The sequence below is a fragment of the Melospiza melodia genome, chromosome W, assembly GCF_035770615.1.
Source record: "Melospiza melodia melodia isolate bMelMel2 chromosome W, bMelMel2.pri, whole genome shotgun sequence".
Lineage (NCBI taxonomy): Eukaryota > Metazoa > Chordata > Aves > Passeriformes > Passerellidae > Melospiza > Melospiza melodia.
The window spans coordinates 46,479,703-46,551,791 of record NC_086225.1 but is presented as its reverse complement, the minus strand read 5'-3'; the positions used below and the strand labels follow the sequence as shown (position 1 = coordinate 46,551,791).

Genomic DNA, 72,089 nt, shown 5'->3' with positions numbered 1-72,089 from the left:
GCGTTGTTCTGTTAATGTAAAAATATGTGACTCTTGTAAGGGGGATGGAACAAAGTGTGTAAAAGATGGAAATGAAAAAGTGACTGTACTTCCTAAAATTGTTTGTGCAGGGACACTGAAACCTGAATTGGATTCTGTTGGGCCTGGGGTGGAGGCTGAGGTGGCTGCTTCCACTCGGGAAATTGTGGTTCCGGGGAACTCGTTTTCACTTAAGCAAAAACATGGTTGTTCTGGTGTTTGTCAATCTATAGATACAGAGAAAGAAAAATTGGCTTTAAGGGTGGAGTCCTTTGAAAGGAAGAGATGGAAGAAACTCGCGACTGTGTTGTTGCTGAAATTCAAAAAGCTGGACTTGAAATCTCTGCAACGAAAATTCAACAAGTTTCACCTTAGAAGTACCTGGGATGGAAGATGATGGAAGACGATGGAAGACGACAAGAAGACCACAGAAAATTCAGATCCGAACCAGTCAACAACCTACAAGAGTTACAACAACTTCTAGGAGAAATCAACTGGGTCAGACCGATGCTGGGAATCACCAATGATGAACTGAGTCCGCTCTTCCATTTGCTGAGAGGAAGTTGCGACATCACTTCGCCAAGAACTTTAACCCCTGAAGCTCGTGCTGCTCTCGACAAAGTCACAGAAGCTCTTCAAAAAAGACAAGCTCATCGCTGCGTTCCTGAAAATCCTTTCTTTCTTGCAATCTTAGGAGAGAAGATGCAGCTTTGTGGTCTCATTTTCCAGTGGGATGCCACAGAACAAGATCCTTTGTTAATAATGGAATGGGTTTTTCCTCCCTACAGGTTTTCAAAGACCATTTGCTCAGTTTTAGAAATGATTGCATACATTATAATTAAGGCTAGAACCAGATTGTTAACTATGGCAGGTCAAGAATGTTCAGTTATCTATTTGCCATTGAAAAATGATTATTTCAATTGGGCAATGCAAAATTCCGATGATTTACAATATGCATTCTTAGGTTTTCCAGGTGTTTGTTCCATACACTATCCAGCTCACAAACTACTGCAAGCAAAATTGAGTTTCAGAGAAAAACCTAAATTAAGTGAAGAACCTTTACATGCTGTGACTCTCTTCACTGATGGCTCTGGTAAAAGCCACAAGTCCGTTGTGACTTGGTTTAATCAAAAGACTGATGTTTGGGAATCTGATATTCAAACAGTAGAGGGATCCCCTCAAATTGTTGAGCTTGCTGCAGTAGTTTGAGCTTTTCAGCTGTTTCCTCAGCCTTTTAATTTGGTCACAGATTCTGCTTATGTTGCTAATGTAGTCAGGAGAATAGAAGGTTCCATTTTAAAGGATGTTAGTAATGAAACTGTACATCGTTGGCTTTCATGTCTTTTTATAACTTTGCAATATAGAACTAATCCATATTTTGTTTCTCACATTAGGGCGCATTCTTCACTTCCTGGATTTTTAGTGGAAGGAAATGCAAGAGCGGACAAGCTGACAATGGTCATTTCTAACACATTGCCAAATATTTTTGAACAAGCAAAATTGAGTCATGCCTTTTTCCACCAAAATGCACAAGCACTCATGCGAATGTTCCAAATCACTAAAAGTCAAGCTAAAGCTATCATTCATACTTGCCCTGACTGTCAATTGGTACAACCTCCTGTTTCTACAGGAGCAATCAACCCCCGAGGCTTACAAAGCCTACAGTTGTGGCAAACAGGTGTTACTAAATAGCCTTCTTTTGGTAAATTTAAAAATATTCATGTCTCCATAGACACGTTCTCTGGTGCAGTTTTTGCTTCCCTTCACACAGGTGAAACTGGCAGCCATGCCTGTCATCATTTCCTGCAAGCTTTTGCTTCATTGGGTATACCCCAAGAAGTAAAAACTGACAATGGTCCCGCATACATATCTCAAAAATTGGCCACATTTTTAAATGAATGGGGTGTTCGACACATTTTTGGTATTCCCCACTCTCCCACAAGCCAAGCAATCATTGAAAGAACACATCAAACCTTAAAACGCATATTAGATCAACAGAGAGGGGGAACGGAAATCACCCCACAGATGAGACTGAGTAAGGCTTTGTATGGTTTTAATTTTCTAAATAGTTCAAGTACAGAACCAGATCCACCAATCTTTAGACACTTTTCAAATAGCACACAGGCAAAACTGAAAGAACATCCTCCTCTTCTAATTAGAAACCCTGACTCTGGACAGATGGAAGGCCCGTTTCAATTAATAACGTGGGGCAAAGGGTATGCTTCTATTTCCACAGGTGCTGGAAGAATTAAGTGGGTTCCTGCCAAAAACGTCAAACCGTATCGCACTTCAGAACCTGTTGTCGAGCCTAGAACTGAGGAAGCGAGTACGCAGACGTGGACCGAATGGAAGGATCCCGGGTCTCGCCTGACGCCTCTTGTGCCTGACGTTCTTTGTGCATCGGTGGAACCCATGAACTCTGATTTTGTGCCAATGTTATTTATGAGTATACGAATTGAATGCTGAATGTTTGTTTTACAAAGCTAGTTTTTGGCTGAAAATTTAGGTTATTGTTTTTGTTTAGAAAGAATTCTGCCAAAACTTAGTTCTTGAAAGAGATGGGGCAGAATCAAATGGTATACTTGTTTTGCTTGATGTTAATTGTTTTTTGTCGTGCAGATTTGCCTGTGGATCAACCGAAAACGAATGTTTGGGTGACCTTAGCCAAGGCTGCCGGATCGGATACTATATGCCTGTCTAATTCGGAACCAGAAAAGCCTTTCTCAACCTGTTTGGTTGGTGTGCCAGTGAAAGAGTTTCCTTTGGTCAGAAAAGAATCCAATGGTAAACCAGGTGGAATTGACAATGGAAACAGTCCTTCCTTCAATTGGAACATTTGTTTGAAAAAACTTCTCAGGGCAGCAAATGTTTCAAACAGTTGGGATGTGTTTCTGGAGACGGACCAATATCCATGGCAATTGCCAAAAGGGTATTGGATCATTTGCGGAGACAGAGGTTGGCAAGGCATTCCAGCCCACCTTGAAGGTGGCCCTTGTAGCATTGGTATGCTTACCATAATTGCCCCCACTGCCAAAGCAGTGATGAAAAAGAAACAAAGGAAAACAAGAGCTGTTCCTCATTATGATGAGAACTGTCAGAGTGATTTTATGCCTTGGAATGCCGCCAGAAGGCTTTCAGCAGGTATATTTCTACCCCAATTGGCTTCAGCTGTGGCATTGAGACAATTAGATCAAGTTGGATGTTGGCTGAGCAAACAAGCTAATGCCACATCCTCCGCAATCAGTGATATGTTGACCGATGTTGATAGTATTAGACATGCTACTCTTCAAAACAGAGCAGCCATTGATTTTCTTTTACTGGCACAAGGACATGGTTGTGAGGAATTGGAAGGATTGTGTTGTATGAATTTGTCTGATCGTTCTGAATCCATTCACAAAAGCATTCAAAAATTAAAGGATCTGACAGCCCAAATTAAAGAAGATGGAGGTTCCTGGTTGGATGATTTGTTTCAAAATTGGAGTTTTGCACCTTGGCTAAGGCAACTTTGCAAGATAGGTCTTTACATATTAGGTGTTCTAATGCTGATATTGATAGTGGCACCTTGTATACTCTGTTGTGTTCGGCGAATGATGAACAAAACAGTCCGAGAAGTTTTTGTCATTCAAGCAGGAGAATTAGGAAGTAGAAGCACAGAGAGTGTACGAAATCTCACGAAAGCAGTAGATGAGGGTATTGACATGAACGAAGGTTTTGAATTAAGGCCTTGGAATCGACCAGAGTTTTTTGAACGATGCCTTGTGACTGTTGCCAAACGTGATTCATATCTCTCTTTCAGGGATTGGGTCTTCACAGCATTAAGTTGCTGTGCCGTAATATAGCAATGCTTCAGTTTAGTGAAAATAGGTCTTCAGCAGATAATAAGCAGAAATTTTGCAATAGAGCTATGAAACGCAAATAGCAAGCGACAAGAAAATGAAAGCTTCTGGGTCAAACAGAGAGGGGGAAATGTTGGAATCCATAAGGTTAGAGGATTTTTAAGAAATGGTTACAAAGAAGTATGTAGGCCTTAGACTGGAGTTTTGCTAGCATTGCAGAAAAGTTTCCCATGCAAGCAGAAAAAGTTTTCCATGCAAGCAGAAAAGTTTCCCAAGCAGTAGACGTGACAAATAACAATAGGCTTCTGTAGAATTGGCTTTAGGATGGCAACAAGGTTATTTAATGTATATCTTTAGAAGGTTAGCATGAATAGAACTCTGTTCTTTGTCTCTTATCAACTAGTCTTTGTTTTAGCTACGATTACCTATGTTTTATAAGATTGGATAGAATGCTTGTCAAGATGTGTTTTCTGTGTCTGATTGGCTGAATTCTAGTCTGAGATGATTTTATGTATTGCTGTATGAGCCCTGTTGAAGGAGACATTTTTTGGTGTGGATCAGTGAGCTGTCATGTCTCCATTTTGTATTTTGAGACTGATGTGCTGGAAATAAAAGCAAAAATCTCTTCACTGGTCTGGTTACCATGTTATCCATATTTGGATATTTTGCCGCGACCTAGTGGGTTCCTTTTTTAAGGCGTGGGCTCCTGACACCATTGGACTTATACCTGTCCCGTCCCCCGCATATTGGTGCCTCGTGTGAGGACGTAGAATAGATGAAAAACAAAGAAAAATCGTGGAAGTACCAGCTGCGGAGACCCAAGTGTTAACAAGGAGCACACTGTATCATCTCTCCCGCCGAAGCCAAGAAAATTGTAAGTAACTTATCTCGGGAGAGCGCTTGGGTGACGTTGGGAGGCAAAATAGCGAAAAAGAAAATTATTAAAAGAACACAAAAATGGGAACTTAATGCTGTGAAGACCCAATCCCTGAAAGAGAGATATGAATCACGTTTGGCAACAGTCACAAGGCATCGTTCAAAAAACTCTGGTCGATTCCAAGGCCTTAATTCAAAACCTTCGTTCATGTCAATACCCTCATCTACTGCTTTCGTGAGATTTCATACACTCTCTGTGCTTCTACTTCCTAATTCTCCTGCTTGAATGACAAAAACTTCTCGGACTGTTTTGTTCATCATTCGCCGAAGACAACAGAGTATACAAGGTGCCACTATCAATATCAGTATTAGAACACCTAATATGTAAAGACCTATCTTGCAAAGTTGCCTTAGCCAAGGTGCAAAACTCCAATTTTGAAACAAATCATCCAACCAGGAACCTGCATCTTCTTTAATTTGGGCTGTCAGATCCTTTAATTTTTGAATGCTTTTGTGAATGGATTCGGAATGATCAGACAAATTCATACAACACAATCCTTCAAATTCCTCACAACCATGTCCTTGTGCCAGTAAGAGAAAATCAATGGCTGCTCTGTTTTGAAGAGTAGCATGTCTAATACTATCAACATCGGTCAACATATCACTGATTGCGGAGGATGTGGCATTAGCTTGTTTGCTCAGCCAACATCCAACTCGATCTAATTGTCTCAATGCCACAGCTGAAGCCAATTGGGGTAGAAATATACCTGCTGAAAGCCTTCTGGCGGCATTCCAAGGCATAAAATCACTCTGACAGTTCTCATCATAATGAGGAACAGCTCTTGTTTTCCTTTGTTTCTTTTTCATCACTGCTTTGGCAGTGGGGGCAATTATGGTAAGCATACCAATGCTACAAGGGCCACCTTCAAGGTGGGCTGGAATGCCTTGCCAACCTCTGTCTCCGCAAATGATCCAATACCCTTTTGGCAATTGCCGTGGATATTGGTCCGTCTCCAGAAACACATCCCAACTGTTTGAAACATTTGCTGCCCTGAGAAGTTTTTTCGAACAAATGTTCCAATTGAAGGAAGGACTGTTTCCATTGTCAATTCCACCTGGTTTACCATTGGATTCTTTTCTGACCAAAGGAAACTCTTTCACTGGCACACCAACCAAACAGGTTGAGAAAGGCTTTTCTGGTTCCGAATTCGACAGGCATATAGTATCCGATCCGGCAGCCTTGGCTAAGGTCACCCAAACATTCGTTTTCGGTCGATCCACAGGCAAATCTGCACGACAAAAAACAATTAACATCAAGCAAAACAAGTATACCATTTGATTCTGCCCCATCTCTTTCAAGAACTAAGTTTTGGCAGAATTCTTTCTAAACAAAAACAATAACCTAAATTTTCAGCCAAAAATTAGCTTCGTTAAACAAACATTCAGCATTCAATTCGTATACTCATAAATAACATTGGCACAAAATCAGAGTTCATGGGTTCCACCGATGCACAAAGAACGTCAGGCACAAGAGGCGTCAGGCGAGACTCGGGATCCTTCGATTCGGTCCACGTCTGCGTACTCGCTTCCTCAGTTCTAGGCTCGACAACAGGTTCTGAAGTGCGATACGGTTTGACGTTTTTGGCAGGAACCCACTTAATTCTTCCAGCACCTGTGGAAATAGAAGCATACCCTTTGCCCCACGTTATTAATTGAAACGGGCCTTCCATCTGTCCAGAGTCAGGGTTTCTAATTAGAAGAGGAGGATGTTCTTTCAGTTTTGCCTGTGTGCTATTTGAAAAGTGTCTAAAGATTGGTGGATCTGGTTCTGTACTTGAACTATTTAGAAAATTAAAACCATACAAAGCCTTACTCAGTCTCATCTGTGGGGTGATTTCCGTTCCCCCTCTCTGTTGATCTAATATGCGTTTTAAGGTTTGATGTGTTCTTTCAATGATTGCTTGGCTTGTGGGAGAGTGGGGAATACCAAAAATGTGTCGAACACCCCATTCATTTAAAAATGTGGCCAATTTTTGAGATATGTATGCGGGACCATTGTCAGTTTTTACTTCTTGGGGTCTACCCAATGAAGCAAAAGCTTGCAGGAAATGATGACAGGCATGGCTGCCAGTTTCACCTGTGTGAAGGGAAGCAAAAACTGCACCAGAGAACGTGTCTATGGAAACATGAATATTTTTAAATTTACCAAAAGAAGGCTATTTAGTAACACCTGTTTGCCACAACTGTAGGCTTTGTAAGCCTCGGGGGTTGATTGCTCCTGTAGAAACAGGAGGTTGTACCAATTGACAGTCAGGGCAAGTATGAATGATAGCTTTAGCTTGACTTTTAGTGATTTGGAACATTCGCATGAGTGCTTGTGCATTTTGGTGGAAAAAGGCATGACTCAATTTTGCTTGTTCAAAAATATTTGGCAATGTGTTAGAAATGACCATTGTCAGCTTGTCCGCTCTTGCATTTCCTTCCACTAAAAATCCAGGAAGTGAAGAATGCGCCCTAATGTGAGAAACAAAATATGAATTAGTTCTATATTGCAAAGTTATAAAAAGACATGAAAGCCAACGATGTAAAGTTTCATTACTAACATCCTTTAAAATGGAACCTTCTATTCTCCTGACTACATTAGCAACATAAGCAGAATCTGTGACCAAATTAAAAGGCTGAGGAAACAGCTGAAAAGCTCAAACTACTGCAGCAAGCTCAACAATTTGAGGGGATCCCTCTACTGTTTGAATATCAGATTCCCAAACATCAGTCTTTTGATTAAACCAAGTCACAACGGACTTGTGGCTTTTACCAGAGCCATCAGTGAAGAGAGTCACAGCATGTAAAGGTTCTTCACTTAATTTAGGTTTTTCTCTGAAACTCAATTTTGCTTGCAGTAGTTTGTGAGCTGGATAGTGTATGGAACAAACACCTGGAAAACCTAAGAATGCATATTGTAAATCATCAGAATTTTGCATTGCCCAATTGAAATAATCATTTTTCAATGGCAAATAGATAACTGAACATTCTTGACCTGCCAAAGTTAACAATCTGGTTCTAGCCTTAATTATAATGTATGCAATCATTTCTAAAACTGAGCAAATGGTCTTTGAAAACCTGTAGGGAGGAAAAACCCATTCCATTATTAACAAAGGATCTTGTTCTGTGGCATCCCACTGGAAAATGAGACCACAAAGCTGCATCTTCTCTCCTAAGATTGCAAGAAAGAAAGGATTTTCAGGAACGCAGCGATGAGCTTGTCTTTTTTGAAGAGCTTCTGTGACTTTGTCGAGAGCAGCACGAGCTTCAGGGGTTAAAGTTCTTGGCGAAGTGATGTCGCAACTTCCTCTCAGCAAATGGAAGAGCGGACTCAGTTCATCATTGGTGATTCCCACCATCGGTCTGACCCAGTTGATTTCTCCTAGAAGTTGTTGTAACTCTTGTAGGTTGTTGACTCTGGTTCGGATCTGAATTTTCTGTGGTATTATTGTCGTCTTCCATCGTCTTCCATCATCTTCCATCCCAGGTACTTCTAAGGTGAAACTTGTTGAATTTTCGTTGCAGAGATTTCAAGTCCAGCTTTTTGAATTTCAGCAACAACACAGTCGCGAGTTTCTTCCATCTCTTCCTTTCAAAGGACTCCACCCTTAAAGCCAATTTTTCTTTCTCTGTATCTATAGATTGACAAACACCAGAACAACCCTGTTTTTGCTTAACTGAAAAAGAGTTCCCCAGAACACAATTTCCCGAGTGGAAGCAGCCACCTCAGCCTCCACCCCAGGCCCAACAGAATCCAATTCAGGTTTCAGTGTCCCTGCACAAACAATTTTAGGAAGTACAGTCACTTTTTCATTTCCATCTTTTACACACTTTGTTCCATCCCCCTTACAAGAGTCACATATTTTTACATTAACAGAACAACGCAAAGAAAAGTCCAAAAGAGTCTCATTTTTTCCCAGAGAGAGAGAAGAAAGATTTTGTTCAACAGAGTTCAAAGCAATACTTTCAGCATTTGCAACAACACTTGTAACATTCTCCGATACTCACACAGTCTCCGGTTTACTGGAATTTAATGAGACAGAACAAGAAGCTTTGTTTTCTGAGTCCAAGTTGATCTTATTATTATCAGTTTGTTTAAAACAGTGCTCCAACAGCGCTCTACAAACCGGCATAAGTTCTCTTAAGCTTTCATCTTTTTTGAGAGAGACTAGATTATAGATTCTCCAGTTTATCTGATCCCAAAAATGAAAAGTAAATGCAGACTGCAGATTTAAATCTTGCGTATTCGCTTTAACCCAGATAAGTAAGTTTTTAAGCTCAGTTTTTGAAATTTCAGAGTGACCTTTTTCTTGTAACATTGTCTCTAATTGATGAAAAACATCCCATTCAACTTTTGATAAATTCGTTCCCATTTTTGTGTTCTTTTAATAATTTTCTTTTTCGCTATTTTGCCTCCCAACGTCACCCAAGCGCTCTCCCGAGATAAGTTACTTACAATTTTCTTGGCTTCGGCGGGAGAGATGATACAGTGTGCTCCTTGTTAACACTTGGGTCTCCGCAGCTGGTACTTCCACGATTTTTCTTTGTTTTTCTTCTATTCTACGTCCTCACACAAGGCACCAATATGCGGGGGACGGGACAGGTATAAGTCCAATAGTGTCAGGAACCCACGCCTTAAAAAAGGAACCCACTAGGCCGTGGCAAAATATCCAAATATGGATAACATGGTAACCAGACCAGTGAAGAGATTTTTGCTTTTATTTCCAGCACATCAGTCTCAAAATACAAAATGGAGACATGACAGCTCACTGATCCACACCAAAAAATGTCTCCTTCAACAGGGCTCATACAGCAATACATAAAATCATCTCAGACTAGAATTCAGCCAATCAGACACAGAAAACACATCTTGACAAGCATTCTATCCAATCTTATAAAACATAGGTAATCGTAGCTAAAACAAAGACTAGTTGATAAGAGACAAAGAACAGAGTTCTATTCATGCTAACCTTCTAAAGATATACATTAAATAACCTTGTTGCCATCCTAAAGCCTATTCTACAGAAGCCTATTGTTATTTGTCACGTCTACTGCTTGGGAAACTTTTCTGCTTGCATGGAAAACTTTTTCTGCTTGCATGGGAAACTTTTCTGCAATGCTAACAAAACTCCAGTCTAAGGCCTACATACTTCTTTGTAACCATTTCTTAAAAATCCTCTAACCTTATGGATTCCAACATTTCCCCCTCTCTGTTTGACCCAGAAGCTTTCATTTTCTTGTCGCTTGCTATTTGCGTTTCATAGCTCTATTGCAAAATTTCTGCTTATTATCTGCTGAAGACCTATTTTCACTAAACTGAAGCATTGCTATATTACAGCACAGCAACTTAATGCTGTGAAGACCCAATCCCTGAAAGAGAGATATGAATCACGTTTGGCAACAGTCACAAGGCATCGTTCAAAAAACTCTGGTCGATTCCAAGGCCTTAATTCAAAACCTTCGTTCATGTCAATACCCTCATCTACTGCTTTCGTGAGATTTCGTACACTCTCTGTGCTTCTACTTCCTAGTTCTCCTGCTTGAATGACAAAAACTTCTCGGACTGTTTTGTTCATCATTCGCCGAAGACAACAGAGTATACAAGGTGCCACTATCAATATCAGTATTAGAACACCTAATATGTAAAGACCTATCTTGCAAAGTTGCCTTAGCCAAGGTGCAAAACTCCAATTTTGAAACAAATCATCCAACCAGGAACCTCCATCTTCTTTAATTTGGGCTGTCAGATCCTTTAATTTTTGAATGCTTTTGTGAATGGATTCAGAACGATCAGACAAATTCATACAACACAATCCTTCCAATTCCTCACAACCATGTCCTTGTGCCAGTAAAAGAAAATCAATGGCTGCTCTGTTTTGAAGAGTAGCATGTCTAATACTATCAACATCGGTCAACATATCACTGATTGCGGAGGATGTGGCATTAGCTTGTTTGCTCAGCCAACATCCAACTTGATCTAATTGTCTCAATGCCACAGCTGAAGCCAATTGGGGTAGAAATATACCTGCTGAAAGCCTTCTGGCGGCATTCCAAGGCATAAAATCACTCTGACAGTTCTCATCATAATGAGGAACAGCTCTTGTTTTCCTTTGTTTCTTTTTCATCACTGCTTTGGCAGTGGGGGCAATTATGGTAAGCATACCAATGCTACAAGGGCCACCTTCAAGGTGGGCTGGAATGCCTTGCCAACCTCTGTCTCCGCAAATGATCCAATACCCTTCTGGCAATTGCCGTGGATATTGGTCCGTCTCCAGAAACACATCCCAACTGTTTGAAACATTTGCTGCCCTGAGAAGTTTTTTCAAACAAATGTTCCAATTGAAGGAAGGACTGTTTCCATTGTCAATTCCACCTGGTTTACCATTGGATTCTTTTCTGACCAAAGGAAACTCTTTCACTGGCACACCAACCAAACAGGTTGAGAAAGGCTTTTCTGGTTCCGAATTCGACAGGCATATAGTATCCGATCCGGCAGCCTTGGCTAAGGTCACCCAAACATTCGTTTTCGGTCGATCCACAGGCAAATCTGCACGACAAAAAACAATTAAAATCAAGCAAAACAAGTATACCATTTGATTCTGCCCCATCTCTTTCAAGAACTAAGTTTTGGCAGAATTCTTTCTAAACAAAAACAATAACCTAAATTTTCAGCCAAAAACTAGCTTTGTTAAACAAACATTCAGCATTCAATTCGTATACTCATAAATAACATTGGCACAAAATCAGAGTTCATGGGTTCCACCGATGCACAAAGAACGTCAGGCACAAGAGGCGTCAGGCGAGACCCGGGATCCTTCCATTCGGTCCACGTCTGCGTACTCGCTTCCTCAGTTCTAGGCTCGACAACAGGTTCTGAAGTGCGATACGGTTTGACGTTTTTGGCAGGAACCCACTTAATTCTTCCAGCACCTGTGGAAATAGAAGCATACCCTTTGCCCCACGTTATTAATTGAAACGGGCCTTCCATCTGTCCAGAGTCAGGGTTTCTAATTAGAAGAGGAGGATGTTCTTTCAGTTTTGCCTGTGTGCTATTTGAAAAGTGTCTAAAGATTGGTGGATCTGGTTCTGTACTTGAACTATTTAGAAAATTAAAACCATACAAAGCCTTACTCAGTCTCATCTGTGGGGTGATTTCCGTTCCCCCTCTCTGTTGATCTAATATGCGTTTTAAGGTTTGATGTGTTCTTTCAATGATTGCTTGGCTTGTGGGAGAGTGGGGAATACCAAAAAATGTGTCGAACACCCCATTCATTTAAAAATGTGGCCAATTTTTGAGATATGTATGCGGGACCATTGTCAGTTTTTACTTCTTGGGGTATACCCAATGAAGCAAAAGCTTGCAGGAAATGATGACAGGCATGGCTGCCAGTTTCACCTGTGTGAAGGGAAGCAAAAACTGCACCAGAGAACGTGTCTATGGAAACATGAATATTTTTAAATTTACCAAAAGAAGGCTATTTAGTAACACCTGTTTGCCACAACTGTAGGCTTTGTAAGCCTCGGGGGTTGATTGCTCCTGTAGAAACAGGAGGTTGTACCAATTGACAGTCAGGGCAAGTATGAATGATAGCTTTAGCTTGACTTTTAGTGATTTGGAACATTCGCATGAGTGCTTGTGCATTTTGGTGGAAAAAGGCATGACTCAATTTTGCTTGTTCAAAAATATTTGGCAATGTGTTAGAAATGACCATTGTCAGCTTGTCCGCTCTTGCATTTCCTTCCACTAAAAATCCAGGAAGTGAAGAATGCGCCCTAATGTGAGAAACAAAATATGGATTAGTTCTATATTGCAAAGTTATAAAAAGACATGAAAGCCAACGATGTAAGTTTCATTACTAACATCCTTTAAAATGGAACCTTCTATTCTCCTGACTACATTAGCAACATAAGCAGAATCTGTGACCAAATTAAAAGGCTGAGGAAACAGCTGAAAAGCTCAAACTACTGCAGCAAGCTCAACAATTTGAGGGGATCCCTCTACTGTTTGAATATCAGATTCCCAAACATCAGTCTTTTGATTAAACCAAGTCACAACGGACTTGTGGCTTTTACCAGAGCCATCAGTGAAGAGAGTCACAGCATGTAAAGGTTCTTCACTTAATTTAGGTTTTTCTCTGAAACTCAATTTTGCTTGCAGTAGTTTGTGAGCTGGATAGTGTATGGAACAAACACCTGGAAAACCTAAGAATGCATATTGTAAATCATCAGAATTTTGCATTGCCCAATTGAAATAATCATTTTTCAATGGCAAATAGATAACTGAACATTCTTGACCTGCCAAAGTTAACAATCTGGTTCTAGCCTTAATTATAATGTATGCAATCATTTCTAAAACTGAGCAAATGGTCTTTGAAAACCTGTAGGGAGGAAAAACCCATTCCATTATTAACAAAGGATCTTGTTCTGTGGCATCCCACTGGAAAATGAGACCACAAAGCTGCATCTTCTCTCCTAAGATTGCAAGAAAGAAAGGATTTTCAGGAACGCAGCGATGAGCTTGTCTTTTTTGAAGAGCTTCTGTGACTTTGTCGAGAGCAGCACGAGCTTCAGGGGTTAAAGTTCTTGGCGAAGTGATGTCGCAACTTCCTCTCAGCAAATGGAAGAGCGGACTCAGTTCATCATTGGTGATTCCCAGCATCGGTCTGACCCAGTTGATTTCTCCTAGAAGTTGTTGTAACTCTTGTAGGTTGTTGACTCTGGTTCGGATCTGAATTTTCTGTGGTATTATTGTCGTCTTCCATCGTCTTCCATCATCTTCCATCCCAGGTACTTCTAAGGTGAAACTTGTTGAATTTTCGTTGCAGAGATTTCAAGTCCAGCTTTTTGAATTTCAGCAACAACACAGTCGCGAGTTTCTTCCATCTCTTCCTTTCAAAGGACTCCACCCTTAAAGCCAATTTTTCTTTCTCTGTATCTATAGATTGACAAACACCAGAACAACCCTGTTTTTGCTTAACTGAAAAAGAGTTCCCCGGAACACAATTTCCCGAGTGGAAGCAGCCACCTCAGCCTCCACCCCAGGCCCAACAGAATCCAATTCAGGTTTCAGTGTCCCTGCACAAACAATTTTAGGAAGTACAGTCACTTTTTCATTTCCATCTTTTACACACTTTGTTCCATCCCCCTTACAAGAGTCACATATTTTTACATTAACAGAACAACGCAAAGAAAAGTCCAAAAGAGTCTCATTTTTTCCCAGAGAGAGAGAAGAAAGATTTTGTTCAACAGAGTTCAAAGCAATACTTTCAGCATTTGCAACAACGCTTGTAACATTCTCCGATACTCACACAGTCTCCGGTTTACTGGAATTTAATGAGACAGAACCAGAAGCTTTGTTTTCTGAGTCCAAGTTGATCTTATTATTATCAGTTTGTTTAAAACAGCGCTCCAACAGCGCTCTACAAACCGGCATAAGTTCTCTTAAGCTTTCATCTTTTTTGAGAGAGACTAGTTTATAGATTCTCCAGTTTATCTGATCCCAAAAATGAAAAGTAAAAGCAGACTGCAGATTTAAATCTTGCGTATTCGCTTTAACCCAGATAAGTAAGTTTTTAAGCTCAGTTTTTGAAATTTCAGAGTGACCTTTTTCTTGTAACATTGTCTCTAATTGATGAAAAACATCCCATTCAACTTTTGATAAATTCGTTCCCATTTTTGTGTTCTTTTAATAATTTTCTTTTTCGCTATTTTGCCTCCCAACGTCACCCAAGCGCTCTCCCGAGATAAGTTACTTACAATTTTCTTGGCTTCGGCGGGAGAGATGATACAGTGTGCTCCTTGTTAACACTTGGGTCTCCGCAGCTGGTACTTCCACGATTTTTCTTTGTTTTTCTTCTATTCTACGTCCTCACACGAGGCACCAATATGCGGGGGACGGGACAGGTATAAGTCCAATGGTGTCAGGAGCCCACGCCTTAAAAAAGGAACCCACTAGGTCGCGGCAAAATATCCAAATATGGATAACATGGTAACCAGACCAGTGAAGAGATTTTTGCTTTTATTTCCAGCACATCAGTCTCAAAATACAAAATGGAGACATGACAGCTCACTGATCCACACCAAAAAATGTCTCCTTCAACAGGGCTCATACAGCAATACATAAAATCATCTCAGACTAGAATTCAGCCAATCAGACACAGAAAACACATCTTGACAAGCATTCTATCCAATCTTATAAAACATAGGTAATCGTAGCTAAAACAAAGACTAGTTGATAAGAGACAAAGAACAGAGTTCTATTCATGCTAACCTTCTAAAGATATACATTAAATAACCTTGTTGCCATCCTAAAGCCTATTCTACAGAAGCCTATTGTTATTTGTCACGTCTACTGCTTGGGAAACTTTTCTGCTTGCATGGAAAACTTTTTCTGCTTGCATGGGAAACTTTTCTGCAATGCTAACAAAACTCCAGTCTAAGGCCTACATACTTCTTTGTAACCATTTCTTAAAAATCCTCTAACCTTATGGATTCCAACATTTCCCCCTCTCTGTTTGACCCAGAAGCTTTCATTTTCTTGTCGCTTGCTATTTGCGTTTCATAGCTCTATTGCAAAATTTCTGCTTATTATCTGCTGAAGACCTATTTTCACTAAACTGAAGCATTGCTATATTACAGCACAGCAACTTAATGCTGTGAAGACCCAATCCCTGAAAGAGAGATATGAATCACGTTTGGCAACAGTCACAAGGCATCGTTCAAAAAACTCTGGTCGATTCCAAGGCCTTAATTCAAAACCTTCGTTCATGTCAATACCCTCATCTACTGCTTTCGTGAGATTTCGTACACTCTCTGTGCTTCTACTTCCTAGTTCTCCTGCTTGAATGACAAAAACTTCTCGGACTGTTTTGTTCATCATTCGCCGAAGACAACAGAGTATACAAGGTGCCACTATCAATATCAGTATTAGAACACCTAATATGTAAAGACCTATCTTGCAAAGTTGCCTTAGCCAAGGTGCAAAACTCCAATTTTGAAACAAATCATCCAACCAGGAACCTGCATCTTCTTTAATTTGGGCTGTCAGATCCTTTAATTTTTGAATGCTTTTGTGAATGGATTCAGAACGATCAGACAAATTCATACAACACAATCCTTCCAATTCCTCACAACCATGTCCTTGTGCCAGTAAAAGAAAATCAATGGCTGCTCTGTTTTGAAGAGTAGCATGTCTAATACTATCAACATCGGTCAACATATCACTGATTGCGGAGGATGTGGCATTAGCTTGTTTGCTCAGCCAACATCCAACTTGATCTAATTGTCTCAATGCCACAGCTGAAGCCAATTGGGGTAGAAATATACCTGCTGAAAGCCTTCTGGCGGCATTCCAAGGCATAAAATCACTCTGACAGTTCTCATCATAATGAGGAACAGCTCTTGTTTTCCTTTGTTTCTTTTTCATCACTGCTTTGGCAGTGGGGGCAATTATGGTAAGCATACCAATGCTACAAGGGCCACCTTCAAGGTGGGCTGGAATGCCTTGCCAACCTCTGTCTCCGCAAATGATCCAATACCCTTTTGGCAATTGCCGTGGATATTGATCCGTCTCCAGAAACACATCCCAACTGTTTGAAACATTTGCTGCCCTGAGAAGTTTTTTCGAACAAATGTTCCAATTGAAGGAAGGACTGTTTCCATTGTCAATTCCACCTGGTTTACCATTGGATTCTTTTCTGACCAAAGGAAACTCTTTCACTGGCACACCAACCAAACAGGTTGAGAAAGGCTTTTCTGGTTCCGAATTCGACAGGCATATAGTATCCGATCCGGCAGCCTTGGCTAAGGTCACCCAAACATTCGTTTTCGGTCGATCCACAGGCAAATCTGCACGACAAAAAACAATTAACATCAAGCAAAACAAGTATACCATTTGATTCTGCCCCATCTCTTTCAAGAACTAAGTTTTGGCAGAATTCTTTCTAAACAAAAACAATAACCTAAATTTTCAGCCAAAAACTAGCTTTGTTAAACAAACATTCAGCATTCAATTCGTATACTCATAAATAACATTGGCACAAAATCAGAGTTCATGGGTTCCACCGATGCACAAAGAACGTCAGGCACAAGAGGCGTCAGGCGAGACCCGGGATCCTTCGATTCGGTCCACGTCTGCGTACTCGCTTCCTCAGTTCTAGGCTCGACAACAGGTTCTGAAGTGCGATACGGTTTGACGTTTTTGGCAGGAACCCACTTAATTCTTCCAGCACCTGTGGAAATAGAAGCATACCCTTTGCCCCACGTTATTAATTGAAACGGGCCTTCCATCTGTCCAGAGTCAGGGTTTCTAATTAGAAGAGGAGGATGTTCTTTCAGTTTTGCCTGTGTGCTATTTGAAAAGTGTCTAAAGATTGGTGGATCTGGTTCTGTACTTGAACTATTTAGAAAATTAAAACCATACAAAGCCTTACTCAGTCTCATCTGTGGGGTGATTTCCGTTCCCCCTCTCTGTTGATCTAATATGCGTTTTAAGGTTTGATGTGTTCTTTCAATGATTGCTTGGCTTGTGGGAGAGTGGGGAATACCAAAAATGTGTCGAACACCCCATTCATTTAAAAATGTGGCCAATTTTTGAGATATGTATGCGGGACCATTGTCAGTTTTTACTTCTTGGGGTCTACCCAATGAAGCAAAAGCTTGCAGGAAATGATGACAGGCATGGCTGCCAGTTTCACCTGTGTGAAGGGAAGCAAAAACTGCACCAGAGAACGTGTCTATGGAAACATGAATATTTTTAAATTTACCAAAAGAAGGCTATTTAGTAACACCTGTTTGCCACAACTGTAGGCTTTGTAAGCCTCGGGGGTTGATTGCTCCTGTAGAAACAGGAGGTTGTACCAATTGACAGTCAGGGCAAGTATGAATGATAGCTTTAGCTTGACTTTTAGTGATTTGGAACATTCGCATGAGTGCTTGTGCATTTTGGTGGAAAAAGGCATGACTCAATTTTGCTTGTTCAAAAATATTTGGCAATGTGTTAGAAATGACCATTGTCAGCTTGTCCGCTCTTGCATTTCCTTCCACTAAAAATCCAGGAAGTGAAGAATGCGCCCTAATGTGAGAAACAAAATATGGATTAGTTCTATATTGCAAAGTTATAAAAAGACATGAAAGCCAACGATGTAAAGTTTCATTACTAACATCCTTTAAAATGGAACCTTCTATTCTCCTGACTACATTAGCAACATAAGCAGAATCTGTGACCAAATTAAAAGGCTGAGGAAACAGCTGAAAAGCTCAAACTACTGCAGCAAGCTCAACAATTTGAGGGGATCCCTCTACTGTTTGAATATCAGATTCCCAAACATCAGTCTTTTGATTAAACCAAGTCACAACGGACTTGTGGCTTTTACCAGAGCCATCAGTGAAGAGAGTCACAGCATGTAAAGGTTCTTCACTTAATTTAGGTTTTTCTCTGAAACTCAATTTTGCTTGCAGTAGTTTGTGAGCTGGATAGTGTATGGAACAAACACCTGGAAAACCTAAGAATGCATATTGTAAATCATCAGAATTTTGCATTGCCCAATTGAAATAATCATTTTTCAATGGCAAATAGATAACTGAACATTCTTGACCTGCCAAAGTTAACAATCTGGTTCTAGCCTTAATTATAATGTATGCAATCATTTCTAAAACTGAGCAAATGGTCTTTGAAAACCTGTAGGGAGGAAAAACCCATTCCATTATTAACAAAGGATCTTGTTCTGTGGCATCCCACTGGAAAATGAGACCACAAAGCTGCATCTTCTCTCCTAAGATTGCAAGAAAGAAAGGATTTTCAGGAACGCAGCGATGAGCTTGTCTTTTTTGAAGAGCTTCTGTGACTTTGTCGAGAGCAGCACGAGCTTCAGGGGTTAAAGTTCTTGGCGAAGTGATGTCGCAACTTCCTCTCAGCAAATGGAAGAGCGGACTCAGTTCATCATTGGTGATTCCCAGCATCGGTCTGACCCAGTTGATTTCTCCTAGAAGTTGTTGTAACTCTTGTAGGTTGTTGACTCTGGTTCGGATCTGAATTTTCTGTGGTATTATTGTCGTCTTCCATCGTCTTCCATCATCTTCCATCCCAGGTACTTCTAAGGTGAAACTTGTTGAATTTTCGTTGCAGAGATTTCAAGTCCAGCTTTTTGAATTTCAGCAACAACACAGTCGCGAGTTTCTTCCATCTCTTCCTTTCAAAGGACTCCACCCTTAAAGCCAATTTTTCTTTCTCTGTATCTATAGATTGACAAACACCAGAACAACCCTGTTTTTGCTTAACTGAAAAAGAGTTCCCCGGAACACAATTTCCCGAGTGGAAGCAGCCACCTCAGCCTCCACCCCAGGCCCAACAGAATCCAATTCAGATTTCAGTGTCCCTGCACAAACAATTTTAGGAAGTACAGTCACTTTTTCATTTCCATCTTTTACACACTTTGTTCCATCCCCCTTACAAGAGTCACATATTTTTACATTAACAGAACAACGCGAAGAAAAGTCCAAAAGAGTCTCATTTTTTCCCAGAGAGAGAGAAGAAAGATTTTGTTCAACAGAGTTCAAAGCAATACTTTCAGCATTTGCAACAACACTTGTAACATTCTCCGATACTCACACAGTCTCTGGTTTACTGGAATTTAATGAGACAGAACAAGAAGCTTTGTTTTCTGAGTCCAAGTTGATCTTATTATTATCAGTTTGTTTAAAACAGTGCTCCAACAGCGCTCTACAAACCGGCATAAGTTCTCTTAAGCTTTCATCTTTTTTGAGAGAGACTAGATTATAGATTCTCCAGTTTATCTGATCCCAAAAATGAAAAGTAAATGCAGACTGCAGATTTAAATCTTGCGTATTCGCTTTAACCCAGATAAGTAAGGTTTTAAGCTCAGTTTTTGAAATTTCAGAGTGACCTTTTTCTTGTAACATTGTCTCTAATTGATGAAAAACATCCCATTCAACTTTTGATAAATTCGTTCCCATTTTTGTGTTCTTTTAATAATTTTCTTTTTCGCTATTTTGCCTCCCAACGTCACCCAAGCGCTCTCCCGAGATAAGTTACTTACAATTTTCTTGGCTTCGGCGGGAGAGATGATACAGTGTGCTCCTTGTTAACACTTGGGTCTCCGCAGCTGGTACTTCCACGATTTTTCTTTCTTTTTCTTCTATTCTACGTCCTCACACGAGGCACCAATATGCGGGGGACGGGACAGGTATAAGTCCAATGGTGTCAGGAGCCCACGCCTTAAAAAAGGAACCCACTAGGTCGCGGCAAAATATCCAAATATGGATAACATGGTAACCAGACCAGTGAAGAGATTTTTGCTTTTATTTCCAGCACATCAGTCTCAAAATACAAAATGGAGACATGACAGCTCACTGATCCACACCAAAAAATGTCTCCTTCAACAGGGCTCATACAGCAATACATAAAATCATCTCAGACTAGAATTCAGCCAATCAGACACAGAAAACACATCTTGACAAGCATTCTATCCAATCTTATAAAACATAGGTAATCGTAGCTAAAACAAAGACTAGTTGATAAGAGACAAAGAACAGAGTTCTATTCATGCTAACCTTCTAAAGATATACATTAAATAACCTTGTTGCCATCCTAAAGCCTATTCTACAGAAGCCTATTGTTATTTGTCACGTCTACTGCTTGGGAAACTTTTCTGCTTGCATGGAAAACTTTTTCTGCTTGCATGGGAAACTTTTCTGCAATGCTAACAAAACTCCAGTCTAAGGCCTACATACTTCTTTGTAACCATTTCTTAAAAATCCTCTAACCTTATGGATTCCAACATTTCCCCCTCTCTGTTTGACCCAGAAGCTTTCATTTTCTTGTCGCTTGCTATTTGCGTTTCATAGCTCTATTGCAAAATTTCTGCTTATTATCTGCTGAAGACCTATTTTCACTAAACTGAAGCATTGCTATATTACAGCACAGCAACTTAATGCTGTGAAGACCCAATCCCTGAAAGAGAGATATGAATCACGTTTGGCAACAGTCACAAGGCATCGTTCAAAAAACTCTGGTCGATTCCAAGGCCTTAATTCAAAACCTTCGTTCATGTCAATACCCTCATCTACTGCTTTCGTGAGATTTCGTACACTCTCTGTGCTTCTACTTCCTAGTTCTCCTGCTTGAATGACAAAAACTTCTCGGACTGTTTTGTTCATCATTCGCCGAAGACAACAGAGTATACAAGGTGCCACTATCAATATCAGTATTAGAACACCTAATATGTAAAGACCTATCTTGCAAAGTTGCCTTAGCCAAGGTGCAAAACTCCAATTTTGAAACAAATCATCCAACCAGGAACCTCCATCTTCTTTAATTTGGGCTGTCAGATCCTTTAATTTTTGAATGCTTTTGTGAATGGATTCAGAACGATCAGACAAATTCATACAACACAATCCTTCAAATTCCTCACAACCATGTCCTTGTGCCAGTAAAAGAAAATCAATGGCTGCTCTGTTTTGAAGAGTAGCATGTCTAATACTATCAACATCGGTCAACATATCACTGATTGCGGAGGATGTGGCATTAGCTTGTTTGCTCAGCCAACATCCAACTCGATCTAATTGTCTCAATGCCACAGCTGAAGCCAATTGGGGTAGAAATATACCTGCTGAAAGCCTTCTGGCGGCATTCCAAGGCATAAAATCACTCTGACAGTTCTCATCATAATGAGGAACAGCTCTTGTTTTCCTTTGTTTCTTTTTCATCACTGCTTTGGCAGTGGGGGCAATTATGGTAAGCATACCAATGCTACAAGGGCCACCTTCAAGGTGGGCTGGAATGCCTTGCCAACCTCTGTCTCCGCAAATGATCCAATACCCTTTTGGCAATTGCCGTGGATATTGGTCCGTCTCCAGAAACACATCCCAACTGTTTGAAACATTTGCTGCCCTGAGAAGTTTGTTGGACCAAATGTTCCAATTGAAGGAAGGACTGTTTCCATTGTCAATTCCACCTGGTTTACCATTGGATTCTTTTCTGACCAAAGGAAACTCTTTCACTGGCACACCAACCAAACAGGTTGAGAAAGGCTTTTCTGGTTCCGAATTCGACAGGCATATAGTATCCGATCCAGCAGCCTTGGCTAAGGTCACCCAAACATTCGTTTTCGGTTGATCCACAGGCAAATCTGCACAACAAAAAACAATTAAAATCAAGCAAAACAAGTATACCATTTGATTCTGCCCCATCTCTTTCAAGAACTAAGTTTTGGCAGAATTCTTTCTAAACAAAAACAATAACCTAAATTTTCAGCCAAAAATTAGCTTCGTTAGACAAACATTCAGCATTCAATTCGTATACTCATAAATAACATTGGCACAAAATCAGAGTTCATGGGTTCCACCGATGCACAAAGAACGTCAGGCACAAGAGGCGTCAGGCGAGACCCGGGATCCTTCCATTCGGTCCACGTCTGCGTACTCGCTTCCTCAGTTCTAGGCTCGACAACAGGTTCTGAAGTGCGATACGGTTTGACGTTTTTGGCAGGAACCCACTTAATTCTTCCAGCACCTGTGGAAATAGAAGCATACCCTTTGCCCCACGTTATTAATTGAAACGGGCCTTCCATCTGTCCAGAGTCAGGGTTTCTAATTAGAAGAGGAGGATGTTCTTTCAGTTTTGCCTGTGTGCTATTTGAAAAGTGTCTAAAGATTGGTGGATCTGGTTCTGTACTTGAACTATTTAGAAAATTAAAACCATACAAAGCCTTACTCAGTCTCATCTGTGGGGTGATTTCCGTTCCCCCTCTCTGTTGATCTAATATGCGTTTTAAGGTTTGATGTGTTCTTTCAATGATTGCTTGGCTTGTGGGAGAGTGGGGAATACCAAAAATGTGTCGAACACCCCATTCATTTAAAAATGTGGCCAATTTTTGAGATATGTATGCGGGACCATTGTCAGTTTTTACTTCTTGGGGTATACCCAATGAAGCAAAAGCTTGCAGGAAATGATGACAGGCATGGCTGCCAGTTTCACCTGTGTGAAGGGAAGCAAAAACTGCACCAGAGAACGTGTCTATGGAAACATGAATATTTTTAAATTTACCAAAAGAAGGCTATTTAGTAACACCTGTTTGCCACAACTGTAGGCTTTGTAAGCCTCGGGGGTTGATTGCTCCTGTAGAAACAGGAGGTTGTACCAATTGACAGTCAGGGCAAGTATGAATGATAGCTTTAGCTTGACTTTTAGTGATTTGGAACATTCGCATGAGTGCTTGTGCATTTTGGTGGAAAAAGGCATGACTCAATTTTGCTTGTTCAAAAATATTTGGCAATGTGTTAGAAATGACCATTGTCAGCTTGTCCGCTCTTGCATTTCCTTCCACTAAAAATCCAGGAAGTGAAGAATGCGCCCTAATGTGAGAAACAAAATATGGATTAGTTCTATATTGCAAAGTTATAAAAAGACATGAAAGCCAACGATGTAAAGTTTCATTACTAACATCCTTTAAAATGGAACCTTCTATTCTCCTGACTACATTAGCAACATAAGCAGAATCTGTGACCAAATTAAAAGGCTGAGGAAACAGCTGAAAAGCTCAAACTACTGCAGCAAGCTCAACAATTTGAGGGGATCCCTCTACTGTTTGAATATCAGATTCCCAAACATCAGTCTTTTGATTAAACCAAGTCACAACGGACTTGTGGCTTTTACCAGAGCCATCAGTGAAGAGAGTCACAGCATGTAAAGGTTCTTCACTTAATTTAGGTTTTTCTCTGAAACTCAGTTTTGCTTGCAGTAGTTTGTGAGCTGGATAGTGTATGGAACAAACACCTGGAAAACCTAAGAATGTATATTGTAAATCATCAGAATTTTGCATTGCCCAATTGAAATAATCATTTTTCAATGGCAAATAGATAACTGAACATTCTTGACCTGCCAAAGTTAACAATCTGGTTCTAGCCTTAATTATAATGTATGCAATCATTTCTAAAACTGAGCAAATGGTCTTTGAAAACCTGTAGGGAGGAAAAACCCATTCCATTATTAACAAAGGATCTTGTTCTGTGGCATCCCACTGGAAAATGAGACCACAAAGCTGCATCTTCTCTCCTAAGATTGCAAGAAAGAAAGGATTTTCAGGAACGCAGCGATGAGCTTGTCTTTTTTGAAGAGCTTCTGTGACTTTGTCGAGAGCAGCACGAGCTTCAGGGATGAAAGTTCTTGGCCAAGTGATGTCGCAACTTCCTCTCAGCAAATGGAAGAGCGGACTCAGTTCATCATTGGTGATTCCCAGCATCGGTCTGACCCAGTTGATTTCTCCTAGAAGTTGTTGTAACTCTTGTAGGTTGTTGACTCTGGTTCGGATCTGAATTTTCTGTGGTATTATTGTCATCTTCCATCGTCTTCCATCATCTTCCATCCCAGGTACTTCTAAGGTGAAACTTGTTGAATTTTCGTTGCAGAGATTTCAAGTCCAGCTTTTTGAATTTCAGCAACAACACAGTCGCGAGTTTCTTCCATCTCTTCCTTTCAAAGGACTCCACCCTTAAAGCCAATTTTTCTTTCTCTGTATCTATAGATTGACAAACACCAGAACAACCCTGTTTTTGCTTAACTGAAAAAGAGTTCCCCGGAACACAATTTCCCGAGTGGAAGCAGCCACCTCAGCCTCCACCCCAGGCCCAACAGAATCCAATTCAGGTTTCAGTGTCCCTGCACAAACAATTTTAGGAAGTACAGTCACTTTTTCATTTCCATCTTTTACACACTTTGTTCCATCCCCCTTACAAGAGTCACATATTTTTACATTAACAGAACAACGCAAAGAAAAGTCCAAAAGAGTCTCATTTTTTCCCAGAGAGAGAGAAGAAAGATTTTGTTCAACAGAGTTCAAAGCAATACTTTCAGCATTTGCAACAACACTTGTAACATTCTCCGATACTCACACAGTCTCCGGTTTACTGGAATTTAATGAGACAGAACCAGAAGCTTTGTTTTCTGAGTCCAAGTTGATCTTATTATTATCCGTTTGTTTAAAACAGTGCTCCAACAGCGCTCTACAAACCGGCATAAGTTCTCTTAAGCTTTCATCTTTTTTGAGAGAGACTAGATTATAGATTCTCCAGTTTATCTGATCCCAAAAATGAAAAGTAAAAGCAGACTGCAGATTTAAATCTTGCGTATTCGCTTTAACCCAGATAAGTAAGTTTTTAAGCTCAGTTTTTGAAATTTCAGAGTGACCTTTTTCTTGTAACATTGTCTCTAATTGATGAAAAACATCCCATTCAACTTTTGATAAATTCGTTCCCATTTTTGTGTTCTTTTAATAATTTTCTTTTTCGCTATTTTGCCTCCCAACGTCACCCAAGCGCTCTCCTGAGATAAGTAACTTACAATTTTCTTGGCTTCGGCGGGAGAGATGATACAGTGTGCTCCTTGTTAACACTTGGGTCTCCGCAGCTGGTACTTCCACGATTTTTCTTTGTTTTTCTTCTATTCTACGTCCTCACACGAGGCACCAATATGCGGGGGACGGGACAGGTATAAGTCCAATAGTGTCAGGAGCCCACGCCTTAAAAAAGGAACCCACTAGGCCGCGGCAAAATATCCAAATATGGATAACATGGTAACCAGACCAGTGAAGAGATTTTTGCTTTTATTTCCAGCACATCAGTCTCAAAATACAAAATGGAGACATGACAGCTCACTGATCCACACCAAAAAATGTCTCCTTCAACAGGGCTCATACAGCAATACATAAAATCCTCTCAGACTAGAATTCAGCCAATCAGACACAGAAAACACATCTTGACAAGCATTCTATCCAATCTTATAAAACATAGGTAATCGTAGCTAAAACAAAGACTAGTTGATAAGAGACAAAGAACAGAGTTCTATTCATGCTAACCTTCTAAAGATATACATTAAATAACCTTGTTGCCATCCTAAAGCCAATTCTACAGAAGCCTATTGTTATTTGTCACGTCTACTGCTTGGGAAACTTTTCTGCTTGCATGGAAAACTTTTTCTGCTTGCATGGGAAACTTTTCTGCAATGCTAACAAAACTCCAGTCTAAGGCCTACATACTTCTTTGTAACCATTTCTTAAAAATCCTCTAACCTTATGGATTCCAACATTTCCCCCTCTCTATTTGACCCAGAAGCTTTCATTTTCTTGTCGCTTGCTATTTGCGTTTCATAGCTCTATTGCAAAATTTCTGCTTATTATCTGCTGAAGACCTATTTTCACTAAACTGAAGCATTGCTATATTACGGCACAGCAACTTAATGCTGTGAAGACCCAATCCCTGAAAGAGAGATATGAATCACGTTTGGCAACAGTCACAAGGCATCGTTCAAAAAACTCTGGTCGATTCCAAGGCCTTAATTCAAAACCTTCGTTCATGTCAATACCCTCATCTACTGCTTTCGTGAGATTTCATACACTCTCTGTGCTTCTACTTCCTAGTTCTCCTGTTTGAATGACAAAATCTTCTCGGACTGTTTTGTTCATCATTCGCCGAAGACAACAGAGTATACAAGGTGCCACTATCAATATCAATATTAGAACACCTAATATGTAAAGACCTATCTTGCAAAGTTGCCTTAGCCAAGGTGCAAAACTCCAATTTTGAAACAAATCATCCAACCAGGAACCTCCATCTTCTTTAATTTGGGCTGTCAGATCCTTTAATTTTTGAATGCTTCTGTGAATGGATTCAGAATGATCAGACAAATTCATACAACACAATCCTTCAAATTCCTCACAACCATGTCCTTGTGCCAGTAAAAGAAAATCAATGGCTGCTCTGTTTTGAAGAGTAGCATGTCTAATACTATCAACATCGGTCAACATATCACTGATTGCGGAGGATGTGGCATTAGCTTGTTTGCTCAGCCAACATCCAACTCGATCTAATTGTCTCAATGCCACAGCTGAAGCCAATTGGGGTAGAAATATACCTGCTGAAAGCCTTCTGGCGGCATTCCAAGGCATAAAATCACTCTGACAGTTCTCATCATAATGAGGAACAGCTCTTGTTTTCCTTTGTTTCTTTTTCATCACTGCTTTGGCAGTGGGGGCAATTATGGTAAGCATACCAATGCTACAAGGGCCACCTTCAAGGTGGGCTGGAATGCCTTGCCAACCTCTGTCTCCGCAAATGATCCAATACCCTTTTGGCAATTGCCGTGGATATTGGTCCGTCTCCAGAAACACATCCCAACTGTTTGAAACATTTGCTGCCCTGAGAAGTTTTTTCGAACAAATGTTCCAATTGAAGGAAGGACTGTTTCCATTGTCAATTCCACCTGGTTTACCATTGGATTCTTTTCTGACCAAAGGAAACTCTTTCACTGGCACACCAACCAAACAGGTTGAGGAAGGCTTTTCTGGTTCCGAATTCGACAGGCATATAGTATCCGATCCGGCAGCCTTGGCTAAGGTCACCCAAACACTCGTTTTCGGTTGATCCGCAGGCAAATCTGCACGACAAAAAACAATTAAAATCAAGCAAAACAAGTATACCATTTGATTCTGCCCCATCTCTTTCAAGAACTAAGTTTTGGCAGAATTCTTTCTAAACAAAAACAATAACCTAAATTTTCAGCCAAAAATTAGCTTCGTTAAACAAACATTCAGCATTCAATTCGTATACTCATAAATAACATTGGCACAAAATCAGAGTTCATGGGTTCCACCGATGCACAAAGAACGTCAGGCACAAGAGGCGTCAGGCGAGACCCGGGATGCTTCCATTCGGTCCACGTCAGCGTACTCGCTTCCTCAGTTCTAGGCTCGACAACAGGTTCTGAAGTGCGATACGTTTTGACGTTTTTGGCAGGAACCCACTTAATTCTTCCAGCACCTGTGGAAATAGAAGCATACCCTTTGCCCCACGTTATTAATTGAAACGGAACTTCCATCTGTCCAGAGTCAGGGTTTCTAATTAGAAGAGGAGGATGTTCTTTCAGTTTTGCCTGTGTGCTATTTGAAAAGTGTCTAAAGATTGGTGGATCTGGTTCTGTACTTGAACTATTTAGAAAATTAAAACCATACAAAGCCTTACTCAGTCTCATCTGTGGGGTGATTTCCGTTCCCCCTCTCTGTTGATCTAATATGCGTTTTAAGGTTTGATGTGTTCTTTCAATGATTGCTTGGCTTGTGGGAGAGTGGGGAATACCAAAAATGTGTCGAACACCCCATTCATTTAAAAATGTGGCCAATTTTTGAGATATGTATGCGGGACCATTGTCAGTTTTTACTTCTTGGGGTATACCCAATGAAGCAAAAGCTTGCAGGAAATGATGACAGGCATGGCTGCCAGTTTCACCTGTGTGAAGGGAAGCAAAAACTGCACCAGAGAACGTGTCTATGGAAACATGAATATTTTTAAATTTACCAAAAGAAGGCTATTTAGTAACACCTGTTTGCCACAACTGTAGGCTTTGTAAGCCTCGGGGGTTGATTGCTCCTGTAGAAACAGGAGGTTGTACCAATTGACAGTCAGGGCAAGTATGAATGATAGCTTTAGCTTGACTTTTAGTGATTTGGAACATTCGCATGAGTGCTTGTGCATTTTGGTGGAAAAAGGCATGACTCAATTTTGCTTGTTCAAAAATATTTGGCAATGTGTTAGAAATGACCATTGTCAGCTTGTCCGCTCTTGCATTTCCTTCCACTAAAAATCCAGGAAGTGAAGAATGCGCCCTAATGTGAGAAACAAAATATGGATTAGTTCTATATTGCAAAGTTATAAAAAGACATGAAAGCCAACGATGTAAAGTTTCATTACTAACATCCTTTAAAATGGAACCTTCTATTCTCCTGACTACATTAGCAACATAAGCAGAATCTGTGACCAAATTGAAAGGCTGAGGAAACAGCTGAAAAGCTCAAACTACTGCAGCAAGCTCAACAATTTGAGGGGATCCCTCTACTGTTTGAATATCAGATTCCCAAACATCAGTCTTTTGATTAAACCAAGTCACAACGGACTTGTGGCTTTTACCAGAGCCATCAGTGAAGAGAGTCACAGCATGTAAAGGTTCTTCACTTAATTTAGGTTTTTCTCTGAAACTCAATTTTGCTTGCAGTAGTTTGTGAGCTGGATAGTGTATGGAACAAACACCTGGAAAACCTAAGAATGCATATTGTAAATCATCAGAATTTTGCATTGCCCAATTGAAATACTCATTTTTCAATGGCAAATAGATAACTGAACATTCTTGACCTGCCAAAGTTAACAATCTGGTTCTAGCCTTAATTATAATGTATGCAATCATTTCTAAAACTGAGCAAATGGTCTTTGAAAACCTGTAGGGAGGAAAAACCCATTCCATTATTAACAAAGGATCTTGTTCTGTGGCATCCCACTGGAAAATGAGACCACAAAGCTGCATCTTCTCTCCTAAGATTGCAAGAAAGAAAGGATTTTCAGGAATGCAGCGATGAGCTTGTCTTTTTTGAAGAGCTTCTGTGACTTTGTCGAGAGCAGCACGAGCTTCAGGGGTTAAAGTTCTTGGCGAAGTGATGTCGCAACTTCCTCTCAGCAAATGGAAGAGCGGACTCAGTTCATCATTGGTGATTCCCAGCATCGGTCTGACCCAGTTGATTTCTCCTAGAAGTTGTTGTAACTCTTGTAGGTTGTTGACTCTGGTTCGGATCTGAATTTTCTGTGGTATTATTGTCGTCTTCCATCGTCTTCCATCATCTTCCATCCCAGGTACTTCTAAGGTGAAACTTGTTGAATTTTCGTTGCAGAGATTTCAAGTCCAGCTTTTTGAATTTCAGCAACAACACAGTCGCCAGTTTCTTCCATCTCTTCCTTTCAAAGGACTCCACCCTTAAAGCCAACTTTTCTTTCTCTGTATCTATAGATTGACAAACACCAGAACAACCATGTTTTTGCTTAACTGAAAAAGAGTTCCCCGGAACCACAATTTCCCGAGTGGAAGCAGCCACCTCAGCCTCCACCCCAGGCCCAACAGAATCCAATTCAGGTTTCAGTGTCCCTGCACAAACAATTTTAGGAAGTACAGTCACTTTTTCATTTCCATCTTTTACACACTTTGTTCCATCCCCCTTACAAGAGTCACATATTTTTACATTAACAGAACAACACGAAGAAAAGTCCAAAAGAGTCTCATTTTTTTCCCAGAGAGAGAGAAGAAAGATTTTGTTCAACAGAGTTCAAAGCAATACTTTCAGCATTTGCAACAACACTTGTAACATTCTCCGATACTCACACAGTCTCCGGTTTACTGGAATTTAATGAGACAGAACCAGAAGCTTTGTTTTCTGAGTCCAAGTTGATCTTATTATTATCAGTTTGTTTAAAACAGTGCTCCAACAGCGCTCTACAAACCGGCATAAGTTCTCTTAAGCTTTCATCTTTTTTGAGAGAGACTAGATTATAGATTCTCCAGTTTATCTGATCCCAAAATTGAAAAGTAAAAGCAGACTGCAGATTTAAATCTTGCGTATTCGCTTTAACCCAGATAAGTAAGTTTTTAAGCTCAGTTTTTGAAATTTCAGAGTGACCTTTTTCTTGTAACATGGTCTCTAATTGATGAAAAAATCCCATTCAACTTTTGATAAATTCGTTCCCATTTTTGTGTTCTTTTAATAATTTTCTTTTTCGCTATTTTGCCTCCCAACGTCACCCAAGCGCTCTCCCGAGATAAGTTACTTACAATTTTCTTGGCTTCGGCGGGAGAGATGATACAGTATGCTCCTTGTTAACACTTGGGTCTCCGCAGCTGGTACTTCCACGATTTTTCTTTGTTTTTCTTCTATTCTACGTCCTCACACGAGGCACCAATATGCAGGGGATGGGACAGGTATAAGTCCAATAGTGTCAGGAACCCACGCCTTAAAAAAGGAACCCACTAGGCCGCGGCAAAATATCCAAATATGGATAACATGGTAACCAGACCAGTGAAGAGATTTTTGCTTTTATTTCCAGCACATCAGTCTCAAAATTCAAAATGGAGACATGATAGCTCACTGATCCACACCAAAAAAATGTCTCCTTCAACAGGGCTCATACAGCAATACATAAAATCATCTCAGACTAGAATTCAGCCAATCAGACACAGAAAACACATCTTGACAAGCATTCTATCCAATCTTATAAAACATAGGTAATCATAGCTAAAACAAAGACTAGTTGATAAGAGACAAAGAACAGAGTTCTATTCATGCTAACCTTCTAAAGATATACATTAAATAACCTTGTTGCCATCCTAAAGCCAATTCTACAGAAGCCTATTGTTATTTGTCACGTCTACTGCTTGGGAAACTTTTCTGCTTGCATGGAAAACTTTTTCTGCTTGCATGGGAAACTTTTCTGCAATGCTAACAAAACTCCAGTCTAAGGCCTACATACTTCTTTGTAACCATTTCTTAAAAATCCTCTAACCTTATGGATTCCAACATTTCCCCCTCTCTGTTTGACCCAGAAGCTTTCATTTTCTTGTCGCTTGCTATTTGCGTTTCATAGCTCTATTGCAAAATTTCTGCTTATTATCTGCTGAAGACCTATTTTCACTAAACTGAAGCATTGCTATGTTACGGCACAGCAACTTAATGCTGTGAAGACCCAATCCCTGAAAGAGAGATATGAATCACGTTTGGCAACAGTCGCAAGGCATCGTTCAAAAAACTCTGGTCGATTCCAAGGCCTTAATTCAAAACCTTCGTTCATGTCAATACCCTCATCTACTGCTTTCGTGAGATTTCGTACACTCTCTGTGCTTCTACTTCCTAGTTCTGCTGCTTGAATGACAAAAACTTCTCGGACTGTTTTGTTCATCATTCGCCGAAGACAACAGAGTATACAAGGTGCCACTATCAATATCAGTATTAGAACACCTAATATGTAAAGACCTATCTTGCAAAGTTGCCTTAGCCAAGGTGCAAAACTCCAATTTTGAAACAAATCATCCAACCAGGAACCTCCATCTTCTTTAATTTGGGCTGTCAGATCCTTTAATTTTTGAATGCTTTTGTGAATGGATTCAGAATGATCAGACAAATTCATACAACACAATCCTTCAAATTCCTCACAACCATGTCCTTGTGCCAGTAAAAGAAAATCAATGGCTGCTCTGTTTTGAAGAGTAGCATGTCTAATACTATCAACATCGGTCAACATATCACTGATTGCGGAGGATGTGGCATTAGCTTGTTTGCTCAGCCAACATCCAACTCGATCTAATTGTCTCAATGCCACAGCTGAAGCCAATTGGGGTAGAAATATACCTGCTGAAAGCCTTCTGGCGGCATTCCAAGGCATAAAATCACTCTGACAGTTCTCATCATAATGAGGAACAGCTCTTGTTTTCCTTTGTTTCTTTTTCATCACTGCTTTGGCAGTGGGGGCAATTATGGTAAGCATACCAATGCTACAAGGGCCACCTTCAAGGTGGGCTGGAATGCCTTGCCAACCTCTGTCTCCGCAAATGATCCAATACCCTTTTGGCAATTGCCGTGGATATTGGTCCGTTTCCAGAAACACATCCCAACTGTTTGAAACATTTGCTGCCCTGAGAAGTTTGTTGGACCAAATGTTCCAATTAAATGAAGGACTGTTTCCATTGTCAATTCCACCTGGTTTACCATTGGATTCTTTTCTGACCAAAGGAAACTCTTTCACTGGCACAACAACCAAACACGTTGAGGAAGGCTTTTCTGGTTCCGAATTAGACAGACATATAGTATCCGATCCGGCAGCCTTGGCTAAGGTCACCCAAACACTCGTTTTCGGTTGATCCACAGGCAAATCTGCACGACAAAAAACAATTAAAATCAAGCAAAACAAGTATACCATTTGATTCTGCCCCATCTCTTTCAAGAACTAAGTTTTGGCAGAATTCTTTCTAAACAAAAACAATAACCTAAATTTTCAGCCAAAAATTAGCTTCGTTAAACAAACATTCAGCATTCAATTTGTATACTCATAAATAACATTGGCACAAAATCAGAGTTCATGGGTTCCACCGATGCACAAAGAACGTCAGGCACAAGAGGCGTCAGGCGAGACCCGGGATCCTTCCATTCGGTCCACGTCTGCGTACTCGCTTCCTCAGTTCTAGGCTCGACAACAGGTTCTGAAGTGCGATACGGTTTGACGTTTTTGGCAGGAACCCACTTAATTCTTCCAGCACCTGTGGAAATAGAAGCATACCCTTTGCCCCACGTTATTAATTGAAACGGGCCTTCCATCTGTCCAGAGTCAGGGTTTCTAATTAGAAGAGGAGGATGTTCTTTCAGTTTTGCCTGTGTGCTATTTGAAAAGTGTCTAAAGATTGGTGGATCTGGTTCTGTACTTGAACTGTTTAGAAAATTAAAACCATACAAAGCCTTACTCAGTCTCATCTGTGGGGTGATTTCCGTTCCCCCTCTCTGTTGATCTAATATGCGTTTTAAGGTTTGATGTGTTCTTTCAATGATTGCTTGGCTTGTGGGAGAGTGGGGAATACCAAAAATGTGTCGAACACCCCATTCATTTAAAAATGTGGCCAATTTTTGAGATATGTATGCGGGACCATTGTCAGTTTTTACTTCTTGGGGTATACCCAATGAAGCAAAAGCTTGCAGGAAATGATGACAGGCATGGCTGCCAGTTTCACCTGTGTGAAGGGAAGCAAAAACTGCACCAGAGAACGTGTCTATGGAAACATGAATATTTTTAAATTTACCAAAAGAAGGCTATTTAGTAACACCTGTTTGCCACAACTGTAGGCTTTGTAAGCCTCGGGGGTTGATTGCTCCTGTAGAAACAGGAGGTTGTACCAATTGACAGTCAGGGCAAGTATGAATGATAGCTTTAGCTTGACTTTTAGTGATTTGGAACATTCGCATGAGTGCTTGTGCATTTTGGTGGAAAAAGGCATGACTCAATTTTGCTTGTTCAAAAATATTTGGCAATGTGTTAGAAATGACCATTGTCAGCTTGTCCGCTCTTGCATTTCCTTCCACTAAAAATCCAGGAAGTGAAGAATGCGCCCTAATGTGAGAAACAAAATATGGATTAGTTCTATATTGCAAAGTTATAAAAAGACATGAAAGCCAACGATGTAAAGTTTCATTACTAACATCCTTTAAAATGGAACCTTCTATTCTCCTGACTACATTAGCAACATAAGCAGAATCTGTGACCAAATTAAAAGGCTGAGGAAACAGCTGAAAAGCTCAAACTACTGCAGCAAGCTCAACAATTTGAGGGGATCCCTCTACTGTTTGAATATCAGATTCCCAAACATCAGTCTTTTGATTAAACCAAGTCACAACGGACTTGTGGCTTTTACCAGAGCCATCAGTGAAGAGAGTCACAGCTTGTAAAGGTTCTTCACTTAATTTAGGTTTTTCTCTGAAAATCAATTTTGCTTGCAGTAGTTTGTGAGCTGGATAGTGTATGGAACAAACACCTGGAAAACCTAAGAATGCATATTGTAAATCATCAGAATTTTGCATTGCCCAATTGAAATACTCATTTTTCAATGGCAAATAGATAACTGAACATTCTTGACCTGCCAAAGTTAACAATCTGGTTCTAGCCTTAATTATAATGTATGCAATCATTTCTAAAACTGAGCAAATGGTCTTTGAAAACCTGTAGGGAGGAAAAACCCATTCCATTATTAACAAAGGATCTTGTTCTGTGGCATCCCACTGGAAAATGAGACCACAAAGCTGCATCTTCTCTCCTAAGATTGCAAGAAAGAAAGGATTTTCAGGAATGCAGCGATGAGCTTGTCTTTTTTGAAGAGCTTCTGTGACTTTGTCGAGAGCAGCACGAGCTTCAGGGGTTAAAGTTCTTGGCGAAGTGATGTCGCAACTTCCTCTCAGCAAATCGAAGAGCGGACTCAGTTCATCATTGGTGATTCCCAGCATCGGTCTGACCCAGTTGATTTCTCCTAGAAGTTGTTGTAACTCTTGTAGGTTGTTGACTCTGGTTCGGATCTGAATTTTCTGTGGTATTATTGTCGTCTTCCATCGTCTTCCATCATCTTCCATCCCAGGTACTTCTAAGGTGAAACTTGTTGAATTTTCGTTGCAGAGATTTCAAGTCCAGCTTTTTGAATTTCAGCAACAACACAGTCGCCAGTTTCTTCCATCTCTTCCTTTCAAAGGACTCCACCCTTAAAGCCAATTTTTCTTTCTCTGTATCTATAGATTGACAAACACCAGAACAACCATGTTTTTGCTTAACTGAAAAAGAGTTCCCCGGAACCACAATTTCCCGAGTGGAAGCAGCCACCTCAGCCTCCACCCCAGGCCCAACAGAATCCAATTCAGGTTTCAGTGTCCCTGCACAAACAATTTTAGGAAGTACAGTCACTTTTTCATTTCCATCTTTTACACACTTTGTTCCATCCCCCTTACAAGAGTCACATATTTTTACATTAACAGAACAACGCAAAGAAAAGTCCAAAAGAGTCTCATTTTTTTCCCAGAGAGAGAGAAGAAAGATTTTGTTCAACAGAGTTCAAAGCAATACTTTCAGCATTTGCAACAACACTTGTAACATTCTCCGATACTCACACAGTCTCCGGTTTACTGGAATTTAATGAGACAGAACCAGAAGCTTTGTTTTCTGAGTCCAAGTTGATCTTATTATTATCAGTTTGTTTAAAACAGTGCTCCAACAGCGCTCTACAAACCGGCATAAGTTCTCTTAAGCTTTCATCTTTTTTGAGAGAGACTAGATTATAGATTCTCCAGTTTATCTGATCCCAAAATTGAAAAGTAAAAGCAGACTGCAGATTTAAATCTTGCGTATTCGCTTTAACCCAGATAAGTAAGTTTTTAAGCTCAGTTTTTGAAATTTCAGAGTGACCTTTTTCTTGTAACATTGTCTCTAATTGATGAAAAACATCCCATTCAACTTTTGATAAATTCGTTCCCATTTTTGTGTTCTTTTAATAATTTTCTTTTTCGCTATTTTGCCTCCCAACGTCACCCAAGCGCTCTCCCGAGATAAGTTACTTACAATTTTCTTGGCTTCGGCGGGAGAGATGATACAGTATGCTCCTTGTTAACACTTGGGTCTCCGCAGCTGGTACTTCCACGATTTTTCTTTGTTTTTCTTCTATTCTACGTCCTCACACGAGGCACCAATATGCGGGGGATGGGACAGGTATAAGTCCAATAGTGTCAGGAACCCACGCCTTAAAAAAGGAACCCACTAGGTCGCGGCAAAATATCCAAATATGGATAACATGGTAACCAGACCAGTGAAGAGATTTTTGCTTTTATTTCCAGCACATCAGTCTCAAAATTCAAAATGGAGACATGATAGCTCACTGATCCACACCAAAAAAATGTCTCCTTCAACAGGGCTCATACAGCAATACATAAAATCATCTCAGACTAGAATTCAGCCAATCAGACACAGAAAACACATCTTGACAAGCATTCTATCCAATCTTATAAAACATAGGTAATCATAGCTAAAACAAAGACTAGTTGATAAGAGACAAAGAACAGAGTTCTATTCATGCTAACCTTCTAAAGATATACATTAAATAACCTTGTTGCCATCCTAAAGCCAATTCTACAGAAGCCTATTGTTATTTGTCACGTCTACTGCTTGGGAAACTTTTCTGCTTGCATGGAAAACTTTTTCTGCTTGCATGGGAAACTTTTCTGCAATGCTAACAAAACTCCAGTCTAAGGCCTACATACTTCTTTGTAACCATTTCTTAAAAATCCTCTAACCTTATGGATTCCAACGTTTCCCCCTCTCTGTTTGACCCAGAAGCTTTCATTTTGTTGTCGCTTGCTATTTGCGTTTCATAGCTCTATTGCAAAATTTCTGCTTATTATCTGCTGAAGACCTATTTTCACTAAACTGAAGCATTGCTATATTACGGCACAGCAACTTAATGCTGTGAAGACCCAATCCCTGAAAGAGAGATATGAATCACGTTTGGCAACAGTCGCAAGGCATCGTTCAAAAAACTCTGGTCGATTCCAAGGCCTTAATTCAAAACCTTCGTTCATGTCAATACCCTCATCTACTGCTTTCGTGAGATTTCGTACACTCTCTGTGCTTCTACTTCCTAGTTCTCCTGCTTGAATGACAAAAACTTCTCGGACTGTTTTGTTCATCATTCGCCGAAGACAACAGAGTATACAAGGTGCCACTATCAATATCAGTATTAGAACACCTAATATGTAAAGACCTATCTTGCAAAGTTGCCTTAGCCAAGGTGCAAAACTCCAATTTTGAAACAAATCATCCAACCAGGAACCTCCATCTTCTTTAATTTGGGCTGTCAGATCCTTTAATTTTTGAATGCTTTTGTGAATGGATTCAGAATGATCAGACAAATTCATACAACACAATCCTTCAAATTCCTCACAACCATGTCCTTGTGCCAGTAAAAGAAAATCAATGGCTGCTCTGTTTTGAAGAGTAGCATGTCTAATACTATCAACATCGGTCAACATATCACTGATTGCGGAGGATGTGGCATTAGCTTGTTTGCTCAGCCAACATCCAACTCGATCTAATTGTCTCAATGCCACAGCTGAAGCCAATTGGGGTAGAAATATACCTGCTGAAACCCTTCTGGCGGCATTCCAAGGCATAAAATCACTCTGACAGTTCTCATCATAATGAGGAACAGCTCTTGTTTTCCTTTGTTTCTTTTTCATCACTGCTTTGGCAGTGGGGGCAATTATGGTAAGCATACCAATGCTACAAGGGCCACCTTCAAGGTGGGCTGGAATGCCTTGCCAACCTCTGTCTCCGCAAATGATCCAATACCCTTTTGGCAATTGCCGTGGATATTGGTCCGTCTCCAGAAACACATCCCAACTGTTTGAAACATTTGCTGCCCTGAGAAGTTTGTTGGACCAAATGTTCCAATTGAAGGAAGGACTGTTTCCATTGTCAATTCCACCTGGTTTACCATTGGATTCTTTTCTGACCAAAGGAAACTCTTTCACTGGCACAACAACCAAACACGTTGAGGAAGGCTTTTCTGGTTCCGAATTAGACAGACATATAGTATCCGATCCGGCAGCCTTGGCTAAGGTCACCCAAACACTCGTTTTCGGTTGATCCACAGGCAAATCTGCACGACAAAAAACAATTAAAATCAAGCAAAACAAGTATACCATTTGATTCTGCCCCATCTCTTTCAAGAACTAAGTTTTGGCAGAATTCTTTCTAAACAAAAACAATAACCTAAATTTTCAGCCAAAAATTAGCTTCGTTAAACAAACATTCAGCATTCAATTTGTATACTCATAAATAACATTGGCACAAAATCAGAGTTCATGGGTTCCACCGATGCACAAAGAACGTCAGGCACAAGAGGCGTCAGGCGAGACCCGGGATCCTTCCATTCGGTCCACGTCTGCGTACTCGCTTCCTCAGTTCTAGGCTCGACAACAGGTTCTGAAGTGCGATACGGTTTGACGTTTTTGGCAGGAACCCACTTAATTCTTCCAGCACCTGTGGAAATAGAAGCATACCCTTTGCCCCACGTTATTAATTGAAACGGGCCTTCCATCTGTCCAGAGTCAGGGTTTCTAATTAGAAGAGGAGGATGTTCTTTCAGTTTTGCCTGTGTGCTATTTGAAAAGTGTCTAAAGATTGGTGGATCTGGTTCTGTACTTGAACTGTTTAGAAAATTAAAACCATACAAAGCCTTACTCAGTCTCATCTGTGGGGTGATTTCCGTTCCCCCTCTCTGTTGATCTAATATGCGTTTTAAGGTTTGATGTGTTCTTTCAATGATTGCTTGGCTTGTGGGAGAGTGGGGAATACCAAAAATGTGTCGAACACCCCATTCATTTAAAAATGTGGCCAATTTTTGAGATATGTATGCGGGACCATTGTCAGTTTTTACTTCTTGGGGTATACCCAATGAAGCAAAAGCTTGCAGGAAATGATGACAGGCATGGCTGCCAGTTTCACCTGTGTGAAGGGAAGCAAAAACTGCACCAGAGAACGTGTCTATGGAAACATGAATATTTTTAAATTTACCAAAAGAAGGCTATTTAGTAACACCTGTTTGCCACAACTGTAGGCTTTGTAAGCCTCGGGGGTTGATTGCTCCTGTAGAAACAGGAGGTTGTACCAATTGACAGTCAGGGCAAGTATGAATGATAGCTTTAGCTTGACTTTTAGTGATTTGGAACATTCGCATGAGTGCTTGTGCATTTTGGTGGAAAAAGGCATGACTCAATTTTGCTTGTTCAAAACTATTTGGCAATGTGTTAGAAATGACCATTGTCAGCTTGTCCGCTCTTGCATTTCCTTCCACTAAAAATCCAGGAAGTGAAGAATGCGCCCTAATGTGAGAAACAAAATATGGATTAGTTCTATATTGCAAAGTTATAAAAAGACATGAAAGCCAACGATGTAAAGTTTCATTACTAACATCCTTTAAAATGGAACCTTCTATTCTCCTGACTACATTAGCAACATAAGCAGAATCTGTGACCAAATTAAAAGGCTGAGGAAACAGCTGAAAAGCTCAAACTACTGCAGCAAGCTCAACAATTTGAGGGGATCCCTCTACTGTTTGAATATCAGATTCCCAAACATCAGTCTTTTGATTAAACCAAGTCACAACGGACTTGTGGCTTTTACCAGAGCCATCAGTGAAGAGAGTCACAGCTTGTAAAGGTTCTTCACTTAATTTAGGTTTTTCTCTGAAAATCAATTTTGCTTGCAGTAGTTTGTGAACTGGATAGTGTATGGAACAAACACCTGGAAAACCTAAGAATGCATATTGTAAATCATCAGAATTTTGCATTGCCCAATTGAAATACTCATTTTTCAATGGCAAATAGATAACTGAACATTCTTGACCTGCCAAAGTTAACAATCTGGTTCTAGCCTTAATTATAATGTATGCAATCATTTCTAAAACTGAGCAAATGGTCTTTGAAAACCTGTAGGGAGGAAAAACCCATTCCATTATTAACAAAGGATCTTGTTCTGTGGCATCCCACTGGAAAATGAGACCACAAAGCTGCATCTTCTCTCCTAAGATTGCAAGAAAGAAAGGATTTTCAGGAATGCAGCGATGAGCTTGTCTTTTTTGAAGAGCTTCTGTGACTTTGTCGAGAGCAGCACGAGCTTCAGGGGTTAAAGTTCTTGGCGAAGTGATGTCGCAACTTCCTCTCAGCAAATGGAAGAGCGGACTCAGTTCATCATTGGTGATTCCCAGCATCGGTCTGACCCAGTTGATTTCTCCTAGAAGTTGTTGTAACTCTTGTAGGTTGTTGACTCTGGTTCGGATCTGAATTTTCTGTGGTATTATTGTCGTCTTCCATCGTCTTCCATCATCTTCCATCCCAGGTACTTCTAAGGTGAAACTTGTTGAATTTTCGTTGCAGAGATTTCAAGTCCAGCTTTTTGAATTTCAGCAAAAACACAGTCGCCAGTTTCTTCCATCTCTTCCTTTCAAAGGACTCCACCCTTAAAGCCAACTTTTCTTTCTCTGTATCTATAGATTGACAAACACCAGAACAACCATGTTTTTGCTTAACTGAAAAAGAGTTCCCCGGAACCACAATTTCCCGAGTGGAAGCAGCCACCTCAGCCTCCACCCCAGGCCCAACAGAATCCAATTCAGGTTTCAGTGTCCCTGCACAAACAATTTTAGGAAGTACAGTCACTTTTTCATTTCCATCTTTTACACACTTTGTTCCATCCCCCTTACAAGAGTCACATATTTTTACATTAACAGAACAACGCAAAGAAAAGTCCAAAAGAGTCTCATTTTTTTCCCAGAGAGAGAGAAGAAAGATTTTGGTCAACAGAGTTCAAAGCAATACTTTCAGCATTTGCAACAACACTTGTAACATTCTCCGATACTCACACAGTCTCCGGTTTACTGGAATTTAATGAGACAGAACCAGAAGCTTTGTTTTCTGAGTCCAAGTTGATCTTATTATTATCCGTTTGTTTAAAACAGTGCTCCAACAGCGCTCTACAAACCGGCATAAGTTCTCTTAAGCTTTCATCTTTTTTGAGAGAGACTAGATTATAGATTCTCCAGTTTATCTGATCCCAAAATTGAAAAGTAAAAGCAGACTGCAGATTTAAATCTTGCGTATTCGCTTTAACCCAGATAAGTAAGTTTTTAAGCTCAGTTTTTGAAATTTCAGAGTGACCTTTTTCTTGTAACATTGTCTCTAATTGATGAAAAACATCCCATTCAACTTTTGATAAATTCGTTCCCATTTTTGTGTTCTTTTAATAATTTTCTTTTTCTCTATTTTGCCTCCCAACGTCATCCAAGCGCTCTCCCGAGATAAGTTACTTACAATTTTCTTGGCTTCGGCGGGAGAGATGATACAGTATGCTCCTTGTTAACACTTGGGTCTCCGCAGCTGGTACTTCCACGATTTTTCTTTGTTTTTCTTCTATTCTACGTCCTCACACGAGGCAGCAATATGCGGGGGATGGGACAGGTATAAGTCCAATAGTGTCAGGAACCCACGCCTTAAAAAAGGAACCCACTAGGCCGCGGCAAAATATCCAAATATGGATAACATGGTAACCAGACCAGTGAAGAGATTTTTGCTTTTATTTCCAGCACATCAGTCTCAAAATTCAAAATGGAGACATGATAGCTCACTGATCCACACCAAAAAAATGTCTCCTTCAACAGGGCTCATACAGCAATACATAAAATCATCTCAGACTAGAATTCAGCCAATCAGACACAGAAAACACATCTTGACAAGCATTCTATCCAATCTTATAAAACATAGGTAATCATAGCTAAAACAAAGACTAGTTGATAAGAGACAAAGAACAGAGTTCTATTCATGCTAACCTTCTAAAGATATACATTAAATAACCTTGTTGCCATCCTAAAGCCAATTCTACAGAAGCCTATTGTTATTTGTCACGTCTACTGCTTGGGAAACTTTTCTGCTTGCATGGAAAACTTTTTCTGCTTGCATGGGAAACTTTTCTGCAATGCTAACAAAACTCCAGTCTAAGGCCTACATACTTCTTTGTAACCATTTCTTAAAAATCCTCTAACCTTATGGATTCCAACGTTTCCCCCTCTCTGTTTGACCCAGAAGCTTTCATTTTCTTGTCGCTTGCTATTTGCGTTTCATAGCTCTATTGCAAAATTTCTGCTTATTATCTGCTGAAGACCTATTTTCACTAAACTGAAGCATTGCTATATTACGGCACAGCAACTTAATGCTGTGAAGACCCAATCCCTGAAAGAGAGATATGAATCACGTTTGGCAACAGTCGCAAGGCATCGTTCAAAAAACTCTGGTCGATTCCAAGGCCTTAATTCAAAACCTTCGTTCATGTCAATACCCTCATCTACTGCTTTCGTGAGATTTCGTACACTCTCTGTGCTTCTACTTCCTAGTTCTCCTGCTTGAATGACAAAAACTTCTCGGACTGTTTTGTTCATCATTCGCCGAAGACAACAGAGTATACAAGGTGCCACTATCAATATCAGTATTAGAACACCTAATATGTAAAGACCTATCTTGCAAAGTTGCCTTAGCCAAGGTGCAAAACTCCAATTTTGAAACAAATCATCCAACCAGGAACCTCCATTTTCTTTAATTTGGGCTGTCAGATCCTTTAATTTTTGAATGCTTTTGTGAATGGATTCAGAATGATCAGACAAATTCATACAACACAATTCTTCCAATTCCTCACAACCATGTCCTTGTGCCAGTAAAAGAAAATCAATGGCTGCTCTGTTTTGAAGAGTAGCATGTCTAATACTATCAACATCGGTCAACATATCACTGATTGCGGAGGATGTGGCATTAGCTTGTTTGCTCAGCCAACATCCAACTCGATCTAATTGTCTCAATGCCACAGCTGAAGCCAATTGGGGTAGAAATATACCTGCTGAAACCCTTCTGGCGGCATTCCAAGGCATAAAATCACTCTGACAGTTCTCATCATAATGAGGAACAGCTCTTGTTTTCCTTTGTTTCTTTTTCATCACTGCTTTGGCAGTGGGGGCAATTATGGTAAGCATACCAATGCTACAAGGGCCACCTTCAAGGTGGGCTGGAATGCCTTGCCAACCTCTGTCTCCGCAAATGATCCAATACCCTTTTGGCAATTGCCGTGGATATTGGTCCGTCTCCAGAAACACATCCCAACTGTTTGAAACATTTGCTGCCCTGAGAAGTTTGTTGGACCAAATGTTCCAATTGAAGGAAGGACTGTTTCCATTGTCAATTCCACCTGGTTTACCATTGGATTCTTTTCTGACCAAAGGAAACTCTTTCACTGGCACAACAACCAAACAGGTTGAGAAAGGCTTTTCTGGTTCCGAATTAGACAGACATATAGTATCCGATCCGGCAGCCTTGGCTAAGGTCACCCAAACACTCGTTTTCGGTTGATCCACAGGCAAATCTGCACGACAAAAAACAATTAAAATCAAGCAAAACAAGTATACCATTTGATTCTGCCCCATCTCTTTCAAGAACTAAGTTTTGGCAGAATTCTTTCTAAACAAAAACAATAACCTAAATTTTCAGCCAAAAATTAGCTTCGTTAAACAAACATTCAGCATTCAATTTGTATACTCATAAATAACATTGGCACAAAATCAGAGTTCATGGGTTCACCGATGCACAAAGAACGTCAGGCACAAGAGGCGTCAGGCGAGACTCGGGATCCTTCCATTCGGTCCACGTCTGCGTACTCGCTTCCTCAGTTCTAGGCTCGACAACAGGTTCTGAAGTGCGATACGGTTTGACGTTTTTGGCAGGAACCCACTTAATTCTTCCAGCACCTGTGGAAATAGAAGCATACCCTTTGCCCCACGTTATTAATTGAAACGGGCCTTCCATCTGTCCAGAGTCAGGGTTTCTAATTAGAAGAGGAGGATGTTCTTTCAGTTTTGCCTGTGTGCTATTTGAAAAGTGTCTAAAGATTGGTGGATCTGGTTCTGTACTTGAACTGTTTAGAAAATTAAAACCATACAAAGCCTTACTCAGTCTCATCTGTGGGGTGATTTCCGTTCCCCCTCTCTGTTGATCTAATATGCGTTTTAAGGTTTGATGTGTTCTTTCAATGATTGCTTGGCTTGTGGGAGAGTGGGGAATACCAAAAATGTGTCGAACACCCCATTCATTTAAAAATGTGGCCAATTTTTGAGATATGTATGCGGGACCATTGTCAGTTTTTACTTCTTGGGGTATACCCAATGAAGCAAAAGCTTGCAGGAAATGATGACAGGCATGGCTGCCAGTTTCACCTGTGTGAAGGGAAGCAAAAACTGCACCAGAGAACGTGTCTATGGAAACATGAATATTTTTAAATTTACCAAAAGAAGGCTATTTAGTAACACCTGTTTGCCACAACTGTAGGCTTTGTAAGCCTCGGGGGTTGATTGCTCCTGTAGAAACAGGAGGTTGTACCAATTGACAGTCAGGGCAAGTATGAATGATAGCTTTAGCTTGACTTTTAGTGATTTGGAACATTCGCATGAGTGCTTGTGCATTTTGGTGGAAAAAGGCATGACTCAATTTTGCTTGTTCAAAACTATTTGGCAATGTGTTAGAAATGACCATTGTCAGCTTGTCCGCTCTTGCATTTCCTTCCACTAAAAATCCAGGAAGTGAAGAATGCGCCCTAATGTGAGAAACAAAATATGGATTAGTTCTATATTGCAAAGTTATAAAAAGACATGAAAGCCAACGATGTAAAGTTTCATTACTAACATCCTTTAAAATGGAACCTTCTATTCTCCTGACTACATTAGCAACATAAGCAGAATCTGTGACCAAATTAAAAGGCTGAGGAAACAGCTGAAAAGCTCAAACTACTGCAGCAAGCTCAACAATTTGAGGGGATCCCTCTACTGTTTGAATATCAGATTCCCAAACATCAGTCTTTTGATTAAACCAAGTCAGAACGGACTTGTGGCTTTTACCAGAGCCATCAGTGAAGAGAGTCACAGCTTGTAAAGGTTCTTCACTTAATTTAGGTTTTTCTCTGAAAATCAATTTTGCTTGCAGTAGTTTGTGAGCTGGATAGTGTATGGAACAAACACCTGGAAAACCTAAGAATGCATATTGTAAATCATCAGAATTTTGCATTGCCCAATTGAAATACTCATTTTTCAATGGCAAATAGATAACTGAACATTCTTGACCTGCCAAAGTTAACAATCTGGTTCTAGCCTTAATTATAATGTATGCAATCATTTCTAAAACTGAGCAAATGGTCTTTGAAAACCTGTAGGGAGGAAAAACCCATTCCATTATTAACAAAGGATCTTGTTCTGTGGCATCCCACTGGAAAATGAGACCACAAAGCTGCATCTTCTCTCCTAAGATTGCAAGAAAGAAAGGATTTTCAGGAATGCAGCGATGAGCTTGTCTTTTTTGAAGAGCTTCTGTGACTTTGTCGAGAGCAGCACGAGCTTCAGGGGTTAAAGTTCTTGGCGAAGTGATGTCGCAACTTCCTCTCAGCAAATGGAAGAGCGGACTCAGTTCATCATTGGTGATTCCCAGCATCGGTCTGACCCAGTTGATTTCTCCTAGAAGTTGTTGTAACTCTTGTAGGTTGTTGACTCTGGTTCGGATCTGAATTTTCTGTGGTATTATTGTCGTCTTCCATCGTCTTCCATCATCTTCCATCCCAGGTACTTCTAAGGTGAAACTTGTTGAATTTTCGTTGCAGAGATTTCAAGTCCAGCTTTTTGAATTTCAGCAACAACACAGTCGCCAGTTTCTTCCATCTCTTCCTTTCAAAGGACTCCACCCTTAAAGCCAACTTTTCTTTCTCTGTATCTATAGATTGACAAACACCAGAACAACCATGTTTTTGCTTAACTGAAAAAGAGTTCCCCGGAACCACAATTTCCCGAGTGGAAGCAGCCACCTCAGCCTCCACCCCAGGCCCAACAGAATCCAATTCAGGTTTCAGTGTCCCTGCACAAACAATTTTAGGAAGTACAGTCACTTTTTCATTTCCATCTTTTACACACTTTGTTCCATCCCCCTTACAAGAGTCACATATTTTTACATTAACAGAACAACGCGAAGAAAAGTCCAAAAGAGTCTCATTTTTTTCCCAGAGAGAGAGAAGAAAGATTTTGGTCAACAGAGTTCAAAGCAATACTTTCAGCATTTGCAACAACACTTGTAACATTCTCCGATACTCACACAGTCTCCGGTTTACTGGAATTTAATGAGACAGAACCAGAAGCTTTGTTTTCTGAGTCCAAGTTGATCTTATTATTATCCGTTTGTTTAAAACAGTGCTCCAACAGCGCTCTACAAACCGGCATAAGTTCTCTTAAGCTTTCATCTTTTTTGAGAGAGACTAGATTATAGATTCTCCAGTTTATCTGATCCCAAAATTGAAAAGTAAAAGCAGACTGCAGATTTAAATCTTGCGTATTCGCTTTAACCCAGATAAGTAAGTTTTTAAGCTCAGTTTTTGAAATTTCAGAGTGACCTTTTTCTTGTAACATTGTCTCTAATTGATGAAAAACATCCCATTCAACTTTTGATAAATTCGTTCCCATTTTTGTGTTCTTTTAATAATTTTCTTTTTCTCTATTTTGCCTCCCAACGTCACCCAAGCGCTCTCCCGAGATAAGTTACTTACAATTTTCTTGGCTTCGGCGGGAGAGATGATACAGTATGCTCCTTGTTAACACTTGGGTCTCCGCAGCTGGTACTTCCACGATTTTTCTTTGTTTTTCTTCTATTCTACGTCCTCACACGAGGCACCAATATGCGGGGGATGGGACAGGTATAAGTCCAATAGTGTCAGGAACCCACGCCTTAAAAAAGGAACCCACTAGGCCGCGGCAAAATATCCAAATATGGATAACATGGTAACCAGACCAGTGAAGAGATTTTTGCTTTTATTTCCAGCACATCAGTCTCAAAATTCAAAATGGAGACATGATAGCTCACTGATCCACACCAAAAAAATGTCTCCTTCAACAGGGCTCATACAGCAATACATAAAAAATCTCAGACTAGAATTCAGCCAATCAGACACAGAAAACACATCTTGACAAGCATTCTATCCAATCTTATAAAACATAGGTAATCATAGCTAAAACAAAGACTAGTTGATAAGAGACAAAGAACAGAGTTCTATTCATGCTAACCTTCTAAAGATATACATTAAATAACCTTGTTGCCATCCTAAAGCCAATTCTACAGAAGCCTATTGTTATTTGTCACGTCTACTGCTTGGGAAACTTTTCTGCTTGCATGGAAAACTTTTTCTGCTTGCATGGGAAACTTTTCTGCAATGCTAACAAAACTCCAGTCTAAGGCCTACATACTTCTTTGTAACCATTTCTTAAAAATCCTCTAACCTTATGGATTCCAACGTTTCCCCCTCTCTGTTTGACCCAGAAGCTTTCATTTTCTTGTCGCTTGCTATTTGCGTTTCATAGCTCTATTGCAAAATTTCTGCTTATTATCTGCTGAAGACCTATTTTCACTAAACTGAAGCATTGCTATATTACGGCACAGCAACTTAATGCTGTGAAGACCCAACCCCTGAAAGAGAGATATGAATCACGTTTGGCAACAGTCGCAAGGCATCGTTCAAAAAACTCTGGTCGATTCCAAGGCCTTAATTCAAAACCTTCGTTCATGTCAATACCCTCATCTACTGCTTTCGTGAGATTTCGTACACTCTCTGTGCTTCTACTTCCTAGTTCTCCTGCTTGAATGACAAAAACTTCTCGGACTGTTTTGTTCATCATTCGCCGAAGACAACAGAGTATACAAGGTGCCACTATCAATATCAGTATTAGAACACCTAATATGTAAAGACCTATCTTGCAAAGTTGCCTTAGCCAAGGTGCAAAACTCCAATTTTGAAACAAATCATCCAACCAGGAACCTCCATTTTCTTTAATTTGGGCTGTCAGATCCTTTAATTTTTGAATGCTTTTGTGAATGGATTCAGAATGATCAGACAAATTCATACAACACAATCCTTCAAATTCCTCACAACCATGTCCTTGTGCCAGTAAAAGAAAATCAATGGCTGCTCTGTTTTGAAGAGTAGCATGTCTAATACTATCAACATCGGTCAACATATCACTGATTGCGGAGGATGTGGCATTAGCTTGTTTGCTCAGCCAACATCCAACTCGATCTAATTGTCTCAATGCCACAGCTGAAGCCAATTGGGGTAGAAATATACCTGCTGAAACCCTTCTGGCGGCATTCCAAGGCATAAAATCACTCTGACAGTTCTCATCATAATGAGGAACAGCTCTTGTTTTCCTTTGTTTCTTTTTCATCACTGCTTTGGCAGTGGGGGCAATTATGGTAAGCATACCAATGCTACAAGGGCCACCTTCAAGGTGGGCTGGAATGCCTTGCCAACCTCTGTCTCCGCAAATGATCCAATACCCTTTTGGCAATTGCCGTGGATATTGGTCCGTCTCCAGAAACACATCCCAACTGTTTGAAACATTTGCTGCCCTGAGAAGTTTGTTGGACCAAATGTTCCAATTGAAGGAAGGACTGTTTCCATTGTCAATTCCACCTGGTTTACCATTGGATTCTTTTCTGACCAAAGGAAACTCTTTCACTGGCACACCAACCAAACAGGTTGAGAAAGGCTTTTCTGGTTCCGAATTAGACAGACATATAGTATCCGATCCGGCAGCCTTGGCTAAGGTCACCCAAACACTCGTTTTCGGTTGATCCACAGGCAAATCTGCACGACAAAAAACAATTAAAATCAAGCAAAACAAGTATACCATTTGATTCTGCCCCATCTCTTTCAAGAACTAAGTTTTGGCAGAATTCTTTCTAAACAAAAACAATAACCTAAATTTTCAGCCAAAAATTAGCTTCGTTAAACAAACATTCAGCATTCAATTTGTATACTCATAAATAACATTGGCACAAAATCAGAGTTCATGGGTTCACCGATGCACAAAGAACGTCAGGCACAAGAGGCGTCAGGCGAGACTCGGGATCCTTCCATTCGGTCCACGTCTGCGTACTCGCTTCCTCAGTTCTAGGCTCGACAACAGGTTCTGAAGTGCGATACGGTTTGACGTTTTTGGCAGGAACCCACTTAATTCTTCCAGCACCTGTGGAAATAGAAGCATACCCTTTGCCCCACGTTATTAATTGAAACGGGCCTTCCATCTGTCCAGAGTCAGGGTATTACAGCGACCTGAGTGGGTCGCTGCTGGTGAGAGAGAGAGACGGTGAGTCTTGTATCTTGATCAGAAGGCTTATTTTTCAAGATATGATATATAATACATTATGACTATACTAAATAGAACATAGAGAGAGGTTTGCAGAGCTGCTAGCTAAGCTAAGAATAGATAGAAAAGAATCCCAAACAAAGCTGTGTCCAGGGACTCAGTCCCCTAGCTTGTACTGGTGATTGGCCCTTAATTATAAACATAGGAAATGAACCAATCAAGGTGTCCCTGTTGCATTCCACAGCAGCTGATAATAATTGTTTACCTTCTCTTCGGAGGCCTCTGGCCTCCCGAAGACACAGAAATCCGAAAGAAAGGATTTCTGTGGAGAAATGTCTGCGACATCTCACCTTTCTAAATTGTATAAAATAAAAGAAAAATGCTGATGTGGAATGAACAGGAAGTTTCTTCACCTATAGAATATACAATAACTAACAAATCACTAAAACAATGCTATAATATAAGAAAAATGCAAAATACAATGTAAAGAGAATTTGAGTCCATGCAGATGAATTTCAGGAACAGTCCAAGAGCCGAAGGTGTTTCCCTTGGAATATCTGAGAGTCCTTTTGGTCCTGAAACAGACTTCTGCAATAGAGTTCCATCAATAGTTATCAAAAACCATTGACAGTCTTAATACAATTTGAAACGATTTGAAACAACTTGAACAATTTTGGAATGTCCTTTCTGGCCCTTCAATGCTTCAGCGCTTCAGAGCTGCTGCCCAGTATTTTCAATCTTTTTTATTTAATTTTTTTTTTTTTTGAATCGAAAAACAAAGAAGGAAAGGCCCTGGGGGCCCTGGCCCATGCCGGACCAGGAACCCCAAAACTGGCTCACACAGGTGGACCTGGACCGGTAGGACAAACCACAATTCCCAAAAACATCAAGAGGCCAAGTGATGGCCCTGGCCCAGGAACCTCCTGAGCCCAACGGCCCAGGCCAAACTCATAAGGAAGGCACTGCATTCCCGCAGGCCTGAACCTTGCTGCAAGCACAATGGCAGCACGGGTAGTGAGACGCTTCCTTTCCCCTAAACCACTGAGGCATGCCAGCAGCAGGGAAATAGAAGCCTTCCCCAGCAATCCCATCTGGGGTCTGGAGATGTTTGTTTCCCACAGCAAACCAGCTATGGTCTCCTCCAGCTGTGCCCTCTCCCTCTGCACTGCATCGGGTTTGTCTCTCATCTGCCCCATGGCTTCATCCCCATCCCCTCCGGGCTGGGGATCAGAGGCAGAACTCTCTGGATGCACCTGCCCCCCCATGCCACTAGGGCACAAGAGAGGCGGCGGCCTCCATGGGACAATCCCCGAAAAACCACCCCCCAAACCGCCGAGAATGCTGATCTTAAAAACAGGCAGCTGGACTGCCACAACAGTGAGTTGGCGGGCAGCCCCCGCTCCACGGAAGGAGAGACCCCCCGCCGGAGCGACTGCTGGGACGTCCGGTGGAAGCAGCGGGGAGGGAGCCGGAACTGGGGAGGGAACCGTGGGATCCGCCGCGGGCTGCTCCGAGGGTCCCGCGGGCTCAACGCCGTTTTCAGCCCCATCCTGAACAGGAACCGTCTCGGCTGGAGCAGGCGGGGACGCTCGGGAACACGCTGTTGCTGCGTCCCTTGTCTCTGAGAGCGGCGGCGGGCACGGCACGGGCATCAGCGGAGCCTGGAGAAGCGGCGGAGCGTCGCCGTTGCTTAGCAACAGGTCAATCGCCGAAGGTGTTGTCTCTTCCGCCTTCTCCGACACAGGCGCTGGCAGGGGCGGGGATGCCGGTGAAACCGCGGGCGGGATCTCCTGGAGTGACGGCTCTGGCAGGGCCTTGGAGGAAGCCTCAGAGGCCGGCGCTGGCTTGAGCGGCCACTCCCATCCCCCCGGAGAGAGAGAAGGGGGGGAAGGAGACGACTCCATCTGAGCATGCTCCGGAGCAAGAGTAAAAAAAACTTCTTCGGGCCGCAAAGTTTCAGCCCCCGCCGCCGCGAAGCAGGGGGGGGGGGAAAAACCCTAAGTCACCACCCACGGGGTCTTCTGCCAAAGGTGGTGGAAACGGAGCCTGGCCATAACAATGAGAGATCCATTGAAAACAAGCTGCTTTGCGTTTCAGAACTGGGAAAAGCTTTATAAATGCTGGATAGGTAGAAGGCAACACGCGTCCCTCAGTGTAGACACGCTGAATAATCGAGTCCATGCACTCCCAGACGAAAGCATCTAAAGCATATAAGACATCAGCAAAGAACCCAAAAAGCTTTGCCCATCGAAAGAATTCATAGATATCTGTTTTTGACAAAAGGAAACCGTCTTCCCTACACCAATGTTTCCAGAGGGCCATAATTTTTTCCTCTGAAGGGGAGAATTGAATCTCTTCTGGCAAGGCATGGGTCTGCCATACGAACAGCCACAAACTACGAAGGGCTGGTTCATCAGGGATAGAAAAGTGAACAGTACCTTTTGAAAGAGTCCAGCTTTCTCTGGCCAGCTCTGCAGGTGTGCTGTTCTTGTCTACCATGTTTCCTGATGATTTTCCAGAAGAAAGTTCTGTTGTGGTCAGCCTTGGCTGTGAACTCTGTCCATATCAGGATCTTCAGTTCTTCAGCTCCTGGCTTGAATCCACTTCTGTGGTCACTTCAAAGCAACCCTCAAATGGTACACATACAGGATTTTTACCCAGTGCAGCAATTTTTGCTCCTCTGGTCTTATTAGATTAATTTTTGCTCTTACACGAGGGGTCACCAGATATTACAGCGACCTGAGTGGGTCGCTGCTGGTGAGAGAGAGACGGTGAATCTTGTATCTTGATCAGAAGGCTTATTTATTAAGATATGATATATAATACATTATGACTATTCTAAATAGAACATAGAGAGAGGTTTGCAGAGCTGCTAGCTAAGCTAAGAATAGATAGAAAAGAATCCCAAACAAAGCTGTGTCCAGGGACTCAGTCCCCTAGCTTGTACTGGTGATTGGCCCTTAATTATAAACATAGGAAATGAACCAATCAAGGTGTCCCTGTTGCATTCCACAGCAGCTGATAATAATTGTTTACCTTCTCTTCGGAGGCCTCTGGCCTCCCGAAGACACAGAAATCCGAAAGAAAGGATTTCTGTGGAGAAATGTCTGCGACATCAGGGTTTCTAATTAGAAGAGGAGGATGTTCTTTCAGTTTTGCCTGTGTGCTATTTGAAAAGTGTCTAAAGATTGGTGGATCTGGTTCTGTACTTGAACTGTTTAGAAAATTAAAACCATACAAAGCCTTACTCAGTCTCATCTGTGGGGTGATTTCCGTTCCCCCTCTCTGTTGATCTAATATGCGTTTTAAGGTTTGATGTGTTCTTTCAATGATTGCTTGGCTTGTGGGAGAGTGGGGAATACCAAAAATGTGTCGAACACCCCATTCATTTAAAAATGTGGCCAATTTTTGAGATATGTATGCGGGACCATTGTCAGTTTTTACTTCTTGGGGTATACCCAATGAAGCAAAAGCTTGCAGGAAATGATGACAGGCATGGCTGCCAGTTTCACCTGTGTGAAGGGAAGCAAAAACTGCACCAGAGAACGAGTCTATGGAAACATGAATATTTTTAAATTTACCAAAAGAAGGCTATTTAGTAACACCTGTTTGCCACAACTGTAGGCTTTGTAAGCCTCGGGGGTTGATTGCTCCTGTAGAAACAGGAGGTTGTACCAATTGACAGTCAGGGCAAGTATGAATGATAGCTTTAGCTTGACTTTTAGTGATTTGGAACATTCGCATGAGTGCTTGTGCATTTTGGTGGAAAAAGGCATGACTCAATTTTGCTTGTTCAAAAATATTTGGCAATGTGTTAGAAATGACCATTGTCAGCTTGTCCGCTCTTGCATTTCCTTCCACTAAAAATCCAGGAAGTGAAGAATGCGCCCTAATGTGAGAAACAAAATATGGATTAGTTCTATATTGCAAAGTTATAAAAAGACATGAAAGCCAACGATGTACAGTTTCATTACTAACATCCTTTAAAATGGAACCTTCTATTCTCCTGACTACATTAGCAACATAAGCAGAATCTGTGACCAAATTAAAAGGCTGAGGAAACAGCTGAAAAGCTCAAACTACTGCAGCAAGCTCAAAAATTTGAGGGGATCCCTCTACTGTTTGAATATCAGATTCCCAAACATCAGTCTTTTGATTAAACCAAGTCACAACGGACTTGTGGCTTTTACCAGAGCCATCAGTGAAGAGAGTCACAGCATGTAAAGGTTCTTCACTTAATTTAGGTTTTTCTCTGAAACTCAATTTTGCTTGCAGTAGTTTGTGAGCTGGATAGTGTATGGAACAAACACCTGGAAAACCTAAGAATGCATATTGTAAATCATCAGAATTTTGCATTGCCCAATTGAAATAATCATTTTTCAATGGCAAATAGATAACTGAACATTCTTGACCTGCCAAAGTTAACAATCTGGTTCTAGCCTTAATTATAATGTATGCAATCATTTCTAAAACTGAGCAAATGGTCTTTGAAAACCTGTAGGGAGGAAAAACCCATTCCATTATTAACAAAGGATCTTGTTCTGTGGCATCCCACTGGAAAATGAGACCACAAAGCTGCATCTTCTCTCCTAAGATTGCAAGAAAGAAAGAATTTTCAGGAACGCAGCGATGAGCTTGTCTTTTTTGAAGAGCTTCTGTGACTTTGTCGAGAGCAGCATGAGCTTCAGGGGTTAAAGTTCTTGGCGAAGTGATGTCGCAACTTCCTCTCAGCAAATGGAAGAGCGGACTCAGTTCATCATTGGTGATTCCCAGCATCGGTCTGACCCAGTTGATTTCTCCTAGAAGTTGTTGTAACTCTTGTAGGTTGTTGACTCTGGTTCGGATCTGAATTTTCTGTGGTCTTCTTGTCGTCTTCCATCGTCTTCCATCATCTTCCATCCCAGGTACTTCTAAGGTGAAACTTGTTGAATTTTCGTTGCAGAGATTTCAAGTCCAGCTTTTTGAATTTCAGCAACAACACAGTCGCGAGTTTCTTCCATCTCTTCCTTTCAAAGGACTCCACCCTTAAAGCCAATTTTTCTTTCTCTGTATCTATAGATTGACAAACACCATGAAGCCATTTATTATAATGGCTAATAGCTTCTGAAAATAAAAGAATTAAAAGATACTCAAAAATATATCAAGGGAATAGCAGCAGTTAATAAATAACCTAAAAACACACTTTCAGGAAGACCTTTATCAGATATTTAGATAAGGCAATGTAAAAAACACTCTCAATATTTGGATAAGGTAGTTTAAAATACACACACAGAAGAAACTTTGGAATTAGAGTATTTGAAGAAACAGTAGTGGAAGCCAATAAGTTAAAGTGACCTGCCAAGCCGCTAGGATCAAGCCAAGTACAACAGTAACTTCAGCCAAGCCATGGAAAAACATGCCAAAGATAACAGGAAGAAGTCCAAATTAGGAAGAGCTTAAAATTTAACTAAGGAAAACCAGGAATTCCCGGAAGACCCCGCCTGCCTATGAATATGCATGTAATAAATGATGTAATCCTTGTTTAGAATTGTATAAAAACCCGCTTTTGCTGTACATAATTCAGAAATCCATTTTGTGATTTCTCCGACGCATCGTAATAAAATACCTCCTGCTTATCTGACTTAGACTGAGTCTCTTAAGCAGTTATTCTCGCCTTTTGGGTCAAAATTCGGCATCATTTTCTGGCACCCCAGATGGGACCAGACAGGAGATCCAGGCCTTGAGGGGTCCTCCCCTAGCCGGGTCCGGGGTCGGGACCCTCTGGCGCCCCTGACTAACTTTTGTCAGAAGAGACTCCCCCCCGGACCAGTGCTTTCGGTGGACAAAGAGTACCCTGCATCTCCTGCTCCAGTTAAGAGGTATTTTAATTGTTTATTGGTTTTGGGATAAAGCGCTTTGTTGGGAACGGGGGTCAGATGTGACTGCCCGATGGGAAAGCTGGGGGACGCCCCGGTAAAAGAATCCCTACTGGGTTAGACTCCCAGAAATAGAAACGCAGGTTAAAGTCCTGCGACTGGGTTAGAGTCCCAGTTACTGGGTTAGAGTCCCAGCATTTGGTTTGAAGGAGTGCTTGTTTATCTTGGTATCTTTGGTCTGTTTTTTACTGTGTGGGAAACTGTTTTCAATATTGTATTTAATGTTATAATACTGTGGATTAAGGGTTAAGAACTAAGATTGCTCTCTGAGAGGTCTGTCAGCCGGTGATCTTTTTGTATGTGTCTGTTGCAAAATCTTACAGGAAACATCTTGTCGCTCTCTCTGTCATCTTTTAGAAGAGAATAAGTTGATAGACGTCTGGGAAGAAATTTGTCACCCCCCTGCAACTGTTATACTGTCTACAGTTGTGATTGCATGAGTGTGGCAAACCGGTATCTCGCGGTCAGTAGGCGACCTCTCGTGACCAAACCTGGTAAAACAGTCCGTTCTGATATAGACTAAAAGGTAGGAACTATTTCGTAAAGGTGTGGGTATGAGTGAGAGTGAATGAGACGCAGCATCGCTGCGAAGCGAGAGGGAGTCCCACTCCGCATTTCCTGTTCTTCGCGAGAAGCCAGGTCGGAAAAGGACGAAGCGATTGCAGATTGTGTGTATGAAGTGTTAAAATAAATTAGTAACAGTACATGTGAGACAACAGAGACTGATCTGGTTAGACACAGGGAATAGCAATGGGAGGCCAACAGAGTAAGGACATAAATATGAAAACCCCCTTAGGATGTATCCTAAAGCACTGGAAGGACTTGGGAGGGATCCCGGGGGGAAACATAAGTAAAAAGGCACTCCTTAAATATTGTACACAGTGGTGGCTGTTGTACAAGTTAGATGACAATGAGAAATGGCCGCCGGAGGGAACAACTAATTATAACACTATTTTGCAATTGATGCTTTTCCTCCGCCGACTTAATAAATGGGACGAAGTAATGTATGCTGACATGTTCTTTACCCTAAGAAATAAACCGGAGTGGCAAAGAGAGTGCGGGGTAAACGTAGCACCTCAGGACCCCTTAGTACTAGCCCTGGAAAAAGATAAGAAAGGTTCAAAGCCTAAAGAACGTTGCTGTGATGCATGTAGCATTGGGCAACAATGTCTTAAATTAACAAGAAGGGATAGTGGAAAGGAGAGCAAAATAAGCCTATGGGAATACCATCCATTCGCCCCAGGACGGGAAGGGCCTCTTCCCAGGCCAAAGGAGGAACAAGGGGACCCTAGCCCATTAAAGGAGCTGGAACGATGGTGGAAATCTAAGTTTGGGCACAGCCCTCAGAAATTAGACAACACTTGGGAGGAGGATAGTCCATTAAAATCGGGGATTGACAAGAGGGAAAGCAGTCCACAGGGACCAGATAGTCCACAGGGGTCGGGGAGCTACAGGGATGCTGACAGCCCACCCAGACTAGAAGTTGAGAGGGAAGAAGGCAGTCCACATGAAGCAGAGAGTCGAGGGGAAACACGCAGCCTGCCCGAACTAAGTCCATATGGGGATAGTAGCACACCCAGGAATGGGGGTTTTAGAAAATCAGGTACCTGTAGAATAGAAACCAGCACACCGAGGACTGGGGATAAAAGTAACTCACTAGGAGGCGATGTCTCTAAGCTGAAGTATAGTGAGAAGAATGACAATGAGATATGCGAAAGGGAGGCAGAGAACAACTCACAGAAGCTGAATATAGTAATTCAGATAGAGGATAAGAGAGATGGAAGGGGAACAGAAGATGAGGACAGTAGCCCGGAACAGGATAGGCGCCGGCAGATGCGGGAAGAAAGGCGACAAATGCAGAGTGAGAGGCGGTTGGACTGTGTAAACCATGCTAGGGGAGTAATAGGAAAAGAATTAACAGGAATAGAAGGTGAAGATGAAGAACAGGGAAAGGGAAAGAGAAAGGAGAAGAGAAAGAATAGGGAAGACATTGAGGCAAAGGAGGAAGATCCCGGGGAAGGGACCAGTCATTCGTATTATACCAGATCTGTGGCACAGAGGGAAGCAAAGCAAAAAGAAGGGAATCATACAATAGCTCCTCTCCGACAACTTATGCCAATGGTAGGAGAAAGGACTAGGGTAAAGGTGCCGTTCTCCACGAGTGATCTGAACAATTGGAGGGATGAGGCAAGGAATTTCAGGAGGAATCCAGAGGGAGTAGCGAAGAGGTTTGAATTAATGGCAAAGAATTTAGATATTGATTGGGAAGATATAGAGGTGATGCTGTCAGAATTGACAGATACAGAAAGGGAACTCGTATTGGAAACAGGAAAACGACATGCTCAAGTATTATCAGGGAGACTAGAAGATAATTTCCCCAGCAGTAAACCAGAATGGGACCTGGGCAACGAAGAGCACTATCGACGACTGGTGCAGTATAGAAAGCTGATAGCGATGGGCTTGCGTAACGCGATCCCTAAGGCTATCAATTGGTCAATGCTATATGACATTAGGCAGGGAAAGGATGAGACCCCGTCAGAGTTTTTGGATAGACTTAGAGCAGCCATGAGACAATACACACCCCTGGACCCAGCAACGGAAGAAGGGAAACAGCACTTGCTAGGGTTGATGATGGGACAGAGTAACCCAGACATCAGGAAGAAATTACAAAAGCTTGAACATCCAGCAAATAAAAACCTGGAGACGTTGCTGAATGAGGCATGGAAAGTATATAATAATAGAGAAATAGAGGAAAAGAAAAAGGAAGATAAGAGGCTAGCTCAAGTAGTGGCTGTAGCAGTAGCAGCTGGATACTGATATCAAGCCAGAATACCAGGAATCTGATCACAGATGGATCCAAAGGAATAAAGGTAAACTGTTAGACAGTGGATGGGGACAATTAGAGACAGGACAATTGATAATACCAGGGAACCTAATGTGGCAGATTGTGAAAACGGAGCATGAAAAGGCCCATTGGGGCCTAGATCCACTTTACCAACATTTGTGAGCTAGGATAGCAGGACCAAAATTATTTACTACTGTAAAACACGTTACATCCCAGTGCGAGCGGTGTCTGAGAAATAACCCGAATACGGGAACCAAGGTACACCAAGGAGCCATAAATCGAGGTAAATTTCCAGGTGAAGTATGGCAAATTGATTTTTCTGAACTCCCAAGAAAAGGGGGGTTTCGATATTTGTTGGTATTAACTGATACATTTTCTGGGTGGCCTGAAGCATTCCCTTGTAGGACAAATAAGGAAAGAGAGGTGACTAAAGTACTGTTGAATGAAATTATTCCACGGTTTGGGGTACCGAAAAGCATTTCTTCGGATAGAGGTACACATTTCTGTGCAAAAGTGGTGAGAGCAATAAGCAAAGCATTACAAATCAAATGGCAACTACACACACCTTATCGTCCACAGGCCAGTGGGCAAGTGGAAAAGATGAATCATCTCATCAAACAGCAAATTGCCAAAATATGCCAGGAGACTAATTTGCAGTGGTATCAGGCTTTGCCTATTGCTCTGCTCAGACTGAGAGTCAAACCAAGATCAAAAGAAAAGTTAAGTCCATTTGAAATTCTGTATGGTAGACCCTATGCTATGCAAGTTGTAAATGGGGACGCTATAGACCAAATCGGTAATCAGTACATTTATGATTATATAATTACGGTGGGGAAACAGTTCGATAAGAATGCTACTGTGGTGATAGGACACCAACCTAAACAACCTGATTGTAAGTTGCATCCGTTTAATCCCGGCGATTGGGTGTATGTTAAGAATCTTTTAGGAAAACCCCTACAAGAAAAGTGGGAGGGACCTTTCCAAGTGCTGCTGACTACCTTCACCGCGGTTCGGATCAAGGAGCGACCTACGTGGATCCATTACTCACGAGTCAAGAAAGCTCCGGAGAATAAACAAGAGGAGCAGACATCATGATCCTGACTTCACCGCAGATCTTCACAACCCTGATCATTGGACTAATGATAAGTATAGTTCTTCCCCAAGGCTCTGTCTCAATAGACCCATGGTCTAATGCACACCAGTGTATCCACCCGGAGTTGGAAACGGGACCGAAGGGGCCCTACTTTGAGGTGTATGCCTTACGTAACAATCAGCCATATGCGAGTAAAGTATGGGATCAGCCCTCCATGGTAGCGTACGAGGGAGACCAAATTCAAGTCGGGTGTCGAGAGCTTGACCCAATAGAAGGAAAAACAAGGCGGCTGGTATTAACAATTCAACCCTTGATGGCAGCCTCTGAACACAACTTAATCACCTTTAGTCCAGTGAAAATGGGGAAACCCACTGTCTGGATTCAGCAAAAGGGCCCAATTTCATGCCAGTGGAGTGACTTCAGGGGAGATCCACCCGGATCACAACCCCGAAATTCAGTAGTTTTTAGAGAAGATCCGCTTGGGGAAATACATCCTGAAAACATAACCCTTGACTTACACCCTCTTCTCTTTTCTGCGGGAAAGATTGTAGCATCTAATGGTCCTGAGGAAGGGAAAGCACAGTGTGAGATGGCATTTAGATTGGAACAGTCGATGACGTTCACATGTGAAAGGGAGCTGAAAGCCCTGGAAATGGGTTTTGGCTTCCCTAAGCGTGCTGTCGCATATAAGGTAGCATTACCGGAAGACGTGATTCCATTGTATCCAGATCTAGACTTGCCCCAAGAAACCACTCCACCGGTGGTATGTAAAGTAGTACATAACCTAACCTTTATAGGGCCTCAGGTGATAAGAAAATCTAACGAACAAAAATTATTGTTAGACCCCACTTATTCCCTGAAAAAGGTGCAGATGAACTTCCACACCGATATTACGTATTTGCAGAAGGATTGCCAACCGTTTATAAAGCAAAGCCTTAAGGGATGGAATGCATGGCTAGCAACAAGGTCTCATCATAGAAGAGCACAAAGAGATTTGAGTGGGTGGATTGGCACTGGATTTGGTATATTAAACACGATAGATCAAGAAGTATTAGTGAATAAATTAAGTACCGTCACGTCGAACTTAGGAAAACTAAAAATGCCCCTCAGTTCATCCATGCTTACATTAGCAGAAACACAATCGCTAGTAGCAAAATTGCTAACCATGGTAGCAAACCACACTGAAGAGGATTTTTTGAAGTTCGCTAACTATACAGGGGAACTTAGCAAGGAAATTGCATTAGCTATCCAGTGCCCTCAGACACAACAATGGGTACAATCAGTAGCGGCAGGAATACTGAGAGAAGGAACGTCAGGTATATTACCTCAGGAAATAAGAGAAACAATATTAAAGGATGATCATACTACACAATTTGAGAAGGACCACCAAGCCTGGTGGCAATTAGTAAATTTCACTTATGAGCCTCAACAGGAACACATCGAAGCCTATGTCCTTACCATTAGTGCAGCAGAGGAAAGAGCTATCTTTCCTATCCTCACTCTAGGGACAATACATCAAGATGTTATTGTCAGGCCAATAGACCATAATGTCTGGGCTAGTTATGATAATACCAAAAATAGGTGGCAATCGGTTAGCACAGAAGCATGTATTCCTAGAGGACAATTAGACTATGTTTGTGAAAACGCTGTAGTAGAAGCAGAAGATCTATGCTTAGATGCCGAGAACAGTGTATGTACCTTTGAAATGCTTCCGCATAATAAAACACAATCACAAGTTTATTATATAGGGAATGGGTGCGCTTGCGTGAGGACAGCTTGTGACAATGTCACCATAGATAATTGCCAAGAAAAGACTAATAATACTAACTTCTGTGTATGCAACTTCACCAAGATAGTAGGTTGTGATTTTCATTATACTGTCCCAATAACTACTCAACAGCTAATTAACGCAGATTTCGACCTATATCAAGAGATACCGAAATTACAAATAGGGATGGACATCGAAGTTCTTAAAGCAATGCTCACACATCCTAAAGTAAAGGAATTGATACAAAAGGTAAATCAAACAACAAAACGAATGGTATGGCAGGTAGAACATAATTCAGAAAAAATAAAGAATGTCCTGACTAAAGTAGAACAAGTAGGCCAGCATCATTGGTGGGATATCTTTGTGGGATACTCCCCAACAGCTATACAAGTCTTTAACTATTTGGTGCACCCAATGCTGATAATAATCATAGTTCTGTTACTATTAACTCTCACAAATATTTGTACGTGGTGGCGACTGAGAATCATAATGAAAAGAACCCAAATGATCTGGGCTATGGTACGAGCATATCAGCGCCCTACAGGGTTAGAATTTGACGAAAGAATTCGTAGGTTATAAGAAAAGGGGGGAAATGAAGCCATTTATTATAATGGCTAATAGCTTCTGAAAAAAAAAGAATTAAAAGATACTCAAAAATATATCAAGGGAATAGCAGCAGTTAATAAATAACCTAAAAACACACTTTCAGGAAGACCTTTGATCAGATATTTAGATAAGGCAATGTAAAAAACACTCTCAATATTTGGATAAGGTAGTCTAAAATACACACACAGAAGAAACTTTGGAATTAGAGTATTTGAAGAAACAGAAGTGGAAGCCAATAAGTTAAAGTGACCTGCCAAGCCGCTAGGATCAAGCCAAGTACAACAGTAACTTCAGCCAAGCCATGGAAAAACATGCCAAAGATAACAGGAAGAAGTCCAAATTAGGAAGAGCTTAAAATTTAACTAAGGAAAACCAGGAATTCCCGGAAGACCCCGCCTGCCTATGAATATGCGTGTAATAAATGATGTAATCCTTGTTTAGAATTGTATAAAAACCCGCTTTTGCTGTACATAATTCAGAAATCCATTTTGTGATTTCTCTGACGCGTCGTAATAAAATACCTCCTGCTTATCTGACTTAGACTGAGTCTCTTAAGCAGTTATTCTCGCCTTTTGGGGCAAAATTCGGCATCAACCAGAACAACCATGTTTTTGCTTAACTGAAAAAGAGTTCCCCGGAACCACAATTTCCCGAGTGGAAGCAGCCACCTCAGCCTCCACCCCAGGCCCAACAGAATCCAATTCAGGTTTCAGTGTCCCTGCACAAACAATTTTAGGAAGTACAGTCACTTTTTCATTTCCATCTTTTACACACTTTGTTCCATCCCCCTTACAAGAGTCACATATTTTTACATTAACAGAACAACGCAAAGAAAAGTCCAAAAGAGTCTCATTTTTTCCCAGAGAGAGAGAAGAAAGATTTTGGTCAACAGAGTTCAAAGCAATACTTTCAGCATTTGCAACAACACTTGTAACATTCTCCGATACTCACACAGTCTCCGGTTTACTGGAATTTAATGACACAGAACCAGAAGCTTTGTTTTCTGAGTCCAAGTTGATCTTATTATTATCCGTTTGTTTAAAACAGCGCTCCAACAGCGCTCTACAAACCGGCATAAGTTCTCTTAAGCTTTCATCTTTTTTGAGAGAGACTAGTTTATAGTTTCTCCAGTTTATCTGATCCCAAAAATGAAAAGTAAAAGCAGACTGCAGATTTAAATCTTGCGTATTCGCTTTAACCCAGATAAGTAAGTTTTTAAGCTCAGTTTTTGAAATTTCAGAGTGACCTTTTTCTTGTAACATTGTCTCTAAATGATGAAAAACATCCCATTCAACTTTTGATAAATTCGTTCCCATTTTTGTGTTCTTTTAATAATTTTCTTTTTCTCTATTTTGCCTCCCAACATCACCCAAGCGCTCTCCCGAGATAAGTTACTTATAATTTTCTTGGCTTCGGCGAGAGAGATGATACAGTGTGCTCCTTGTTAACACTTGGGTCTCTGCAGCTGGTACTTCTACAATTTTTTTCTTTTTCTTCTATTCTACGTTCTCACACGAGGCACCAATATGCGGGGGACGGGACAGGTATAAGTCCAATAGTGTCAGGAACACACGCTTTAAAAAAGGAACCCACTAGGTTGCGGCAAAATATCCAAATATGGATAACATGGTAACCAGACCAGTGAAGAGATTTTTGCTTTTATTTCCAGCACATCAGTCTCAAAATACAAAATGGAGACATGACAGCTCACTGATCCACACCAAAAAATGTCTCCTTCAACAGGGCTCATACAGCAATACATAAAATCATCTCAGACTAGAATTCAGCCAATCAGACACAGAAAACACATCTTGACAAGCATTCTATCCAATCTTATAAAACATAGGTAATCGTAGCTAAAACAAAGACTAGTTGATAAGAGACAAAGAACAGAGTTCTATTCATGCTAACCTTCTAAAGATATACATTAAATAACCTTGTTTCCATTTTTCACGTCTACTACTTGGGAAACTTTTCTGCTTGCACGGAAATCTTTTCTGCTTGCATGGGAAACTTTTCTGCAATGCTAACAAAACTCCAGTCTAAGGCCTACATACTTCTTTTTAACCATTTCTCAAAAATCCTCTAACATTATGGATTCAACATCAGGCCTTTATCAGTTCCATAGCTTTAAGCCATAACAAACACAATTCAACCAACCACCATGCACCACGCTGTGAACACACGACGGTTCTAGAACTTGTTGATTTACCTCTAATTCAGCTGCCTCACCTCCCACAGTCCTTTTCTACTTAGCCAAAGTAATGGGCCTCAGCCCAAGGCCTTCCTTTTTTAAGCTTCTAGCTATATGCAGCAGCAAACCACTACTTTCTTCTGTGCCAAGACTTTAGGTAGACGATTTGCATCTGCCCTTCCAGTGAAACCTAATGGGGAGAGAAAAGCCTCTCAGAGATGTTTAGTCATTCCATTTTCTAGACAGGCCAAATCCAAAGAAAAGCAAGCTATGGGATTGTGTACTTGCTCTTACAAAACACCTGCTGCCCTCTGACAATCAACTAGCAGAAAACCAGCCAAACTGAGACTTGAGGCAAACGACCCTTGGAAGGGAATAATGATGTGATCAATCAAGACAACACTTTTCCAGGCTACCGAGATATTGGAAATGTCAGCAAAGGCTTGAGGGCAAAGGCTGAACAAATGGGGAAAGGGTAAAAGAATCCCAAGAAAAACATGACCAAAGGTTAAAACAATTCCAAGAAAAACATGGGCAAGTAACCTGTTGAAGCCTTCAGGAAATCAGTGGCCGCTGATTGACATAGGCCATTCAAGTTAATTGACCCCTGCACCTTCCACTCCTTTTTCATAGGGTGAATTGAGACCAAGGAATCACAATTCCTTGGATTCTGTTCTTAACTTTAGGAGAGAAGTACAGCAGCTGAAGTACCTGTTACTGATGTGATACCCAGAAACACAGAGTTGACACATTTCATTCTTGGCCAATCACAACAAGCAAGACTAAGAGGATAAGGCTGGCTTATTTTCAGGACACTTTTCTTGTTTTACAGCCTGCTCTGATTGCAGTGAAACTTTTTCATTAGCTTCTCTCTACAAGGAGAAAGTCCAGTTCACTGTCCTGCCCTACTGCTGCAAGTATACCATTTGGTTTGTCGAGCCAAAAAATTGAATTGGAAGGTACGGAGCTAAGAGCCGCTCCGGGGCGTCTTTCGGCAGAAGCCGCGCTAAGGAGAGCACTGTGAGCGGCACAATCGTCTTTGCGCGAAGAAGCCGCTTCTTCGGCTCCGGGAGCCGGGGAGAGCGGCAGCTTCGGAAAGGTGAAGAAGCAAGCTGTACAACACTGGGATTGTGTGCGCACCTTGCCAACTGATACAAAACAGTACTTTTGCACTCTCCTGACTTTTCCAATCACATGAACATTCGATTGGAAGCTGTTTTGGACAACTTTTCTTTTCTTCCTGCCAAACACTTGGCAGACATCCGTGCAACGTCTAGAACACGATGGGAGATGTTTTCTGTGCTGGCACAGTTTTTCCTAGCAGACATAGTGGAAAAGCTTTTTGCTGAGATGTAGATGAGAAGAGGCGCTAAAGACGAAGGTAGGATGCTGTCCGGAGCTAAGAGCCGCTCCCGGGCGTCTTTCGGCAGAAGCCGCGCTAAGGAGAGCACTGTGAGCGGCACAATCGTCTTTGCGGGAAGAAGCCGCTTCTTCGGCTCCGGGAGCCGGAGAGAGCGGCACCTTCGGAAAGGTGAAGAAGGAAGCTGTACAACACTGGGATTGTGTGCGCAGCTTGCCAACTGATAGAAAACAGTACCTTTGCACTCTCCTGACTTTTCCAATCACATGGACATTCGATTGGAAGCTGTTTTGGACAACTTTTCTTTTCTTCCTGCCAAACACTTGGCAGACCTCCGTGCAACGTCTAGAACACGATGGGAGATGTTTTCTGTGCTGGCACAATTTCTCCCTGCCAGATGTAGTGGAAAAGCTTTTTGATAAGATGTAGACGACAAGAGAGGCTAAAGAGTGGATGTAAGCAAATGACACCCATCTTCAAAAAAGGCAATTAAGAGGACTCGCGATAGTACAAACCAGCCAGCCTCTTTTTTATCCCCAGGAAGTTGATGAAGCAGCTCTTCCTGGAAATCCTTGCCAGGCACATGAAAGACGACCAAATAATGTAGTTAGCATGATTTTTCAGGGGAATTTCATGCTGAACATCACTTTAAACTCCTCTGATGAATCAACTTGACTGGTAGATGAAGGGAATATTATCTGCCTGGGCTTCAGGGCGGTTTTTGACATATCTCTACATGGCAGCACACATACATATGGAAGCAATAGTGCAAAGGGGAGGGAATCAGTGTCTTTTCAGTGATGCTGAGGGAAAAGACAAGAGGCAGTGGGCACACACTGAAATACAGGAGATTGCCTTTGAACATCAGTAAATGTTTCTTTACTGTGAGGGTGACTGAACCACGGCACAGACTGCCCAGAAAGATTGTGGAGCCTGGATCTTTGAAGACATTAAAAGTACACCCAGATAGAATCCTGGGCAAGAGGCTCTAGGTATCCTGGTTTAGGCAGGGGGGTTGGGCCTGGTTAGCCCCACCAACCCCTTCCACTCTCTTTCATTCTGTGCTAGTGAATTCTCTTCAAGATGCATTTCAAGCACTGGCATGACAAAGTTCTGTGCAGACAGAGATCCAAATGGACATGGCATCTAAGTTCCTTAAGCAGTGTTCAAGAAGAATGTAAAACTCTGGCACAAGTGTCTCTTCCCTAACTGAATCCCTTTCATGGGAAAATTCCCAGCTCTAGAAAGATCTTCTGATACGCATGCTTAAGACTGACACTGGCTGAGCAAATTTCTCCCTATGTGTATCTAAGACCAGTTAGGATCTTCACCCAAAGTGCTGTCAACATAGTCACAGAATGCCTATTGTTAAGAAATGACAGCTTCCATCAGAATGGCAACTATTGGTCCACAAAATGGATTAATGGATGGGAATTATCTACGTGGGTTAAAACAAAAATAAAGAGTTGGTCTTTATTTATCAATTTCATTGCAATATTGATAAGGGAAGAAAAAGATCTAAGTCCTTGACTTTCTGAACTCGAGGAAAGATTTTAAAAATTCCTTGTAAAAATGTATGATCACAATCAGACTATTGAAATCATTTTAGTTGGGAACAAAGTTCCAAAATTGTCTAGATAGTGGCAAAGAAGCCAAGAAAATAGGAAAGAAACAAAAAGAGAGCAAAAGAGTCAGCTTCAGTGTAGAAGCTCGTTCTAGAAGTAGTCTGCTGGGAAAAGGAACCCCCAGCTAAATTTCCAATGTATTCCTGCGCTTGATTCAGTAACTGGTCAATGTAAAAACCAATCCTTTTGTACAACTTCTTCCAGCAACAAAAACTCCAACAGGTTGACACTACCATCATGCCTGTTCCAGACATATTTAAAAGAGAAATGATGATTTTCTTGAAAACCTACTTGCATAAAAGTTGCAAGATGGTGGAGGGATTCCCACATCCTCCTTCCTCCATCTGGCTTGAAAGTATATTTGATAAAATATGCAACAAAGCACATGATTTATATGGGAGAGTCAAATGGATGATTTGGGAATTGATCTCTTGTTGATAGTAAACTTCATATCCACTCGGTGTGACCTTTTTAAAACAAAATGTGGAGCTGAGGCATGAATCTGCCACAACAATTGTAAAGCAAACATACACACTCCCCTTCACATGCCCCCCCTTCCACACACACCTAGGCACACACAGAGATCAGCATAGCAGATCATGAACACCTTGGAAAAGACTGAAATGCTAAATGCCTCTCCTGATGGGCAAAAGAGCTGGTGCAGTAATTCAAATGCCTGGTACAAAAATTCTGTTTAATATTTAGCTCCTATTTAAAACACAGCTTTTCATTTCATTCTATTTACAGAATATTTTAATTTCATTTGTTTCTTTAAAATTACTTAGTTCTCACCTGTTGTATGTCTAGGAATATTTTCTTCCAAAAATAGAAAAAAATAGATGATATCTTTTCAGCAGAAAACATTGGTTGATACAATTTTAAACCATCATGATATGGAAGAATTCTTCTGTCCCTCTCGAAGGTGGAAGAAGCATTTGGATCACAGATCATCTACAATGAAATACTTGACATGTTTAAGATGCTTTCAATCAATTTTGATCGTCAATTGCTTATTCGTTGTAAACAGTAATTTTTCAGTGAAGGGAAAGTGTGTGTGGTATATCTACATGATGTGTTCAAAGCCAGTTCCTACTAATGGCCAGGCTGAATTCCAGTAAATAATGTCCCGAATGATATTTTGCCGCCTTCTTTGGCACTTCATGAAATCTTACCCCGATGAAGTGCTGAAACACAGAGATTTTCTCTTAGAGAGTGTCTCATGTTGTAACCCATCCCATGGATTTTATGCTGTAATTCTTATCTCTTTTAAAATTTACTATCTTCTGTACAGTTTTCATGAAACTTTCTGTTACAGTAGTGAATAGCACAGATAAATGTCATTTTGTACAACTTTGAATTTACCCCAAGAGCTGAGAGAAAACTTGCTCCTATACTTCAATCCGAGTTTCTTCTATAGTCCAACTTTGTTTCTCTACCGTCAAGCTTCTCCTTTGTTGCTGCTCCAAGCCCCGTCCAAGGTGACCTTGAATACTTTCAGGGAGGGGACACCCACAACTTCTCTGGGCAACCTGTTCCAGTGTTCCAGCACTCCCACAGTAAAAAAGGCCTTCCTTTAATCTAATATGTGTAGGAAATCATAAATCTAGGCATAGAAGCATGGAGTGCAAATTTGAAATTCTTTGGATTTGAAGCACATTTTATATGAATACTGACTTACAGATGACTAAAAGATGTTGATGGGCATTTGAGCTGACAAGTTTTGAAAAAGTGCACGGAAATTAAAATTGAAACCACTAAAATTAAAAACTCCTTGCCATTTTCTTTTTCCTCTCCTATTCAAAATTGCATATGTCAGATATCAGTGCTTCATGCAAACATCTCAGATGCTCTCAGAGAAAATGCTTTTCTTTCAGACTAAGTTGCGGTTGATGTAGAACACTAGCAGGAGTGAAAGTTTTTCTGGGCATCGGGGCAGCACCTACTCCTTGGATTTGTGTGCAGAATGCATTTTATCCAAACTGGAAAATAGATCCCAGCTCTGTTCTATTCATCATTCTTACTGCATCAGGCCTGAAGATTCTGTGAAAAGTAGCCTGTGGACCTTGAAGATAGCGCATGTGAAACAGATGAGAGGTGATAGAGAAGTTGAGGGAGAGAAGAAAGAGCATATGGCTGAAACCAGAAAGTATTTCTTCACGTGATCATGGAAGATTGCAGGAGCCACTTGGTGCTATCAAACCAGCCCGACTTGGCACTGGTGCCACCTTGGGTCTGGGAGCCATCTTGCATATTGTGCATTTTAAGGAGCCAGCTGGCCACTCCCAGCCATATGCCCCCAAACACAAACCTCGGCCCTTTTCTCTGGCAAACAAAACTCAACTGCCCCTCTTCTGGATGGCAAATTGCAGGAGCCACTTGGTGCTATCAAACCAGCCCAACTTGGCACTGGTGCCACCTTGGATCTGGGAACCATCCTGCCTATCGTGGATATTCAGGGGCCAGCCGGCCACTCTCAGCCATATGCCCCCAAACACAAACCACGGCCCTTTTCTCGGGCAAACAAAACTCAACTGCCCCTCTTCTTGATGGCAAATTGCAGGACGCACTTGGTACTACAAAAACAGCCCGGCTTGGCAGTGGTGCCACCTTGGGTCTGGGAACCATCCTGCGTATCGTGGATTCTAAGGAGCCAGCCGGCCACTCCCATCCATATGCCCCCAAAAACAAACCACGGACCTTTTCTCTGGCAAACAAAAATCAGCTGCCCCGCTTCTGGATGGCAGATTGCAGGAGCCACTTTGCACCATCAAACCAGCCCGACCTGGCACTGGTGCCACCTTGGATCTGGGAACCATCCTGCCTATCGTGGATTATCAGGGGCCAGCCGGCCACTCTCAGCCATAGGCCCCAACCACAAAACACGGCCCTTTTCTCTGTCAAAAAAAACTCAACTGCCCCTCTTCTGGATGGCAGTTTGCAGGAGACACTTGGGACTATCAAACCAGCCCAACTTGGCACTGGTACCACCTTGGATCTGGGAACCATCCTGCGTATCGTGGATTTTCAGGGGCCATCCGGCCACTCCCAGCAATATGCCCCCAAACACAAACCTCGGCCCTTTTCCCTGGCAAACAAAACTCAGCTGCCCCGCTTCTGGATGGCAGATTGCAGGAGGCACTTGACACTGTCAAACCAGCCTGACTTGCCACTGGTGCCACCTTGGCTCTGGGAACCATCCTGCGTATCGTGGATTCTAAGGAGCCAGCCGGCCACTCCCAGCCACAGGCCCCCAAACACAAACCACGGCCCATTTCCCTGGCAAACAAAACTCAGCTGCTCCGCTTCTGGATGGCAGTTTGCAGGAGCCACTTGGGACTATCAAACCAGCCCAACTTGGCACTGGTGCCACCTTGGGCCTGGGAACCATCCTGCGTATCGTGCATTCTAAGGAGCCAGCCGGCCACTCCCAGCCACTGGCCACCAAACAAAAACAACGGCGCTTTTCCCTGGAAAACAAAACTCGCCTGCCAACTGTTTGATGGCTGATTGCAGGAGCCGCTTGGTACTATCAAACCAGCCGAACTTGGCACTAGTGCCACCATGGATCTGGGAACTATCATGCGTATCGTGGATTTTCAGGGGCCAGCCGGCCACTCCCAGCCATATGCCACCAAACACAAACCTCGGCCCTTTTCTCTGGCAAACAAAACTCAACTGCCCCTCTTCTGGATGGCAAATTGCAGGAGCCACTTGGGACAATCAAACCAGCCCAACTTGGCACTGGTGCCACCTTGGGCCTGGGAACCATCCTGCGTGTCGTGGATTCTAAGGAGCCAGCCGGCCACTCCCAGCCACAGGCCCCCAAACAAAAACAACGGCGCTTTTCCCTGGCAAACAAAACTCGCCTGCCAACTTTTTGATGTCAGATTGCAGGAGCCACTTGGTACTATCAAACCAGCCCAACTTGGCACTGGTGCCACCTTGGCTCTGGGAACCATCCGGCGTATCATGGATTTTCTGGAGCCAGCCGGCCACTCCCAGCCACAGGCCCCCAAAAACAAACCTAGGCCCATTTCTCTGGCAAACAAAACTCAGGTGCCCCTCTTCTGGATGGCAGATTGCAGGAGCCACTTGGGACTATCAAATCAGCCCAACTTGGCACTGGTGCCCCCTTGGCTCTGGGAACCATCCTGTGTATCGTGGATTTTCAGGGGCCAGCCGGCCACTCTCAGCCATATGCCCCCAAACACAAACCACGGCCCTTTTCTCTGGCAAACAAAACTCAACTGCCCCTCTTCTCGATGGCAAATTGCAGGACGCACTTGGTACTACAAAAACAGCCCGACTTGGTAGTGGTGCCACCTTGGGTCTGGGAACCATCCTGCGTATCGAGCATTTTAAGGAGCCAGCCGGCCACTCCCAGCCATATGCCCCCAAAAACAAACCACGGACATTTTCTCTGGCAAACAAAAATCAGCTGCCCCGCTTCTGGATGGCAGATTGCAGGAGCCACTTGGTACTATCAAACCAGCCCAACTTGGCACTGGTGCCACCATGGGTCTGGGAACCATCCTGCGAATTGTGGATTGTCAGGAGCCAGCCGACCACTCTCGGCCACAGACCCCAATCAAAAACAACGGCCCGTTTCTCTGGCAAAAAAACTCAGCTGCACCGCTTCTGGATGGCAGATTGCAGGAGGTACTTGACACTGCGAAACCAGCCCGACTTGGCACTGGTGCCACCTTGGGTCTGGGAACCATCCTGCCTCTCGTGGATTCTAAGGAGCCAGCCGGCCACTCCCAGCCACAGGCCCCCAAACACAAACAAAGGCGCTTTTCCCTGGAAAACAAAACTCGCCTGCCAAATTTTCATGGCAGATTGCAGGAGCCACTTGGTTCTATCAAACCAGCCCAACTTGGCACTGGTGCCACCATGGGTCTGGTCACCATCCTGCCTATTGTAGCTTTTCAGGAGCCAGCCAGTAACTCCCAGCCATAATCCCCCAGACACAAACCACGGCCCGTTTCCCTGGCAAACAAAAATCAGCTGCCCCTCTTCTGGATGGCAAATTGCAGGAGCCACTTTGCACCATCAAACCAGCCCGACTGACTCCTGAAAATCAACCATACGCATGATGGCTTCCAGACCCAAGGTGGCACCAGTGCCAAGTCGGGCTGGTTTGATAGTACCAAGTGGCTCCTGCAATCTGCCATCCAGAAGCGTGGCAGCTAATTTTTTTTTGCCAGAGAAAAGGTCCGTGGTTTGTTTTTGGGGGCATATGGCTGGGAGTGGCCGGCTGGCTCCTTAGAATCCACGATACGCAGGATAGTTCCCAGACCCAAGGTGGCACCAGTGCCAAGTCGGGCTGGTTTGATAGTCCCAAGTGGGCCCTGCAATCTGCCATCCAGATGCGGGGCAGCTGAGTTTTGTTTGCCAGAGAAAAGGGCTGTGGTTTGTGTTTGGGGGCCTGTGGCTGGGAGTGGCCGGCTGGCTCCTTAGAATCCACGATACGCAGGATGGTTCCCAGAGCCAAGGTGGCACCAGTGGCAAGTCAGGCTGGTTTGACAGTGTCAAGTGCCTCCTGCAATCTGCCATCCAGAAGCGGGGCAGCTGAGTTTTGTTTGCCAGAGAAAAGAGCCGTGGGTTGTGTTTGGGGGCATATGGCTGGGAGTGGCCAGCTGGCCCCTGAAAATCCACGATACGCAGGATGGTTCCCAGATCCAAGGTGGTACCAGCGCCAAGTTGGGCTGGTTTGATATTCCCAAGTGGCTCCTGCAAACTGCCATCCAGAA

At 41.7% G+C, this 72,089-nt stretch overlaps 1 protein-coding gene across 1 annotated transcript; it reads left to right on the top strand.

The window, feature by feature from the left end:
* Positions 1-55,218: 55,218 nt before the first annotated feature.
* On the top strand, positions 55,219-60,999 carry LOC134431542 (uncharacterized). The gene is made up of 3 exons (XM_063179538.1): positions 55,219-55,371; positions 58,627-60,473; positions 60,985-60,999. The coding sequence occupies exons 2-3, from the start codon at positions 58,782-58,784 to the stop codon at positions 60,997-60,999; spliced, it is 1,707 nt and encodes a 568-aa protein (XP_063035608.1). The 5' UTR covers positions 55,219-55,371; positions 58,627-58,781.
* The last annotated feature ends 11,090 nt before the right edge of the window (positions 61,000-72,089 follow it).

Excerpts from the sequence above, each read along its gene's own strand:
- LOC134431542 (XM_063179538.1), top strand. The coding sequence starts at position 58,782 with ATGATCCTGACTTCACCGCAGATCTTCACAACCCTGATCATTGGACTA.